The sequence below is a fragment of the Lates calcarifer genome, linkage group LG23 (genome assembly GCF_001640805.2).
Source record: "Lates calcarifer isolate ASB-BC8 linkage group LG23, TLL_Latcal_v3, whole genome shotgun sequence".
Taxonomy (NCBI): domain Eukaryota; kingdom Metazoa; phylum Chordata; class Actinopteri; family Centropomidae; genus Lates; species Lates calcarifer.
The window spans coordinates 3079251-3151339 of NC_066855.1; the positions used below are offsets into that span (position 1 = coordinate 3079251).

The 72089-nt window shown below is 41.7% G+C and overlaps 5 protein-coding genes across 5 annotated transcripts; all 5 read left to right on the forward strand.

The window, feature by feature from the left end:
* The first annotated feature begins 3095 nt into the window (after window positions 1-3095).
* On the forward strand, window positions 3096-8352 carry LOC108872690 (growth/differentiation factor 10-like). Its single transcript, XM_018660508.2, is given in 5 exon segments — window positions 3096-3500; window positions 3502-3661; window positions 5085-5620; window positions 5622-5984; window positions 6647-8352. Coding segments are annotated over 5 exon segments (1353 nt in total). The 5' UTR covers window positions 3096-3398; the 3' UTR covers window positions 6839-8352.
* Window positions 8353-9953: 1601 nt separating this feature from the next.
* On the forward strand, window positions 9954-13451 carry gdf2 (growth differentiation factor 2). The gene is given in 3 exon segments (XM_018660535.2): window positions 9954-10318; window positions 10320-10524; window positions 11315-13451. Coding segments are annotated over 3 exon segments (1482 nt in total). The 5' UTR covers window positions 9954-9961; the 3' UTR covers window positions 12235-13451.
* A 2381-nt stretch (window positions 13452-15832) lies between these two features.
* On the forward strand, window positions 15833-18010 carry LOC108873041 (retinol-binding protein 3-like). Its single transcript, XM_018661061.2, is given in 2 exon segments — window positions 15833-17266; window positions 17268-18010. Coding segments are annotated over 2 exon segments (2151 nt in total). The 3' UTR covers window positions 17985-18010.
* Window positions 18011-20010: 2000 nt separating this feature from the next.
* rbp3 (retinol binding protein 3) lies at window positions 20011-23737 on the forward strand. Its single transcript, XM_018661072.2, is given in 5 exon segments — window positions 20011-21128; window positions 21130-21330; window positions 21485-21675; window positions 22101-22243; window positions 22728-23737. Coding segments are annotated over 5 exon segments (1854 nt in total). The 5' UTR covers window positions 20011-20135; the 3' UTR covers window positions 23054-23737.
* Window positions 23738-26075: 2338 nt separating this feature from the next.
* Window positions 26076-59734, forward strand: antxr1c (ANTXR cell adhesion molecule 1c). The gene is made up of 18 exons (XM_018661087.2): window positions 26076-26825; window positions 36754-36825; window positions 38044-38115; window positions 38755-38836; window positions 38962-38992; window positions 39085-39158; window positions 39266-39334; window positions 39992-40072; window positions 40528-40588; window positions 41449-41547; window positions 41898-41967; window positions 46616-46694; window positions 48716-48811; window positions 48992-49030; window positions 49581-49679; window positions 49796-49963; window positions 51129-51209; window positions 56910-59734. The coding sequence occupies exons 1-18, from the start codon at window positions 26668-26670 to the stop codon at window positions 57174-57176; spliced, it is 1698 nt and encodes a 565-aa protein (XP_018516603.1). The 5' UTR covers window positions 26076-26667; the 3' UTR covers window positions 57177-59734.
* Window positions 59735-72089: the final 12355 nt, after the last annotated feature.

Below are 72089 nucleotides of genomic sequence, written 5' to 3' on the forward strand. Positions count from 1 at the left end.
CTTTATACACATTATTTTGTTGATAACAGCCTTACTATTGACATGAACAAACAACTTGCGTGTTCATTTGTGAGCTTTAAAGGTGCTTTTAATTTCAGTTTAATTTCCTCTGTTTCTAGTATTTATGCTAAGCTAAGCTAACCTGGCTGGCTGGCTTTAGCTTCTTATTTAATGGACAAACCGGGGAGCGGTATCAATCTTCTCATCTGACTCTCGGCAAGAAAGCAAAAAAGTATTTTCCTCAAATGTTGAACCTTTTCTTAGCACAGAGGACATTATGAGCTGGGATATTTTCTGCACATGTACAAGGATAAAAAAAGTTTAAAATGTCCACTGGTTTATTCATAGAACAAATTAATAACTGCTCATGGAAAATAGAGCCTTGAGCTTGTCTTAATATTTGTGCTTGAACACCTAATAATAACTATTTTTGCTACGTTCGGTCTCTTTCTCTACACTTTCCACTTTGTTTAGGAGCTATATTAGTAACCAGGCTGACGTGTGTGGGACGCAGAGCCTTGACACAGTCCTTTGATCTCTGGCAGCAAACCCACGATAATGAGGTGATTTTATGATCATTGAGAATTTATGCTCATTGGATGTAACAGTTTTCAATTCAACAAATTATGAGCCATGTCTTTGTAAAGCTCCAGTTTGACATTTCCTCAACTTCTCATATGGCAGGCAAGCTGTTAAGTGAGGGGTCTTATGAAGTTTGCTGTGGGTGTGACACATATCCCTTTGAAGTGGTGGTTAATCACCATGCTGAAGAGGTTTTGGCTCAGTGGCTACAGCTGGTTAACCAGAGGAGTCGGAGCGGGGGCCTTTTGGTTGACGTATTACCACAAGGCAGGATGGCACAATGGAGTCTGATAGAAGACAATGTTAAAACATAAACAGTGAAGAGAAGAGTTGATCAAGGGGTTCTCTATAGAGCCAGCACTTTGTACCAGCAGTAGAAAGAGGAATACAATCTCAGAATCTTGTTGCACACTCTTGCACCCAACACCAATATTTGTGCATTGGATTTTCTTTTGCCAATTTTCTCTAAATTCAGTTGAAATTTGTGATAATTATTTTAGCTTTGTCTGTTTAGGTTTTTTTCTTGCTGTATTTTCTGGAAGAACCAAGGAGATGACAAATATGTAAATTTCAGTCAGAGAAACTTACATCATTGATCCGAAAAACACTTTGCGGGTGATGATTGGATGTTACTAGTCAGCTGATACCAACGCAGTCAATGATTATGAAGCAGGAAAGAGACAACCGATGACAATCCGCTAAAGCAAGCTAAGCTCTTCAGGTTTCCCTGAATGGATGCTACGCTTAAGAGCACAATTATTCCTGATTAAAGTATAGTAGATATAGTTAAACTGGAAAAAAACAATAAGATCTCACTGCAGAATGGGGGGCTTGAACAACAAAAATGAGTCATATGAATATTGGTCTGCCACCAGTTTCGATTACATTCAGGCAACTGAAACTTAAGTTCAGGGAAAACAAAGAAAGAATTGTGGTCATGGTTAAAAGAAACCAAAATTTAACTGCAGACTGGATGTGAATTGTGGTCTCCACTATCAAAACCATGCCCTTTGCACACCCAACCATGTTCCCTGACCTTGCTCTTAAGAGGTTTTGCGGCACTATAACAACATCGAGCTACTTTCAGGGCCCCAGATCCCAAGGGGCCGGCTGGAAATCAGGCTTTGGCCATCACCTCTGAAAGAGAGGAGTCATTATTCGCATGACCACAACTTGTTTCTTGTCAGGAAAACATAAGCATTAGTCATTTTACATGCTTGATGAAATGACTAATGCTATTGTTTTTGTGGCAAGGACAGTTGCTTTGGTGAAACATATTTTGAAACCGCACAGAAAACCATTTCACCATCAAAAGAAAATGCACAAGAGGAGCATTAGTTTCTCTAACTCCATGAAAACCAATTAGACAACCTCACGCTGAGTGATAACAGCGTTTGATTACTCCCTGGGAGGAGACAGATGCTATCTGGCTCTTTCGCTGAAGCAGCACGACCTTTAAACACACCACTGTTTTACTGAAGGGGATCCCAGTCCCAGCAGTGTCCTTTATCTCTGATGTAGGACATGGTGGTGTCAAAGAGCCCCTTGTGATCCCCCTCAGGACCAGTAGGAGGTATTTTAATAGCTGTCTGACCCATGGTGGCTTTAGCCCGCTGCCATCTCTCACACAGGGAAACTATTATGCTGCATCAGAAACTCAGAAAGTAGAGGAGACCCTGAAGAGATGTCAGGCAGCTCTTTTTCTCTTCGCTGCTTAGTTCTCTCTAAATGAGAGAATACAAAATGGCAGTGTTTCACCTTGAGGCCAAACTCCCATCAGTCAATCATCTTGAAGCTGAGATAACCACCTTCAGTAAAGTCTCCACATGCTGCTAAAATCTACAGTGGTGTTAGTGGATCATTCAAAGCTGATATGAATCTGAGGCAGGTTTTCAAAACTACACACCAGCTAGTATTGACATGTAAACACTGGGACAGTCTCTGTATTAACAAGATCGTTCACTCAAATTACAAACAGAAATGTTGCATGGAACTTTGACACACAACTTTGCACTGTTTACCAGCTTTTCCCATTTTCAGTTCCTCATATTAAATTAAATTATTTACAGTTCTGAGAAATATTTCCAGGTGGCTATAGTTAAGCTTGGATGAATCTACCAGAAACAAATAGAAATGTAACAAGTTGTTAATCTGTTGTTAATCTTTTAACATTTGTTTTTTGCTCTAGCCTTCCCGTGACTATCACTTGCCCCAACCACAGCAAATCTGATTTAAATCAGTCCGTGAAAAGCTCAATTTAATGATGATTTAGATAAAAACATACAGCATCACAGATGAACTGATCATGATGAGACAATCATGTGTGTGTATTGTTATTTTTTATGTTATATACTGCAGCTTTAAAACTTTAGACTGCCGTAACTCGAAGTCTGGCTCCAGAATTAAATATAACTACACCTGATTTGCTCTCACTTGCTCTGATTGAGTTGATTCGTGTTGCAAAGATCAGTTTTAATGTAAATATATAAACTTGTTGCTCTCATGGGAACTCCTCTGTTGTTTCTAATCAATACTCGTGAGCAGTTGCCATGACTCTCGTTGGCTGTGCGCTCCGAGGCGTCACCATCTGTCATCCAGCAGGAGAGTTTCATGCATGCGTCCTTCCCCGATCTCCTCCCATTGTAGAAACAGCTGTAGACGGTGAACCGTGGAGTGCGGGTCTGACACGGATTGCCTGGATACCGGCTTGGAGTGTAGGTGTGCATCAACCAACGAGAAACAGATTCGATTCTTTTCCCCTACAAAATACGCATAACAGTTTATTTTGAATGGGACTATTTCCTTGAACATCAGCCATGGCGAGCCGGCTTTTTCACTTGCTGCATGTATTTCTGATCCTGGAGTCCAGCTGGGGTAAACTCATGTCTGAGGATCTTGGTGAAGCCACGCGTCAAGGTCGCCGATGTCGCGCCGGCTTTGGATCACCGCGTCTTTGCGCACGAAAGCGCAAACCGGGACATGGTCTCCATCAACATGTTCAAAGTGTACGAGAAGTACAGTAAGGAGCCGCTGAGCCAGAGGGACGGAAACACCGTGAGAAGTTTTAAAGCTGTCCCGGGTGAGTGAAAACACGAGTTCAGTTCTATAAACTGCGATATTTGGTTTATCCAGACAAAATGAAATTATATTTACTGCTGATGCTTTGCACGTAGGTAAGGAAGAACGATAAATGTCTTCAGGTATCACCTTTATTTTTTATTAACTAACGAATATTGTTTGGACATTTTCTTTAAAATACTAAGTAAATTAAAAGAGAACAAAATTTCTCAGCTTTTTAAAATAATAAAGTACATTTTAAGCATGCTTTAGTGTTACTCAGGTCATTATAATTTAACTGATATCCAGTTGCTGGTCATTTTAATACATCACAAGCTGTAGGAAATTGATAAACTGCATTTTTTATGTCCAGAAGGAAAATGAAAAACAACACAAAATGACTCAGCATAATTTTTTTTTCTTCTTTGCCACATAAAAAAACATTTTGATATAACTTAAAACCGTTTTATGGCACTTATCCCTGAATGAAACTCTAGATTTGTCATCTAAATCTCATGCTTGTTCTCCCATTGTAAGGTGTGTTTTACTTACTTTTGCTGCACAATTCATTACAGATCAATCTTTTACAAACTGAAAATGCAGAAAAAAGGCAGAAAATACACATTAAACTTAGTAGGTCCAGCTGTGTGATCTTGATTATTTCATCCTAAATCCAGGTGTTTTATTAATCAAACAGCAGCTCTCGATGCCCTTTGGGCTAAGCATCTTCACCTCCATGCTCTGTCAGTGTTGTGATTTACTGAACACAGGGACTTTAAGTCCGGTAGCTGTAACAGCCTAGGTGTTAGACAAGAGCCTATTATCACACCCAGACACCGACTGCACAGCGAAAAGCCTCAGAGGAGCTCCTTCTCCTGTAAGCATTTCCATATGCCTACTGCAGACCTACTGGACCGATCCAATGTTTGTCTTTCAGGCTGTGGTGGAAGTGTGGGAGACAAGGTTCAACTTCAAGAGTATAGCGATCTAGGATGAGGTTTTTGGTCATGCGTGAGGCAGGCACTTAACCGTGCTTCACTTAATATTTTCCATGCTGCGGCTTATGTCAGTCAGATGTGTTGAGAAACATTTTGTGGAAGATATATTGGATGCTGTTATTCACGTCAGTCAAACGTGCCAGAGGGAGATGATAGAGGAGAAAGAAAAGAGGTGAGGGGAAAAGGTTCAAGGCAGCAACTTGATCACTTCAGTCATCTTTATTGTTCATTGCAGAGAGGGATGCTCCTCCAGGGCTTCAGCATCTGTTTGACAAAACATCTGTATGGCACATCACTGTCGATGAATTCCCTTTTAAAGCCATTAGAAAAGGCATAGAAGACTGGATGAAAATAAGATTGTTTTCTTAGATGTTTTACAGCTTGAAGAACCTTTTGTTCTTGTCATCCTTTTTATTCTCCTTTTAATTTCTTTTCAAATTCCTCCAGGAGTCTCACATGGGAAAGAGGTGTTCCAGTTCAACCTGTCCTCCATCCAAGACTCAGAGGTCATCCTCTCTGCGTCCTTTCACTTCCTCTACAAGCGGCCCCGCCACCACCAACGACCTTGGCGTTTCCGAAGACCTCGCCACCCGTCAAGTGGCCTCCAGCATTCCCATCCCTCCTCCCCAAAGCTCCTCTTCCATGGATCATCCCCAAACTCAGCTTTTGCAACACTGCTGGGAAACATAACTCTGGCTCCTTTCAAGAAAGGCTCTTGGCAATCGAGGGATGTAACAGCAGTGGTGAAACACACCAGGGATGTCAAAGAGCTTGTGCTAACAGTGGAGTTTGATATGGAGTCTGGGATGCAGCAGAGGAGCCCTCATGGACAGGAGCGAATCTCCCCGGCCAACCTGCCGTATATTCTGGTATATGCTGACGATCGAGCTATAGATGAGCCAAACAGTGTGGCTATGTCCCTCCAGAGGTACGGGCCCTTCCCTGTAGGGGACGACGCATCCTCCTCGGCCTCGGCCTCAAGGAATCCGGAGGGAGCTTCATCTCCAGATCCAAACAAATGATATCCCAGAGGTACAGTTCAACACCTTGAAGAATCACGAATTATGGCAGAACACGTATTTCCCAGCTAAAGCCAAAGCAGCGGTCAAACCTAGAAGGAGGCAGGGTCAGGAGAGCAGCGAGGGCCTGAGCAAGCCACAGGTGCTGAGCTTCGACGAGAGGACAATGAAGAAGGCCAGGAGGAGACAGTGGAGTGAGCCCAGGGTTTGTGCAAGGAGGTACCTCAGGGTTGACTTCGCCGACATCGGCTGGAGCGAGTGGGTTTTGGCGCCAAAGTCGTTTGATGCCTACTACTGCGCCGGGACCTGTGGGTTCCCAATCCCTAAAGTGAGCCTGATAAACTCTTAACTTTTAACTTCTACCAGTGGATTTATGTTATGTAAACTAGAGAGATCAAAGTTGGGAAAAAAAAGCTAGTTACCCACAACGACCCTCGCGGCATGCATGTGTTCATACACCACATCTCACATCAGGACTCAATTTAACTGTTTTTATCACTTTGATAAAAGAAATCTCTACTGTTCTTCCAGACTGTGAGTCGTAGACTGAGACAAACTAGAGTTTTGTGGAAATGTCCCATATTTTACAGTTTAAAAGGGATGGTAAATGGACTGCAGGCACTTTACAATTCATACATTCACGCAATGATGGCAACGTGCCACAACATAAAGTGCTGGCCAAACCATGTGGGCAGGAGAAGCTGGGAATCAAACTGCCAACTGTGCGATTTAATCGAAATTCATAACTACACATTCAAACTAAAAAGCATAGATGATATCATCTGACAATAAAAAAACTCTTAAACCAAAAGGCAAAAGCAAGGGAATATTAAAAGTACGCAACAGAAAATGCTGCATAATAGATTATGTTTTTACTTTCTCCTGCAGTGGTTTAATTTTTTGAAGATTTCTGCCTGTATTAGGACAGTTATACAGTTTTTGTTCAGTTGCTTCAATAAAAATACCTTTTGCTGTCACTTATCCCTTCAGGTGGTGCGGCCCTCCAATCACGCCACCATCCAGAGCATCGTCCGAGCCGTGGGAATCGTCCCCGGTGTCCCCGAACCGTGCTGCGTCCCGGAGAAGATGAGTCCTCTTGGCGTGCTTTTCCTCGACCCGAGCAGGAACATGGTCCTCAAGGTTTACCCCGGCATGTCTGTGGATACCTGTGCCTGTCGGTAGGGCTGGAGCCACAGGAGCTGCCAGAACTGCAATTGATGAAGAGGAAAAACAGTCAGAAGGACATAACTGTAGATTGAGAACACAGCAGGAAGGCACTTTTCAGATCGAAGGACAGTTGTGGTGAGACACACTGAGGATAACTGAGAGAGACTGGAACTAAAGTGATGAGACTGTCAAGGCTGTAGATAACCTTTTCTCTTGAGTTCTTGGACTTGTTTGGTGTCTGCCATGGTTTGACATTGCCTTAACTTTTTCCTGCTTATCTAATAATTTTCATAGTCTTTCTTCATTTGGTCCACGTTCATTTATTTCCCCTTCCTTCAAAAGTAGCTTAAGGAAGAGCTCCTGCAGGTAAATTTCTGTTGATTCTTAATAAGCTTTTTCAGTCCTGTTATGTTTGGAAAGATTTATAAAGAGATTTTTGCCTGTTTTGCTTTTAGAGAGGACTTGATTTGCTCTGGCCTCAGCCTGGACCCAACTAGACCTGGATGGAAACTACTCAGTCGCCTTGTAAGGCTCATTCTTAATGAGCTCAAAAAACTCCTACTTGCCTCTGTCTTTCAGATTCAGGACAGAGGTTTGGACAAACTGATGAACTGCATGTTTGCCTCACAGACTCCAGAAGGTTTTGGACACAGAGGTTGAATGGCAGCACATTTATATTCCATCAAAATAACCAACCGTTGCTGTGTAAATACTGTAGTTACTAACACAAACTAAATGGTGCTTGTTCCTAAATGATGTGTCACTCAAAGTGTTACACTGATGTCTTTGAACGCCTCCCATATATTAGCAAGAAATGGTATTCATGCATGAGAGGTAATACCTTGTTAGAAATGTATTTCAGTAGTCATTTGTTTATATCTTGTATATAATGAGTGTATTTTGTCACTGAGAGTTTAAGTAACAGAGGCGTTGTGTTGCATGTTTCTGCTTCGGTAAAGAGAAAAAAATGGTGCATTGCTGCCACCTGCTGTGCATTTTGGGAAAGTTGAAGGGACTTAAATCAAAAAAATTGAAGTTCTTCCATTTGCTATTAAACATTTCCCCTTAATACACAAATATTGTTCATCCAACAAGACATGTACAGTTTGTAATATGTACAGTAATGATAAAAGTAACTACAAAGGGATAAAAGTATCCAACCCTCTAACTGTATGAGTAAAAATGTATTTGAATAGTTTGATGTAAGTTTTAGTGAACCACAGACGTAACCTGCTTGTTATAGAAATAAACAGCATTGTACATACAGCCAAAAACAGTTATTGGCTTTTATTAGGTTTTATGAAAACAGTACATACAGCTTAGATGTAGATGTGAACATTTGATATACCTTGTAATAACTGCTTATCAATATAATATATAATAATATTATAATATCAATTATCCATATACTTTAGATGACAACACATTAGATTACATACTGTATATTTTATTTAAAGGCTGATACCTTGGTTTATTGATGTATTGTGCTAATCTTGAAATTTTTTAAATTAAATAACAGGTTTTGGACAGTTAAGTGTGTAAAGTCCCATGATTATGTTTCTTTTCTGTGCAGAACTACAATTCGAGTTCTCAAATTCACATGCAAGTCTGTTGTCTGCAGAAAAATTTGATCATATTTAATGTTATCAATGTTCAGTTTTACTCAGTTCTTCATGTGAAGGCAGTCATGTATGTCAGTGTTGTGTTTGTAATTTGTGCGTCTAGTCCCAAGTAGCCAAAAATTCACACGTGTTTTATGTTTTAAAGAGCTGTTAAAATTGTAAGGATTAATTAGATTAATTAGATTAACCCTTGGTTAGTTATGAAATTGTTGACCTTAAAACAGAAAAAACTAGCACTATGCAACTACTGCCTTCAACAAATGTCAGTATCAGTCATCAAACACCACAAACTAGTGGCCAAACCTTATATATATATATATATATATATATATATATATATATATAACCCTAACCCAGTAATGAGATGACCACAGTTTCACAGCAGAACTTTCTCAGTCCAGTTTTGACTTGCTGTGTTTGTTTTCATTCTGCATGCCTACACTATTTGCTGTATCCATGCCAGTAGATTTTGTCGTCGGCTTTCATCGCTGATTGACTCTATGGCGGTACAGCCACAGTGAAAGCATTTTTATGAAAAGCGGCACGACCCAAGTACTGACTGACTTCATGGGTGAAAAACAGAAATTCCAAGATAGACCGGACTCAGGCCAACGTCCCCAGACACATTGGCTTGTGGTTCAGGCTCAAAACCCCCACAGGGACCTGGGGTAGAGTCCCACTTTTCCTTCATCCATATAGGACTTACAGGATGTGGTGTTAAAGGCAACCAACCTCATGTCTTTGTATAGAGATACAGTGATAGACATTCCTATCAGATTTTATAGATTAGCACCATGAATCTGTATCAGGTCTGTTGCATCTAGTTGTTCTTTGTACTGAAGAATCCTGAAGTGAAGCGATCCTCAATGCTTGACCGACAGAGCAGGAAGTGATTTTGAATAAGATTTTTATGCCCCACCAGGATGTATTGTAAGAACAATGGTAATCCCATTACTTTTTATCTAATGCCATCATCCAGTCAAATACTTTGGTTTATGACCAAGTATCAGAGAGCTGATCATTGATAATTGCCCAGTGACAAGTGTTGACATTGGGAGAACGTCTAAGAATTTAAATCCTTAGATTTAAATGTCTATCACTTGTGGAATTAGATTTATAATTCACAGTACTACTTGCTGCACTTGTTGCACAACTCTATATAACTTTTTTTTTTTTTTTTACAGATTTCTATGACTATCTGAGCCTGTGAAGACATTATCTTCCTTATCAGTGCTATTAAAAGTGTGTGGTCTACAATGTGCAGTGCTTGGCAGGACGTCTGGCTGTAAGAAAACATGTAGCAATAATGCTGGTAGAGAATGCAATGTTCTGTTTTGTTTCCACTGGCCTCAACAAGTTTCACCCTCAAGCTGGGAAAAAGGCATTTTATGGAAATATCTGCTTGTCAGTAACCTCACAGTTTCCATTGCCTCCCTCATTATCGCCGTCGAGTGTTTACAGTGTCTTCATTAGCAGCCGGCCCTCTAATGATAACAAAGCTTAAAAGAAGGCATCAATGACAGTGATAAGCATGGCCGAACTACTATTTTGGTTGACACAAGTCCCCCCTGTTTACTCTGGGAGCATGGGAGCGGACATCAGGACAGTGGTACTTGCATGGGGGATCTCCATTTTCAAACCTTGCCACCGCAAAGTCTGCTTTCAAGCCGGGAAGAAGGTAAAGTTTGTGCCGGCTCAGTGGCTTAGGAAAGGATATAATTTCAAAATGCTGGGCTCCAGAGCATTTCTGTTGCAGGTGTGTTTGAGTTTAGTGGTTTCTACTGGCTCTTGTACCTGTAAACCACTCAATAATGACATCCAAAGCGAGGACCCTGAGGGATTCTACTCTCAGCTGTCAGAGGAAGACCTTCTAGGAGGAGGAAGACACAGACTCGAGGATGGAGAACCTCCTGGGAACCATGAAGGAGGGCTTTTTGAGGAAACTCAACCTGTCAGATGTTCCTCAAGAGCACAGCAAGATCTACCCTCCTCAGTTCATGATGGAGCTCTACAACAAGTACGCCTCAGACAGCTCGGCAATCCCTCAGTCTGATGTCATACGAAGTTTCGTTGTCCAAGGTACGTGAGCAGTGTTTGGCTTGTTGAGAGAGAAGTAAGGAGTGAATGTAGCATGCTAACATTTAAGGGAGTGTAGCAGAAATATGATACCCTCTCCTGTTAATCCACCTTGTAGACCTTCAGATTTATCTTGTGACCCTTGTTGGGGTCCCAACCTCTAGGCTGATAACCACTGCTTTAAAGCATCCCACAGCATTTCTTTCATTATGTAGTTGCATTATTGCACAAAAACCTAATTACTGCCACTTCCCACTACATTAAAGCTGAGCTGAGATTTGAATCCTCTCTTTTCTGTTAGAAAATATGAAGTAAAATTAAATTTTTCTGGACATTGTGAACACAGCGTCTAAGCTTCAGGCTAGGGGTTTGCTATGTAGCATGTCATAGCTCTGTATAGCCCACAAACATTGATATAAGACGGTTTTCAAATATTCAACAAGCCCACATAGTGTTGGGTATGTACTGTTAGCAATTTAAGGATTCTGTCACACATAAAAGTTCAACATTTGGGAGGACGCATCATGCTGTTAAGTTCATGTTCCACTCTAGGAAGCTAGCAAGCTAAGGCTAACTAGCTTCCACATTGAAATTAATAACTAGCTAGCTTAGTTTGCTATAATATAAGCACATGCAGAGTGTTGAAATAACAAAGAGCAAGGTTGTGTGGAAAAAAAAGAACTTATATTTCTCCTTTTTGCTAATTACACTTTATATTTTATGTATTTAACACTGTGTGCAAATCTCAGCTGCTGTTTCAGACACGCTAATCTCTTTCGTATCTGTCCAACAGATATCACGCTCTCTGTGACCAACGGCACAAAGTCAAAGCACAGGCTGCAGTTCAACATCAGTGTCCCCAGCCATGAAAAGATCACCGTGGCTGAACTGCAGCTCTTCTTCATCCCAGATGCCAGGTCAAGGGTCCCCTCCCACAGTTTCAAGTCCACTATCAAAGTTTATGAAGTGAATCACAACAATTTGACACCCACAACCCAACTGCTGGTAGGCAAAGAGGTGACGGGCTCAGAGAGCATGTGGACGACATTTGATGTGACCACAGCTATTCAGAGCTGGATCAAGTCAGGAAATGGAGCGACTGTTTTTGATGTGGTGGTGGACAGGAAAGACTGTTGGGCGTCAGATAGTGGAGCAGAGGTAGCAGGCTGTTTAAATATGAGCATGTCTATTGGTGATAACACCTCAGCGGCTTTAATAGTCTTCTCAGATGACCTGGGTAGCAGAAGAAGGGAGGCAAAGAAGGAACTAAGAGAGATGATCCTCCATGAAGAAGAAACCATCTTACACTCGGGCGCCGACTGGAACAGAGGAGGGCAACTTCCAAATGAGATCCCGGAAGCTCAGCATTCACGGAGAAACAAAAGAAAGGCAGAGAGGGAATACTGCCGGCGGACCTCGCTTAAGGTCAACTTCAAAGACATTGGCTGGGACAGCTGGATTGTGGCGCCTCCGGAATATGACGCCTTCGAATGTCGAGGCCTTTGTTACCACCCGCTGACAGACGAAATGACCCCATCCAAACACGCCCTCATCCAGACACTGATCAACATCAGGGACCCCAAGAAGGCCAACATGGCGTGCTGTGTCCCCATCAAACTGGACCCCATCACAGTCATGTATCAGGAGAATGGACGTCTCACTATAAGATACCTGTATGAGGAGATGAAAGTGGCAGAATGTGGCTGCAGGTAGTTGGAGAGGTTTGGTTTCCTTTGGTAGTAGCGCAGGTAATTGTAATGGTTCAGAATGCATTTGATTCAAGTAAATCAAAGCATTGGATGAGATATTTTTTAAAAATGTCAACTTCATAGTGGCACAAAAGGAAAAGTCATACTGTATATATACTTTATGTATATATTTACACAGCAGCCATGAAATTAGCATTAGAAATTGGCACTCAGCATTTAGAGTTTATGCACTTCCTTTAAATTCCCAAAACTCAAAAATAGAAATGAAATGGTATTTAGAACCTTTGATCTTTGCTAAAATGTCTTTTTATTTCATTTCACATGGTAACACCACTGAGCAGAAAACCAAAGGAAACAGAAAAGTTTTTACACTCTATATTTAATACTTACTGCCTGTACATAAAAAGCTTATCCTTGTAATGCCTTGGCTTAATATGTTTCAACTTTAAAACTAGTAAAATGTTTGTTTTTTGTTGATTTTTGTTATCGTTTGTTGTTTTTTCCTCTAGTAAATAATGTAAAACAACAAACAACAAAATGTTTAAAAAATATATTTTTTGTTAATCTTAAACAGATCCACTGATATTATATATAATATTTGTTAAACAAAAAAAATGACTAGTTGGCATTAATAGGATGACATTTAATCACATCTGTTCATCTGCTAATCCTGTGCTAGACATGATGTAAATCTGTATATTACTATTTTAAGTGTGATTTGTTTATATTAATATATATTTTGTAGCAGTCTGCAAATTACTGCCACGTAGACTTGTACAGGAGGTTCAGCTTAGCACAATGGTCAGTTTATGTATGCTGCATTGCTGCTGTTATTTCTACCATAGAAGAAACTGTCTAGAAAGTTCTGTAATGTTATGCCGGACAGCTGTAGCAAACTTCTACAGCGGACATGACTGCAAGGTCTGTATTTATCACTGTGAGACTGACATTTTCTAATGTTAAAATGATCCCAAATTTCACGTAATTGCAGTTAAACATAAGATAATCCTTTATTAGTCCCACAATGGGGAAATTTACAACGTTTCAGTCTACCAAATCTATAATAAGATCTGCCTCCCCCTTTGTCAGAGCTGCTGACCCTAAAATAACCCAGTCCTTCCAGCTTTAAGTGAAGAGTTTCTACTGTACTGTGTGTCTCATGACGTCTGGTTTTGAGGTTTTCCATCTCTGAAATGAATAAATAAAAATCTTGGGAAAATTCTATGTCTATATTATATTTAATTTTAGCTACTTATATCATCTATACAGCTCATCTGCATTTACTGCATTTCAAACTCCAACCAACAAAACCATTGCAGGCTGGCTCACCAAGTACAACAGCTTCTCTAGACACAAAAAACATGCATGTGCATCTTCATTACATCTTTACATGTTCTTTAACTGTTCTTTGAATTGAATGATTATTTGCAATGAGTCCTCCAAGTTCCCCTCAAATACTCTCACAGAAGCATACCTCCTCATATTGCTCTTCATACTATGTCACCTGACTTCCTGCTTTGCCCACTAGAGGTCACCAAACAATAAAGTACAACTATGGGTCTTAATAAGCTTGCTTTGCACAGACAATGCATGGACTCATTTTTTGCAGTACAGGCTCTTATTTGTGTCCAAATTAGTTGAAACTTGGTTTGTAAATTCATTATGTAATGAATAAAATAAAATAAGAAATTTTAAAAAAGCAAAACATACAACTCCTGTTCTAACCTGTCTGTAACTGTGAACCCAAGTCATTTCATTATTTTGCACAGCATTGGCTGAGTAAATATTTGAAGTCAGTGACATCCTTATCAGAACTGGGGATAAGTTCATGTGCAGAAGACACTCCATCCTCCATGGGTAACCCAAAATTGCTCCAGCCTCAAAATAACACAAAAACACAAGGAAAGCAATCCCATTTTAAGGTCTTTGACGTGCTAAGAAAATAATTGGCTCAGTTGGCCTTTGCCTCATAAGATGTTTCTCCAGTAGTCATGGACACCATGTGACAAGACAGCCATTTTAAATATCTGTTGTTGTTTCATTTTTACAGGCAGTCACAAATAATCTGAAAAATGTGTTAAACCTTCAAATTTGCAGTAATTAAATACTTCATTTGGCCACTTGGGGGCAGCAAGTTGTAAACACAGCATGGACATACTGTATGTCAATGAATGCACGTCCAATATACTTTGTATTCCTTGTTGTTTTTCTTTCCATCAACTCCTGAGAGAAAATATGTCTCTTTAGCTGCAAGAAAAAGTGAGTGAACCCTTTACAATTATCTGGTTTTCTGCATTGATTTGTTACAAATTAGCGATTTGCTAGTATGACAGAATTCAGTGTTTCAGAGGTCTTAATTAACAATCCTGGGAACTGGCAAGAAGGGATTGTGTTATGTAATGCACAAGGTGGTATTAAAATGTTAAGACGTTAAGATTAGCTGAGTGGAGTCTAGCATTTGGAAGGAGATGACGTTTGGGTAATTCTGAGCTGCAAAAATGCCTGGATCAGGGTCTTAGAGGGTCGTGCAGGGACTTGAAGTCATTATTCATGTCAGGTTCAAGCTCAACATACAGACTGTAATCCTTCAGAAATAGAGTTAAAATTAAATGAACTTGGTTGGCATTTGAAATGGTAGAGGGACACTTTACTTTCCCTTTTTACACTATCCATCAAATGACAACAATATTAATATATATATATATATATATATATATATATATATATAATATAATATTAAGATAAATAATACTGTAAAACAAGGCAGTAGAAGTAGTGACGAGTAAACAAGTAACACAGTATTCAGTCCAGATAAAAACTTTCCAATCCACCTTTTGTTCCTATATCCAGAGTGTGGGTGTGTTTTCCCCCCCATTCTGATCCGGCATGTGTTTTAAGAAGGCTTTGCCACGTGTCCACAAACTGTGTAATCATGTCACCAGTGGAGCGACCCAGACATGACCTGTAAAGCTACCAATGGCACCAAAATACACCACCATAAGCTTTCAGAACAGACAAGGGAGAGAGACTGAGAGGGTGAGAGTTTTTGATCAGGCTTTCACACCCATCTGCCCACCTTCAACATATTTCTTACCCGTCCTTTGTCCTTTGTCTCTAAAAAGAAGCTTGAGGTGTTGTAATATAACACAAGTGAATTCGGCAAATGATCCAAGTCCAAATAAGTATTGTAAATTGTGTCAGTTACACTAAGTACTTTGGACAAAGACAAGGCATCTGCATGAAGTTAAATTTAAGCAAAATAATAACCCAAAAATAAGAAACTTCATCTTCCATTTACCAGTTTTCATTCTGCGATTACTATTGTCTGTTGGCTGATGCACCATAGATAATGCGATTAAAGGTTTATTGGGAACAAAAGCCTCTTATGTTGATGTGGTTGTCGTCCAAAAAAAAGGACAATGCTCCCTCCTACAAAAACCAGCATCTCTCGACACAGACAAATGAACTAACACATCCCAGAGAAACAGAAGACGGAGCAATTCACAATGGTGATGGCGCAACACACACCGCCACTGCTGCTGATGCTTCTCTTATGTACCCTCTCTGCCAGCTCATCATTCCAGCCTGCTCTGGTGTTAGAAATGGCCAAGATCCTACTGGAAAACTACTGCTTCCCTGAGAACCTGGTTGGGATGCAGGAGGCCATCCAACAAGCAATTAACAGCGGAGAAATCCTACAGATTTCAGATAAGAAGACCCTGGCAGCTGTGCTCACAGTCGGAGTGCAAGGGGCACTAAACGATCCACGTTTGACCGTGTCATACGAGCCCAATTTCATCCCAGTGATTCCACCAGTGCTGCCGTCTCTCCCCATAGAACAGCTGGTCCGGCTGGTGAGGAACTCTGTCAAGCTGGATATCCTGGAAAATAACATTGGTTATTTGCGGATAGATCGGATCATCGGGGAGGAGACAGCAGTAAAGCTCGGTTCCCTGCTGAGGGACAACATCTGGGACAAAGTTGCTCACACGTCCTCACTGATTTTTGACCTGAGGTTCAGCACAGCTGGACAACTCTCTGGAGTTCCCTTTATAATCTCCTATTTCTCAGATCCTGAGCACCTCATTCATATTGACACTGTGTATGACAGGCCTTCAAATACAACCAGGGATCTGTGGACCATGCCATCAATAAAAGGAGAAAGATATGGAAAGAAGAAAGATGTGATTATTTTGACCAGTAAGCGGACCATGGGGGCTGCTGAGGCAGTGGCATATACACTGAAAAACTTAAAGAGAGCCATCATAGTTGGAGAAAGGTCTGCTGGTGGGTCAGTAAAAATACGAAAGATTAGGATTGGAGGATCGGATTTCTATATAACAGTTCCTGTGGCAAGATCCATCAGTCCAATCACAGGACAGAGTTGGGAAGTAAGTGGCGTTTCCCCGACAGTCAACGTCATTGCAAAGGAAGCTGTTGCAAAGGCAAAGTCCCTTCTGGCTGTAAGGCGTGCCATTCCAAAAGTTGTGCAGAGGATATCTGACATAATCAGGAGGTTTTATGCTTTCACTGACAGAGTTCCAGCTATTCTTCAGCATCTGCAATCTACAGACTTTTTCTCTGTTGTATCTGAGGAGGATCTGGCACTCAAACTCAACCAGGACCTCCAGACTGTGTCTGAGGATCCACGACTGATCGTCAGATACATGAAAGATAATGCTGCCATTGTAGAGGAGGACCCTGAGCTTTACAGAGTTCCTGATGATCCACAATTATTAAGTGCCCTGGTTGACACAACATTTAAAGTGGAAATTCTCCCAGGAAACACTGGCTATCTCCGCTTTGACAAGTTCGTTGAGTCGTCTACGCTGACTAAACTAGAAGAAGTCATGGCTGAAAAGGTGTGGAAGCCCCTAAAGGACACTAATATCCTGATAATTGATCTACGCTACAACACTGGTGGATGTTCTACCTCTCTAGCTCTTATACTGTCTTATCTGCAGGACACTTCCCAAAAGCATCAATTTTTTGCAATAAATGACAGAATTCAGGACACAACAACAGCACATGACTCTCTTGCCTCAAATTACAGGCCCAACCTATGGCTCCAAACGTGGGGTTTACGTGTTGACAAGCTACTACACAGCAAGTGTTGGTGAAGAGTTTGCTTACCTGATACAGTCTCTACACCGTGGCACAGTCATTGGGGAAATTACATCTGGTAACCTAATGCACTCAAAGGTGTTTCAAATAGAGGGGACAGACCTCACCATCACTGTCCCTTTCATAAACTTCATAGACAACAATGGGGAATTCTGGCTGGGAGGTGGCGTGGTCCCTGATGCCATTGTGCTAGCTGAGGAGGCTGTGGACCACGTTCATGAGATTGCAGATTTTCATCAAGGGCTCAGGTCGCTCTTGGAGGGAACTGAAGAACTGCTTGAAAAACACTACGCAATCCATGAGGTCGCCCTAAAGGTCGGTAAGGTGCTGTTGGGTAAATGGGCCGAGGGACTGTACTGGTCAGTGGTTGACTTTGAGTCTTTGGCATCTCAGTTGACAGCAGACCTGCAAGAGGCTTCAGGCGATCACCGCCTCCATGTCTTCCATTGCGATGTTGAACCTGAGTCGCTTCATGACGTCGCAAAGATCCCCACAGCTGAGGAGGTGGGATATATAATCAATGCTTTGTTTAAAATTGAGCTGCTGCCAGGTAATGTTGGCTATCTAAGATTTGACATGATGGCAGACATAGAGGTGTTAAAAGCCATTGGCCTGCAGCTGATAAAATAGTGTGGAGCAAGATAGTAAACACAGATGCCCTCATAATTGACATGAGGTACAACACTGGTGGTTATTCAACAGCGATTCCCCTTCTGTGCACCTATTTCTTTGATGCTGAACCTTTGCAGCATCTTTACACTGTCTTTGACCGCACCACAACCACCATGACAGAGGTCATGACATTGCCCCAGGTCAGGGGGCAAAGGTATGGGTCCTCCAAGGACGTCTACATCCTTACAAGTCATATGACCGGATCAGCAGCTGAAGTGTTCACCCGCACTATGAAGGACCTAAACAGGGCTATAATCATTGGAGAGCCAACAATTGGAGGATCTCTGTCAAGTGGAACCTATCAGATCAGAGACAGTGTCCTGTACGCTTCCATCCCTAACCAGGTTGTTTTGAGTGCCATCACTGGGAAAATGTGGAGTGTTTCAGGGGTTGAGCCTCATGTTATCGCCCAGGCAAGTGACGCCCTTCATGTAGCACAGAGACTTATAGCAGCAAAGCTGTTGAAGGGAGAGCAAAGGAAGTAGTTCCTCATGTTGTAGCCTAATTTCCTTTAAAAACAATTACTTAATTTGTCTTGTATTCAGCCAACATGTTGACCCAAAAAAGTAACCTTTTATGAGCTGCATGTGTAAGGGGCCTTGTTGTCAATTTCACACAGAAGCAGTTGTGTGATCCACTGTCCACTGCCACAGTATATTAAACAGTCTTGTCCTGTAATGATATTTAATAAAAATGTATCCCTGAGCTGCTTTTCCTGATTTAACCAGAGAGCTGTCATTTACATTTTTCTGGTTTTGGTTTAGAGGTTTACTGTCACATGTTATGTACTGTTTCAGATGCCTTTTCACAAGAATATAGTGATAGGCAGAAAAGCATCATTGCAAGGTTTGTGTACCCAGCTGTATCCGCATTGTATTATCTCACAGAACCCCCAGACCAGCCAGCTCTCCCCAGTATGAAACCTGCTTTTTTATTTAAAGTGTTTAGCTGATGCCTTCATCTAGAGACACTTGCAGTGGATGGATTCAGCACACAGGAGGGAACTTATTAGCTGTGGATAGGATCAAACCTTAAATCTACTTATCTACCATGGCATTAAAAACAGCAAAGAGGATGTAATGTCTGATAACAGCTCAACATTACAAAAGCCTAATTTCAGTGTCAACTGTGGGAAAATATTGTAACTTCCAAATTAATAAGAGTTTCTTAAAATAAACTATTTTGCACTTTTTTAGTTATATGATAACCTTATAAACCCCAATTTATATATTCACATGATGGAAAGTATTTAATGTATTAGGAGGTAAATGTTCTGTACTGTATGCATTATTTATTGATTGTCACATGGAATCCATATTATTTTACCTCTTTCGCTTTGCACTGTGTTTTTCAGTCTGCTGTATTTAAAACAGCAGCTTTTCTGTTCCGCAGCTACAAAACTTAACCAGCAGAGGGAGTAAGCACCAAACAAACTAAAACTGAATCTTGCTGTTCCAGCTTCAGACTTCAGACAGGAGAAAACCACCACCAACTGAGCTGCTGCAATTAAATGTATACTGTTCATGAAACAATAAAGAATTGAATGGTTCTGAATTTGTTTTAATTCGTTTGTCAGATGTTAAAAGGAATATTCTTTTTCTCAAAGAAATCTTTGAGCAGACTTCATAGTTTGTGTTGAATCAAATGGCAATCACATGATTTATTTCAATATTTTCTTGTGTTTTCATTTTCAAAATGACTTCTACTTACAGAATATTTACTGATATTAAGGGGCTTAATACACTAATAACACTTTTCACCACCCTTGATCCCATTCTAGATAGTTGTTATTACAGATATCACCTTATTTAACACAGGTAGCTTTAAATAGGTGTTCAAAAATACCTTGTGTAAATTTAAGACTCATGTCTTTGGCAACACTTTCTTGTTACTACACCTACTTGGCTAAGTTGTTATTGCCTTACAGAAGCACTCAGGATAATACGATTAGAGGTTTATTGTTGGGTAAATCCTCTTATGAGTGTGTTAACAGAAACCTTGCAGCCAAAACAGTGCCATTTGACAAAGAACCTTCTTCGAGAGTAGGAGGTGCGGCTCTTCAGCAGCCACTTGCCATTCAGTCAATTTTTTCCGACCAAACTGTCGAAAATGGCAAAGGCTCTCTTTCTGGTGGCATCTCTGCTAGCTTTGGGAAATGTTTTCTTTATCCATGCTGCGTTTCCCCCCAGCCTCATTGTTGATATGGCAAAAACTGTCATGGACAATTACTGCTCGCCGGAGAAGCTGGTAGGGATGAAGGAGGCAATCGAAGCTGCCGGCAGCAACACAGAGGTTCTCAACATCCCAGACGCTGAATCCTTGGCCAAAGTCCTCAGCTCTGGAGTCCAGACCACGGTCAGTGACCCACGTCTGCAGATCTCATATGAGCCGCACTACGTGTCCGTGGTTCCCCCGAAGATGCCTCCCTTGCCCCCTGAGCAGCTCATTGCTGTCCTCCAGACCTCCATCAAGCTCGACATCCTGGAGGGGAACATTGGCTACATGAGGATTGACCACATCCTTGGGGAGGAGGTCGCTGACAAGGTTGGCCCATTGCTCCTAGATCTGGTCTGGAATAAAATCCTACCAACATCAGCTCTGATCTTTGACTTGCGGTACACTGGCAGTGGGGACGTCTCAGGTATCCCCTACATAGTGTCTTACTTCATCGAAGCCGAGCCTGTGATCCACATTGACAGCATATATGACCGTCCCTCAAACACCACCACCAAGCTGTTTTCTATGTCCACCCTGCTGGGGGAGAGATACGGCATCGCCAAACCCCTCATTATTCTCACCAGCAAAAACACCAAGGGCATCGCCGAGGATGTTGCCTACTGCCTCAAGAACCTGAAGAGGGCCACCATTGTGGGCGAGAAGACTGCTGGGGGCTCAGTGAAAGTCGATAAAATCAAAGTGGGCGACACCGACTTCTACGTTACACTGCCAACTGCAAAGTCCGTCAATCCCATCACTGGCTCCAGCTGGGAGGTTACAGGTGTGACACCTGATGTGGAGGTCATCGCCGAGGATGCCCTTGCTACTGCCATCAAGATTGTCAACCTCCGTGCCCAAGTTCCAGCCATCATTGAGGGATCAGCGAACCCTGATTGCTGACAACTACGCCTTTGAGGATATCGGAGCTAATGTTGCAGAGAAGTTGAAAGAGCTCCAGGCAAAGGGCGAGTACAGCATGGTTGTCTCCAAGAGCAATCTGGAGGCAAAGCTGTCTGCTGACCTGAAGACCCTTTCTGGGGACAAGAGCCTGAAGACCGCCAGCAATACCCCAGCCCTGCCACCCATGGTGAGACCTTTGTACATAAGATTATTGGTTGGTGAAAGTAGTCATCATTGTCATTTTTTTAAATATTGTTTTAGTATTTAGTAGTGGATAAAGACATGTCAGATATACACTGAATGCAAATTTTAGCTCAGTTTCTGTTTGTCTTTCTTGCCAGGATTATTCTCCTGAGATGTTCATTGAGCTGATCAAAGTCTCCTTCCACACTGACGTGTTTGAGAACAATATCGGCTACCTGCGTTTTGACATGTTTGGAGACTTTGAGGAGGTCAAGGCCATTGCTCAGATTATTGTTGAGCACGTCTGGAATAAAGTTGTTGGCACTGATGCCATGATCATCGACCTCAGGTTTGTAATCCTGCCTCACGGTGCAAGTCAGAGCTTCTATTGAAAACTCTGTGTGTCCATTTTGGAATATAAATCATCCACTAAAGCTGCTAAAGCTCAATCAGTCCGGGTCTAAATTTAGAGGACTTAGTCTGAAAAAGTTTAGTATTGTTTTTATGAAGATTTCTCTATTTATAATCTATTCATCATTTTAAACGATGGGCCACCAACAGATCTAGGGGATTAACCGAATCTGGCAGGAAAACTGATCATTTTGCTGATTAGTTACTCAACAAACTCATTCAAACACAACTTCTTGCTCTGAGCAACTGGCACCCCAGCCAGTATTAGATAACTTTATCAATGTCTGCATAAATGAGTTCACAAAGGGTCATCTAATTTCATCATGAATCTAGCCTGTGATTGTTCTGTAACTGTATTTGCAGGAACAACCTTGGTGGCCCAACAACAGCCATCGCAGGCTTCTGCTCTTATTTCTTTGATGCCGACAAGCAGATTGTGCTGGACAAGCTGTACGACAGACCATCAGGCACCACCACAGAGCTCCTAACCTTACCTGAACTTACTGGTAAGTTTTTAAAATGAATTCTTGGTATTATACTCGTTGTATATACTGACTCTTGTTGCAACTAAATCAGAGACTAGCTGGAGAGCAAAGTGAGGAATTTGGCAGCTTAAGGAGCTACACAATTTGAGTTGGTGTAGACCAAAAACAGAGCTATGGAGGGAAGTTATTTTGGACTTAAATTCACCAGGTGGCCAGAAACGCAACTCTAAATGAATGCTAAGTTTAGTTTGTAGATGCTAGATGTGTAAATTAGCAAGTGTTTGCTAAGATGTTTGGCATATCAGCTTAGAGACTTTGCGGACAGCGATATGTCTGAAATACAACAATACTGTCACACTCTCACTGTGCACCCTTTTCTTTACATAAGTCACTTCTAGAGTCATACCTGTACCTTCATCCATGACCTCTTGCCACATACTCAACTCTTTTCACTGTCCATAAGTCACCTCTCTACCCTCTACCTCCATCTCATCCCCTTTCTTAGGTACAAGGTACGGCTCCAAGAAGAGCCTGATCATCCTGACCAGTGGAGCGACTGCCGGTGCTGCAGAGGAGTTCGTTTACATCATGAAGAAGCTCGGCCGCGCTATGATCGTTGGAGAGACTACCGCCGGCAGTTCCCACCCACCCAAGACCTTCCAAGTTGGCGAGACCGAGGTCTTCCTCAGCATCCCCACCATCCACTCTGACACTGCTGCCGGGCCAGCATGGGAGGGAGCTGGCATCGCACCTCACATACCCGTCCCAGCTGACGCTGCCCTGGAGACCGCCAAGGGCATCTTCAACAAGCACTTCGCAGGCCAGAAGTAAACCACGTCCTGAACTGGGGTTTCAACTGTTACTTTTGCTTTGGCAGCCAGATGCTTCAAGATTTAGGATCTAGACTCATTTAAGAAGTGAAGAATGTAGGTTAGCACAAAGTGTAATCTGTTGTTCATTTTCTCAATAAATAAGCCTTTTTAGTCTGTTTGTAATGTGGAGCAAAGGTTGACCAGGATTTACTTCTTCTTCTGTTGAATGTTACTCTGGCTATCAAAGGTTTTCAGAATGAATGGCAGTGCTGAGTGAGTGAGTCCTTTGTGAAGCGGGTATGTATAAGTCAGAGGTTGAGAACGTTGAGAAGTCATGCAAAAGAGAAGAAACAAGTTAAGTAAACACACAAAAATGTTTTCAAACTAAGTTTGCTGTTCATTTGTTATGTTGGATATTTGGAATTCGGACCTCTGTAAAGTAGGCCACTTGATACTCTGGTAAGAAAATCATCATGTGATGTCCTTATTGCGTATGGGAAATGCTGTATATCCATTATGCAGAGAGCGTCATGCCATGTAGACCTACTTGGGTTGTATCAATTCCAGTGGTGAGACACAATAAAAAAGAAAATTGGAATACAAAACAAAAGTGCGTGTTGATCATATTTTACAAAGGAGGTATCACACAAAAAATACAAAAGACATATTATGAGTTTATAATGAATCACCTCTACAGAGAAGTGCTGGCGGTTCCTTTTTAAATTTGATACAGAACCAAATGTGTTGCAATTCACAGTTACAACAACATTAACCAACAGCTGGAAAGAGATAACAAAATATTTCTCTTCATGACGCTGCTAAATGATAGCACTAGTTCGCCTACAATGGAATAAAAATGTGGACTTCTACATCTGTAACACAATAGACTAAGTTGTGGTTCCCATGGACTCGTCCAACAGAGAAGCCACAGGAGATTTTATCAAGATTGAAAGAGATTGAAAGTGAAGTGGAAAAGCCCTTAAAGCACAATCTGCTGCAGCTTTTCAAACCTTGGCTTTTGTCAGTGACAGTACAATTTGAAGATTACACTGTGTTTAAGAGCAGTTATGTCAAGGACAGTAGGATCATGTGCGTCTTTGATGGGTGACAGCTTACATGGTTTCAGTGGTTTAGTTCCTGAATCGTGACACCATGTAATTTCATTGATCTATCAAGGACCTGCCATGTGGTCTTAGTATAAAATAAATAAACACATTCAAAACACACGTGTCCATGTGAATCCCTCCCTTTAGTCTGACATGCTGGTGAACAAAGAAAGAAAAAGTAAGAAAGAAAGCTAGAGTAAATCCCTCATTTCATTTTATTATAAAACTATGATGTGAAGTGTAGTTAAGTAACTGACTTTACCTCAATTATGCACACAATGTATTTGGTCACTGGATATTTTTATGTGAATACAGTAAACTATCTTCAGTGGGAGAGTCAATGCCAAAATAATTTCCCCTTCCTCTCTGAAGGAAGACTAGACTCTGCCTCATTAAACAAACATTAAAAAAGTATTGCCGTAAATCTAAATGTTATAAACTTAATTTTTGTTTAATTTTTAAGCATTTGCATTTGAGTGATTGTAAAGAAAGGCTAGTACTGTTTTATTGATCAGTGTACATGAGTGGAGGTGAGATAGAGAGAGCAGAGAGCTCTGGGAAACACCGGACTTTCATTTGTCAACGGCAAGGATTATAAGGGATTAGTTTAGTGGGGGTTAAGTCAGCACATATCAGCCAGTGTTGTGACTTTAAACAGGGGCCAATGGGTTAAAGGGCATTGTAAGTGTGTGTGGAAGGAGGGGGCTCTAAAGTTTAAAACTCCAAAACACTGTGTGAAAAAGTCTGGCTGCTGCTCTTTTCTGAGGAATCTGTTTGTCTGCCTGGTTTGTGTTGGACTGACAGGACGGCAAACTGGTCAAATATTTCCCAAAAAGAGTGGAAGAGGAAATATCAGTAGGTGGAGCTAAAAAAAAAAAAAAAAAAAAAAAAAAATCTGATTCTGTTTTTTCTTCTCACCAGTCAAACTAGGCATGCTCTAATGTGATCCCAGTCAGAAAACAATAGCTGCTCGCCTCATTTAAAATACGCCACATTTACTTTACTGTTTCACAATAAAAGCTGCGTCACATTTCACTTAAAAGTTGAACACTTCTCATTTAACCCTCTCGTTGTCCTTCGTATTCCATATACTTTTTTCTTCTTACTATTATTCAAAAACAAAAGATAACCGCTTCAGAATCACAAATCTCATGCACAACAACAAATCCTACTACACACACACACACACACACACACACACACACACACAAAGGCACATTGTCGGCCACCGGGTCACTTTGACCCAGAGGACAACACACAGAGGACGACAAATGAGATGAAATTACAAAGAGTAATTCTGGATTACATGCTGCATCATTGTGAATCTGTGAGAATATGTGAGGGCAACTTGACTCCTGTGAGTGGGAATGGCGGACCCCGCCACTAACAGCAAAAACTACTATATGGAGAGGTAACTGCAGAATGTAAATACACTAAATGGTTATTGCTACAAAATGCCAACCACAAATAATATTTAAAAATTGGGTTTGATTTAATGAAAATCTTAAGGATTGTGAAGGTTGTGTTGGCAGTTTTCTTACTTTTAAAAGGTATTACACCTTTAATTGTAAGAACAGTTACCAGTCAGTTATGTATCTGATGATTGTGTGTAAGTGTGAGTTTGTTGCATCCTGTAAACATATTGTATCTGCCACTCTCTCATTACAGTCCCTGCTTTAAGAAAGTGTAATTACAGAGGATGTAGCTGTTAGTGGCCTGTGCTGCTGTAATTAACCGGTAGCAGCATCACGGTGAACGTAAATAAACTAATTAGGACAAAATGCTAAAACACTAAATAAACACGCACTTTCTGTCGCAGTCGAAGACGCAGCGTAAAGCTCATATGGTTTCATACAGCGCCTCATCATCACCTCTTCTGCCCTGCGCAGATTCCCCCGCAAAATGCGCCAGTGTGCCACGCGAGGGAGGCGCAAAATGGGATCTTGACCCATTTTTTCCTCCTTCTCTCTCCTCCTCAGGATGAAATATGAAACCTGGACCATTTCAGTCAAGTCTGTCCCCTGGGCTCCCAGTTCCTCCAGCGCCAACTACTGCTCTGCATAACCCACTTTCATTTGGCTTTTTCAGACTTAAACCAGTTTTGACACTTTGAAAGGAAACTTTTAGCCATTTTTTTAACGAACCACCCATTCCATCATTCTATCCTTTTTTCCTCCCTCTGACCCGGCTTTGGATTTGTTTTTCAGCACTCTTTTTGCCTGCCAATTGTATGTGGATTCTGAACCATCCGAAACTTTTTTTTTTAATCATTCCCTTTGAGAGAAAGCATCCCTTGCACTGGCACTCAGACCGGGATGCGGGTGGTCGTGATTGTAAACTGAACGGAAAAACAAAAGAGACGTGGGAGCATCGCCTTGCATCCTCTCTTTTGTCTTTGTTGCATCTCTGCCTCTCTTTATTTTCACAACTGTCTCTGGGATGTAAGAACTTACTTAAGTCGCTGTTTTTTTTTTACTCTTTTTATTCACAAAGGAATTAACATTTATTTTTTTCAAGAGGAGACATTATGGCGAGATTTTTCTTAAACATGCGTCTTGTTCTGGTTTTGTTTGGATTATTTTTGCTCTCTTCTCCATCCGCAAGAGCCGAGCCGGAGCTGCCGGACGAAGAGGAGGAGGAGAGTTCCTGTCAGGGCGCTTTTGACCTGTATTTTGTGCTTGATAAGTAAGTGGAACCAGCCTTTGGCACGAGCAAAAACACCGAAAAAGTAATCTAACATCTGCACTTATTTAGCGTGTTACTGTTGTATCTTTGCTAGTATGTGTCGTGGTGTAACTAAGGACAAAACAGGGAGTTTATTTCTGAGTGGTGCAACAATTTCAGCTTCTAACATGAGAATATGTTTAAGTAAAAGTCGCCAGAAAAAAAAAAATAGGCTGCACCGCTGCAGCTGTGCGTGCGCGTGTGCGTGCGCGCGTGATGACGCTAGAGAGGAGGCTGACTCGCGGAGTACAGTTTGCTGAATAGGCAAAAAGAGAAGTGACGATTTGGATGCTATCAGTTCAAAAATAATCCTCTCTCTCTACACCACTACCTCTTTTTTCATTCTGTAGAAAAAGGGAAAAAACAAAAATGTAAGATTATTAAAAGAAATGGGAGTTTTCTTCTTCTGGGGGGGAAACACAGGAGGGACTTTTTCTGCTCCATACTAAGTGACCGCTCACTGTTCACTCTTTCATTTCCACTCTGTACGCCCACATTGGAAAAATGTTGTGGTTATGTGACATCTTAGCGCTGGACTTCAGCAGCTGGGCTCAGACTGCCGGGGAAGAAAATAAAATCAGAGAAACTTCTGGTGCGCCTGTTATTTTCTCTGTGCATTTACTGCACGGTTTAAGTGCAGTAACATATGTTTTCTAGCATTCTCCAACACAGGAATCATCATCCACCTCAATGCTGCATTCATTTTAGTGGTATATGATTGTAGAGAACCTCCTCACAGCACAATAATACTCAGATTTATTGGTCTTGTAATGTTGTCACAAGTTATTGTTGTTGTAATTGCAACTGCCTGGTTTTTATCTTGGGATTATCTCCCTTGGATTTACAACATATTGTTGTATCAGCTCTTCTTCCTCTTGCACTAATGGAGCAATGCCAAGAATGGGGAGGGGAAACAAGAAAGGACAGGAAGCAGCAGCAACAACAACAAAAAAAAAACAAAACAAAAAAAACAACATTAATGGAAAATATGGTCTCAATTTGGAGAAAAAATGTTGCACGCAGCACCTTTAAAGGCCTGTTGTGGGGTTTCTTCTGAATTTGTGAGAGGAAGATGAAGTCTAGTGTAGTGACAGTTGCACTCACTGAACTTCACAGAACCATTGACATGGCATTTTATTCCCGAGTAGAAAAGGACACAAACATAGTAGGACTGCACTCCAGATGTGAAAGGCTGTTTTTGGCTTGGGCTGTGTGGTAAACACTGACACATGCTGCAAATAAGGAAAATGCTTCTTTTTTCCTTTTTTTTGCCCAGTGTCAGATGCTTTTGTTAGCTCTCCTGCGTGCCTTGGTGCCCACTCTGAGGGGTGACTAACAAGGTTTAGATATCAGTTGTGTACTTCAAACAGGAGGGAGCTCATTAGTGACCAGCCTCAGCCTTCCTGCAGCCGTCCCTCAACAACATCCCTCAGGCCTGAGTCGGTTTTATGAGACACAGACTGAACGCGGTGCCCTGGTTTATGCATATGGAAGGTGTAAAAATCAGTATTAGGAGGTTAGCAGGCAGAGAAGCCGAGGATGCAGGCAACTAAAATGTTGGCCGGGCCTTCCTTTGTCCAAATCTTAGACGATTTGGGTCCAAAAGTGACCGCAGAGTCAGCTAGCATAGACCCACAAAGCTACTTCTTATTTCTCACTGAGCCACTGGACCGCAGATGATTTTGAAGTCAGTCTCTTATCAAATTTTAAAGACCAGTCATAAGGCTGTGGCCGTGCTAGCAGCTCTTTTGGGTTGCACTCAGGCACAGTGTTGCTAGAGCTAAATGCTAACATTAGCATGCTAACATTCTGGTGTTTAGGAGGTATAATGTCTGGCATGTTCACCCTCTTTTCTTAATTTTCTAATTAGCACTAAATAAAAAGTACAGCCGAGGATTATAGGAATATTTAGGTACAGTATGTTAGTCAGGATCAAAAACATCTTCACTGATGATAATCTAGGACTTTGCAGAATATGAGTAACATGCTTTGGGCGCTGCGTTGAAGGTGGAGGAGAGGGTCACGGGTTTTACAGTAATGAGGAAAGATAACTGCTGCGTTGGCTCATAAAGTTGACTCCCAGAGACATTTATTGCAGACTCGGGCAGATGATGTCACGTCACTGCTTGAACATGTAGGACAGCGCTCTCTTGAGACATACAGGCGGCTGCTGTCTGAAGCATGCAGAAGACGGCTAATGACATGAGTTTGAATCTGGGACATCTGGGACTTGGGTTGGAAAATTTGGGCTTTAACAATGAATGAATGTTCGTTATCCCTTCAGTTTTTAACAGAGGGTGTCAAACTCTGACTATAATTTAAGACACAGCTGCTGAAGCAAACAGGAGATTGCAAAAACTGCTAAAGTAAAACAGGGTCAAATGTAAAGACACAAAATGTCTATTAAAAGGGCATAGACTGGAAAAATGCAGGAAAAATTCCTGTGCTTTGGCCAAGAAGTGAAAAATGATGTTTTAATTGAATAAAATATGGGAACATATGGGTCATAGCCACACCCTGCCACCCACAGTTAACAATATGACATCCTATCCCCATGTTGTGGTTTATGATATATGGTTTTCAGTTAGATGTATAAAGTGATTAACTGATTTCTCCACCACTGTAACCTAAATAAAGACACACATAAACTACACTAGCTTCTCTGAGGTTGCTCATAGGCACATTGGTGCTTTGGGCTAAATGCTAATGTGAGAATGCTGCAATGCTAACATTTGCTAATTAGCGCTAAACAGAAAGGAGGCTGTCATGGGAAAGTGATCAGATACATAATCTGGGAAGCATGAATGTCATGCTAACCTATCAAATAGTTTTAAGTATTTCAGTCTGGACCTGAAGAGGTGGACTGACCAACCAACAGACTAACTGGTAGACCAACACTTCCATCTCTAGCGCTACACTGCTAGCAAGGATAGGATAGTTTCCCAACCAGAACTCCAGAGACATCATGGTTGCATAACTCAGGACTATAAATTCTGAAGAAATTGCTTGTTGCTGTCGAATAATGAAACCACAAGCCGTAAACATATAGGTGTATACAGCTTTAAGCCCTATATTGCTGCATGTGTGCATATCTAAGATGTATAAATGCTGATTCAGAACAGGCGGGCCGCAGCTTCTCTCCTGTTTTATGTGGAACATGGAGCCAAAGGAATGGGGTTTTTGGGTGTGTTCATATGGTAGATAAGGAATTCACCTAAAGTCCAAATGCTAATGTTCACCTCTTTAGCCATGTTGTTTCTACTGACTGGGCACATGGTAATCCCTCAGTGTTGTAAAATTAAAGACTTAGCAGTGTTTTATTAATACAGATAGACAGTCTTCACATAGACCTGCAGTCCCCTTCCCTTGCTGCCAGAGTACCTCATATTCAGCAGACCCACTACCTCTTCACTCCACACATCTCTTTGCCAACACCTACGCTAATTCCTGTTTTGTCTTTATTTCTGATCGTGGCTTCAAAATGTTTTTATTGTTGATGTAGTCACAAGTTAGCGGCCTGTTCAGGCCATTGGCCATGCTGCCTGAATCCAGGCAAGTCAGCGGAAAACTCAAACTGCAGCTGCAGTCCATAAATATTTTCGATATGTGGAATACGTTCTAGCTGTGGAATGACACCCGCTCTGTGTTTTGTCATTTGGCTTCTTGCGGCGTGTTGCTCTGGTGTTTCCAGCAGGAAGAAATGTCATGTTAAATGATATCAGACCTTTAGGCACAAAAGCAGATGAAGGCCAGTCTAACTCTAATCCAAAACTTCTGGTAGTATTTGATGTACGACTCTTAGTAAAAAGAAAAAAGTGTGTTACAAAGGACATTTTTAGATGGTCAGATAAAGACTGAAGAAGACAAAATCAGTATCTTTTGACACACATCTCAAATGCCTCTCCACCAGCTCGTCATCCAGTAGTTTTTTCCAAACAATTCCTCTCGGTTTTGGAATAGACGTGCAGCATTAGCTCAGAAATCACGCAGTAAAGACTTTGACTTCTGCAATAGCTGTAAAAGTAGGTTAGTGGTTTTAAACAAACAAATCCTTGTGCCAGTCAGTTAAATTGGAGCACCATCATTGGATACAGGCTGGGGTGGTGTGGGTAGACCCAGCTGGAATGGCAGACAGCCTCCTTAGCAGAGTTGGGATTTTCTTTTTATTTTTTTATTTTCTTTCTTCGACACTTTGAACCGTGAGAACGAAGCTGAGAGCTGTTAAGCCTTCAGACCGATGGAGCTTTTTCCCACATGCCGTCATTCAGTTGCCCTCTGGGATAGACGTGCCTGTTGGGATGCTGAGAGTGGACTTGGTTGAATTAAAGAGGAAAAACAGTTGCTCCCTGACAATAATTTGAAGAGGCTTAGTATCAAACAAACTCGCTTCAGCTGGAATATCCTTTGCCAGAGTTAAAGAATTGCAGGCATAGTCAAGAAATCCCTGACATTCAACATGGCCTCTTTGGGGCTTTCTGTTTGAGACATAAAATGAAGGAGCCTTAAAGCAGTATTAATTAACATGTTAGGTCCAGTTTGAGGGCAGCAAACAAGCTGTAAACAACAATGACCTTATCATTATCACACCATGCTTAAAACAGCTGCCAACAGCTGGAAACGGTGACATTGAGCTAAGACGCTAAAACACTCTGTAGAGCTCTCAGAGTTGGGTAATAATACACTTCACCTCCTTCTCATTACACAGTGATTTCATCCAAATATTGACAGGAGCAACTTTAATGTGGCACGCGTGGGTTTGTATGTGTTAGCCCAGTTACTGGAAATCACTTGCTTACATTACAATTAGCGACTTTGCTAACCTTGCTGCTGTAAGTTTAACATACACAAGTTTATTTTCTACTAATCTAAGCAGTAGGAGAGGAGATTGTTTTTTGTTTTCAGCGAATGTTGGCCATGTAACATGCTAAACTAAGATGATGAACCAGGTACAATTTACCTGCTAAATCTCAGAATCCTGTTGTCATTGTGAACGTATAGGCATGTTGACCATAGCATTTTACTCGAAACACCACTGTGCCCAAATACAGCGGGACGTAAACTCTGGTTCTATGGGATCATGAGATAACACAATGAAATTTCACCTCTGCAGCGATAATGTAACACTTGGTGTTCACTATGATGGAGCATCAATATGTGGTGCATGGGTCTGCTAACTGATTTATATATATTTTCTTGTGGAAATACATAGAAACCAGTGGACAACTGGGAAGACAAATAACATCCACACTCACTGGCTGACTCATTTTCTCACCCAGTCAGCAGAAAAAGGTATTATTACAAATGACTGAAGATGTTTTTGTTCTTTAGGTCTTGTCAGACCCGTGGGGCACATCTAGAAAATTCCTGTCTCCTCTTTCACGGTCTGTTTAGCGTCGCTGAACGGCAATGATGCGAATTACCTCCCTTGATGCCCGCAGCTATTTGGCAACAGTAAATCACTGCACTAAATGATGCAGCAGCAGAGGAAATGACTGTATATCACAACTATGTGTGATTTAGGACAACTTAACTCTGAAGTAATTTAGAGGTGTTGGAGACACAGTTCATAGTTTTGCAGACCATTTCTGAAAGGTCTCTTTTGATCTACATGGAAAGCTTTTTTGAATTCTTCTATTGGAGAGCTGACAGTAGAGAGATAACAGGAAATGAGGGAGAGAGATCGAGAATGACCTGCAGGAAGGTCCTCAGCTGGACTTCAACTTGGGCATTATAGCTCGTTAGAAGTGAAATGCGGTGTTCATTTTTGGCTGTAGAGGAAATCCTGCAGACTCTACAGTGATTACAACTCCTCCTCATTCCTGGTTAATTTCCTTTCCTTTGTAGATGGTTTTAAATTTGCTTTCAGAGCTGATTTTATACCTAATCTCTGCACGCTTTGTCTGTCATCCTAATGATTCTTCTGTGTAACAATCTTTGTCCTTTTAACATCACATTTTACATTGTTATGCAGTAATTACCTACTTCAATTACCTCCATCATTATTTTCATGTTATGCTCTGCACTACTTAACGTCTATTCTTGCTCTCTACACTGTTTCCTTTCTTGGGTTTGATCCTTTGCTTGATCGGGCTCATGTTTTGTCTGCCTGATTTTTGCTTTGATTTTAAATGGCTTGTAATGTTGTTTTAAATGGCTAATTCACAGTCTGGCAAACAACTGGAAACCAGCAAAACTTTTGGCAACAGTAATGCTGATCAATGGTGTAGACTCAGTGAAAATAAGTTTTAAAAAGTCGAATAAAAATATGTAACCGCATGGTGATTTAATCAGTATTTTACTCCTTGTTTTGGTTGTCTGGTGGTGTTGGTCCGCGAGGCTGTTTTGGCGTGTTTGCCAGCTGCATTGGCTGAAGCAGACTGAAGCAGGTCAGGGAGAAACTTGGCCTTTAAGTTGAAGTTTTCATCGAATCATCGGCGTGTTTCCTCTGGCAGACAAGTCTGCAACAGAGCCAACAGATTTTTCGCATTATCTCACTCCTACTCAGCTAAATTTACTGTAATCTCACCGATGAGGCCCTTTGTCTTTCCCCCTCGCTCTTTCCTTCCTTTTCCTCTCTTTTGTTTCTTTTTCTCTCAGGACTCAAATGGCAGAAAGCCAGACACATGCTTTTTATCTTGCTCCGAGCGTCTGTCCGACCGAAAAAACACACTGTCGCCACAGCTTTGACGATTTGCTATGACATAACTTCGAACTGCTGTTGGGCACGTTCACTCTGTCGGCAAATTATAACGACCCTCACCTCCCACCCTTCTGTGTCCAAACCCCAAACCGCCCAAATTCAGGGCTCAGCTCAGACCATTAAAATTAGATCAAAGGAGTGAGGGGGGGAGGGGCACCGCATAAAACAGTTTCATCGAGAATCATAGAATAAAATGGCCCACTTCCTCTCCCAACCATGTTTGAACAGGTGAGTGAAACTGCAAGCTAGGCCTCGATCCCACGACTGCAGCCACCTCAGACAACTGAGCTGTTCCAAGGCAAACAAGAGCCATTGTGGTTCAGAAATAAAGATAAGCAGTTGAAAACCAAAAGGTGGGAGTCCTCAGATTCACCCTGATGTTAAATAAATACCCCAAGATTATCCCCACACCTCTACATGGCTATTAGCTGCAGGAAAGTTTGACCAGACTTTATATTCTTTTTTCCCCCCTCTGCTGTTGCTGTAATGGAACAATTTGCACAAGAAACTGGCTCCTGCCATGACTTCAGGTTAGAGGCCGTCTCTCTCTCTCTCTCTCTCTCTCTCTCTCTCTCTGTGTGTGTGTGTGTGTGTGTGTGAGAGAAATCCTTGTGTGACTATTTCTGTTTACGCTGCACATTTTGTTGGACATCCAAGCTAAACACCTCCCTCCTCCACCTCAAGTTTTTATTTTGGGAGGATTTTTTGTTTAGCTTGTAAGGTCTTGTCCTCTTTCTTTGCTCCGTCAGCCTCACAGGAATGTAAAGCCTTGATGTGGAGCAGGGGGTGGGGGTTTAGTTGACTGGTATTTGTATCGGAAACTTACATAATGTGTATATGTTATTGTAGATGCTTTATCGTATTTGCAGTAGATATTCCAGCATGGGTGGCCCATGGGAACCTGAACCTGATCCTCAAGCCTCTGCAGTGTTAGTGCAGTCATTTCTGCTTCCTTTGCAGCACCATCCTCTGAGCAATCAATCTGTTTGTTTTCTTTGGATTTTCTGTTGCTGAAGTTTGAGTACGAGCTGGCTCTATCTCCAACTACGACAGCTACTGTTGCCCATGCCGCCTGTCCTTGAAAATGTTCACAGCTGCCCAGTATTTGTTTGTTATATTTTGTTATGGATTTTGAAAGTCAGTCTCAGCATCTGGAAAAGCAGTCGCTGAACTGAATCGACAAATAACTACAAACATCTTAAAGATAGTGTATGAGCTATGGGGCAGGCTTAATGCCTTTTTAAAGCAGAAGAGAGTCCACTTAGTGTACATTCAATCTGCCAAACAGGGCATTTAATACAGATACAGAGTCTGGTTTGGCAGACTGAGGCATGATGGGAAAGTCCCTTGTATTCCCTGGCTGCGTCTCCTGTGGCCAAACAATTACCCCTCCACTGTCGAGCAATAACACAAAAACACCACGGGGTATAACCTCAGTGACACTCAATTGCAGACAAATAACATTAGTCACAATTCATTTCCATTTCAAGTTCTACTCATGTAGCTGCTGCTGTTTTCCAAAGCAACGTGCAGGAGCAAAGTTTCACTTTGTTCCTGTATCTTCGAATATCAAAAATAATCAAAATAAATTGCACAGAAAACAAAGACTGATAATCTAATTTACTGAACAAATGTTTTCTTGTCCGCTCAGGGCACAGAAAGCTCTCATGCAAGAAATGGTTCATCCTGATTATTGTGTCTAGAAGTGATTCTCAAACAGATTTCTGGGTCTTTAGTTTGCTGGGAACAAAAAGGTAAACTAGGATAACAGAGTCACTGTTTAGTCTTGGTCCCGTTTTGTTCCCCGAGCCACAAATCGTGACAAAATTTGCTTGTTATTAAACATAATTGCTCCCTGCTGCATGAGTGGAGGTTGTTTTAAAATTATTTACAGCTTAATGTCACTAAATAAAGTGTTTTTTCCAGTCAACAATAAAGGTATAGACTCATAAGTTTGTTTTTTTGCAGAAACAAAGACTTCTTAATGGACTGCATTATGCAAAATGGGAGCTGTTCAATAAATCCACCTAATCCGTGTGGATAAAAACTGGCTTTGACCTTCTGCCCACGCAGATAGAAACAGCAACACATCAGTGCTGGCTCGCTCCAGTGTGTCTAATGCTGTTACATCAGTTAGTCAGCACCTAGAATAACATTTAGACAGCCTTGCTCTTTATTCTAAGTAAGCTTCATCCACTAAACAGGCCTCTGGTTTTACCACAGTCAATTAGGTCATTTCCCATGTGTCATCTCTCTGGCTCACCCGTTCGCTAACAGATGACCTGCTGACTGGTCACATCATGCCAGAAACCCTCTCCCTTAATGCTCACACTTAATAAAATTGGTACAAATACACACACACACACACACACACACACACAGTCTGCCCAGAGGAAATGAAGGTAGCTCCACTGGGAGTTTTTTTATGGAGGTTCCCCCTGGGGAGACCAGGACCTGTTTCCTCAGCCTTCAGGGGCTCTTTCAGGATCCAGAGGGGTGCTATATTATACACCACATCACACCACCAGCCTCTTTCATCTCAGTATATTACTGGCCCCTAATGTATAGTGCAGGCTAATTATTTTAAGCTATCCCTCCAGTGGTGTTTGTGACACATAAACAGGAAGGTCCATGTTCTTTATGAAGTTTAGACAAGGTTTTGTAACAGATAAGGCTGTAGTAGGTGTCTCTGTCTTGCTCGTTAGAGACATGCTATCTTGATAGTAACTTTGGAGTAAAAGTAATATTCCTTCTATTAAATAAACAAAAATGATTCTTTTTGCTGTAGCCGTGTTACACAGAGAGCCTGTTCTTCATGTTGTGGAGCTAATGATTTTACCCCCTGTCGTTTTTGGCTGTGTTTCTCTTGTGAGACTGCTCTACCATATGGAGATGAGTGAGAGTCTGAAAAACAGTTTAAGCCTCAGTATTTTGTTGAGTTCTTGCTGAACAAATCGTTTGTAACTCACAGATGTGTACAGAAATTAGATTATACAACTGCTTTCTGTTATCCTCCAGCCATGCTGGCTATTAACGAACATGAGTTACAGTTACCTGTCCTGCTTTTATGCTTCATATTCTCATGAAAAGCAGAGTTATTGTCATGTGTGTTTATTCATGATCATGAGTTAATCTCTCAGACATAACTGCTGTTTTACTTTAATGGATTCTCCTTTTTCCTTGCCTCAGGTCTGGCAGTGTGAAGAATCACTGGGAGGAAATCTACTACTTTGTGGAGAATTTAGCTGAGAAATTCAAAAGGTAAGAGCATAAACAACACAATTAACCCATTTCATTTGCAGGAAAAATGGCCACTACATAGGTGGACTGTAATACTGTAACTCTGGAAAGGTTTCACAACTGGACTGCAAGTCTCCAGACACTAAACAGCCTTGTTGCCTCTGTACTCGACTTCCTGGAGCCCCCGGGATGTAGATCACTGAAGAGAAACCCACACTTTACGCACCAGTCACCCCGGTGAAGTAAAATAAAATCTGTCCCTACAGCTACGACCGGCCATATGCTAAGTCATTCAGTATCTCTGCAGCAGCCGGGCTGATGTCTGGTGTCAGTGAGGTTACCAGCAGTTACCAGTCTGTATACTCTTGGTTTAAGACTTTTCTCCAAGTGACCAGATATTATTTCTACAAGTTTAAGCCACAAATAGTTGAACTGAATCTACATTTTAATGCAGAGCAGCAGCAGAAGATTAAGTGTGGCATGAAACAAATGGCCACATCTGTCCTGCAGCTCACGGGTGGCTTTGTTTTGCGTCTGTATTGCCACAGCAACACCTGGAGCAGCCAACAAACAACCAGCCCTCCTCAAAGTTTCAGTCTGAAACAAACAGGAGGAAGTTTTAAACAGCTCAAATCTGCATTAACTTACTTTCTCACACTTTTCACTCCAGATAGTGAAGCGTGCGTGTGTTTACGTGCATGTGATTCCTTTTTAAGAAAAGTTTTTTTCACCACTTAATCAAGAATAACAAACATGTTCACATCTGAGGACTCTGTGACGTAGATTGATAATCTGGCAACTAAGTCACTGTCACGCACAGCGGCGGCGAAATCACTGCACTCTGGCACAACTCTACGAATGGTGTCACACATTCAAAACAACAAAATAACTCTTACACAGACTGCTGGAGTGACCTCAAAGGAAGTGAGGTAATTTGTCCTCAATAAGGATATTCATTGTTTAAATTTAAAAAAACTCTTGCTTTGTTCATTTTAATTCTGGCATGAAAGCAAAGCACACGATAAGTTACTGCCAGTTATTTTATGATTCTGACAAAAACAATATGTTGCTTTCGAAGTATTCCTGCGACTAAGTATCGATGAAGTGATAAATCTCAGATGATGTTGAAATGTTGGATTATTTATAACATGTGTAAGGTGGGTAATCACTAACCAGCAGTTACCATCAGTCTTTGGTGTGTGTGATCAATAACTGGTTAATGTGCGTTTTCTGTTCCAGTCCAATGCTGAGGATGTCCTTCATAACGTTCTCCTCCAGAGCGTCCACCATCATGAAACTGACGGAAAACAGGTGAATCAAGTTACAGCTGATACAGACTTTCAATTAATTAATTAACACGGCCATTTCATGCAATTAATTAACTGTAAATGACAAACCTAAGCTGAATCTGTGTTCTGAATAAGTGTTATTTTAGCATGGAGAAACAATCAGTCTTAAAGTAAACTCAGACAGAGTGAAAGCAGATGCTCTCTAAACTGTCAAGAAACTGAAAGTGGGTTGTTGTTGCGTAAATCTCAGAGTTGTTTTTGTGCTAGAGTTTTTTGTGTGAGAGGTGAAACTCAGGATTAACAACTACTGCACAAACTGACGTTCTCCAGCTCAAAGAATCAGTGGTGGAAGAAGTATTCAGATCTTTTTCTTGACTAAAAGCATGAATACAACAATGTAAACTTAGATTTAGATTCACATTATTAACGCTAATGCATCAGTGTGTACGTTGTATAATTTCAAGCTGTGTAGAAACTACTTTCTTTTTCTTTTTATAAGTTTTAACTCAAAATCTTAAATCAGTAAAGTAACTACTGTGTATCTGTTGGATAAAAGTATCATTTGAAATGTAATGAAATAGAGGTATAAAATACTGGGAATACTCAGGTAAGGTACAAGTACAAGCATCTGAATCCATTCTTCTGTGTTTCCTCTCTGCAGAGTGGACATCAGAAAGGGGCTGAATGCTCTGAAAAGGGAGATTCCAGGTGGAGACACATTCATGCACCTTGGATTACAGAAGGTAAACCCTCATTTTTTTATTTTATTATCATGTGGAATCAAGTTCCTTTCAGCTAAAAGCTAAAAAATTCATGTAAATGTAAATCTCCTCACAACCTGACCATGAAACTGTCTTGTTGTTCAAAGGCGAACGAGCAGATATACCGCGAGAACTTTGGTAAGCGTCAAACGACTGGTTCTTGCGAATGCTCACTTCAGGCTAAACTGCATTATGCTGACATTATAACACGGCTGTATGCGTTTTTCCAGGCACGGCCAGCGTGATAATTGCACTGACAGATGGAGAGCTGCAGGAGCATCAGCTCATCACTGCACAGCAAGAGGTAGGGACTTCGTACTGAGGCCGATTTCCAAACCTGCTGCAGTTAAAGCTCAAGTGAAGGTTGTTTGAGTGCCAAATAATCAGCATATTCCCTCTTTCTAACAACAGGCAGAGAGAGCCAGGTCTCTTGGAGCTATTGTGTACTGTGTTGGTGTCAAAGACTTCAACGAAACACAGGTAACACCCATTCCAATGCAATAAATTCACGCTGTATTTGGCCAGTTTTAACATATATCCCATACATCTGGTTTGAAATAGAAACAATCCCCTACTAAACTACAAGCCAGTTACAGTCTGCCATGCATGTACTGTACAGCGTGTGCTCAGGAATCCAGAGCTGCGGAAACATCCAAAATGCCGTGACCTCCATATGTTGCATGCTGTAAGTGTGTGTGTCGAGTGGCCCCTGTAGCAATTTGGCTAACCCATAATTTAAAATTTCCTGAAAACCGATCCGAGTGATTTTTAACTCTCGGGCCACTGCAGATGCCAACAGGCTAGGCTGGACTGGAGATCTGTCTGTAACTTGAATAACAAGGAGGAGGATGATTCAGGTTCCTGTATTTACTGTGACACATATTTGATCTTCAGCCAGCTCCCTTAAGTTTACCTCAAGCCCCATTTGACTGCATGGTAAATTGGCCCATTACCAGTATGTGATTATTAATGTGCACAGGATGTGAGCAGCTCTTAGCTCAGTTCTTGTCGTGTACAGTGTCTAAAATTGTGTCACAGGTCGTGGTTTTGCGAAATGATTCTTCTTCGGTTTGATCTTTAAATTCTTCTCCCCTTCTTTCCTCAATCCACACCTCTGTCTCTCCTCTCTTCCTGTAGCTGGCCACCATTGCAGACACCATCGAGCACGTGTTTCCTGTCCTGGGTGGCTTCCATGCCCTCCGGGGAGTCATTGATTCGGTAAATAAACACCTCTTTGTGCTAGGGAAGCGAACCTGCAGCTAAAGCTGACACTCAGAGCAGCCATGCAGACGTCTGCATCCATGTGTTCTGTGTCAGTAGAAAAACCTTTTACTTCTTATTTGGATATTGAAGACCTGACTTTAGAAAACAGTCAAAGTACAAATACAGTATGTTTTCAATTTTAACATTACAAGAGAAAAAACCTTTAATGGTTTGGAGTAACCAGTGTGTTTGGTGAGCACATGCTAGCTTTGGTTTCTGGAGCGTAAACATCGTCAAACCCAATAAAGAGCAGGACAGAGCTGCTGCGCTAACGTTAGCTTTAACTCTGATAGCATCCAAGACCAGTTTCTACACTAACCTGTAGCCTTACAAGCTAAGGTAGTTTAGCTACTGTGTTTTTGGTTTGAAAAGGCTTCAGTCTTAGTCTTTTCTCCTGGTTTCTCCTCCAGATCATCAAGAAATCCTGCATTGAGATTTTAGCTGCTGAGCCCTCCAGTGTGTGTGCAGGAGGTGAGAAGCTAGAGACACACACACACACACACACACACACTCACACAGTCACACAAACTGAACCGGGTCCTGCCTGAGTCGTCGACACCGATGCCAGCCTGCCATCATTCCTCAAAGTGTGTTAATTTCATTACTGGGTTCTCTCATTTCAGTAACGACAATCCCAGACTGAAATAGGCCGTATATGGGAGCCCAGGTCACTTACAGGAAATCTACTGGGACAGGGTACAGCAGTGGGAATAATATCACGAGGTCTCATTAAAAGGATTAACCATGAGAGTGGTGAGACTGGCTGCAGCTGAAAGATAGAATGGACAACATCCTTTAGTGTCCTGCCAAGACAAAGATTGTGACAGTTAAACCAACATTAAAAGGCCCAAACGAACAGATAAAAGCAGGGGTTGATTAAACATTTTTGGCAAAAGCAAAAGGTCTTTTACTGTTTTTCACATCTGCTTTTGCCTTTTATTAAGCAGTGAATAACTTTCGCCCTTTAAAAGGACAAATACTCCAGTTGAAACTGAGTAAGATTCTCTGGCCTGCTGTTCAGTCCAGTCTTTATACATTTACAGCTGACAGCAGAGTGTTTACCCTGTGGTACAGGCAACACTTCAGCTATTCAAGTTAATGTCCAGCAGAAACAAGTTGTCGGATCGGAAAGCTGACTTTGCTCGATTTTTGTTTATTCAGATTGTTTCTGCCCAATTACAAGAAAATTAGGGTTCATTAATAAAAGTCACATGACTCCGGTCGGTCATGTTTGTCTGTTCGTTTCCTTTTCCACGTAAAAGCTGATCAAATGTCCGTGTGTGCAAAGTGTTTGAGGTGTATAATAATGTCAATGTGTGTTGTGTAACTAGAGTCTTTCCAAGTGGTGGTGAGAGGAAACGGTTTTCTCCACGCTAGAAACATCGACCAGGTGCTCTGCAGCTTCAAGATCAACGATACCGTCACAGTCAGTGAGTAGACGCAGATTCAGTGTAAATCAAGCTGTTCAATAACAGGATTTGTAGTGGTTTTGTCTTTTTCCTCTGGAGAAAGTGTATGAAATAAACCTCTGGGGATACAATAGTCTCCTCAAAACACTATATATTTGTAGTGTGAGTATGTGTGATTGTATGGCAGGGGAACTTTGGCACCAAATATGAGCTTCTCACAGCCTTTAATGATCAAACTCTGGCTGCCTGTCTTCTCCCTGCCTATGTAGGTGTGTAGTTACAGTAATAGACAGCTATATAATTCAGACTGAGGAGTCTTATTTTGGAGGAATATACAGTCCATTTATCAAAATGCTGTCTTTGCCTCCCAGATGAAAAGCCGGCTGGAGTAGAAAACACATTCTTACTGTGTCCAGCTCCTGTCATCGACCAAGTTGGGAAGTAAGTGCCTCTTCTTTATGACTTAATGATTTCATTTGTTCTCAGAGATCATCTTTCAGCTGCCTCCCAGAGGCCAGGGGCTTAAATTTCACACTAAGCAGCATCCACGTGCATCTTAGATCACGTTCTTTGCCTCAAATACAAAAAAACACGTGTATGCACACACATGTCTACGTGCAGAGACCATAAGAAGCCTGCCATACATTAGCTCTTTTTATGATCCCCATCCATGGCTGCATTCCTCTTTTCTACTGCTGATCCCAGTGCAGCTTAGCAAAATATAAGAGGCTCTACAGCCACCCCAGCACACGCAGTGGTAAACCCTTCATGCATTTGTCCTGCTTCTGTCCTGAATTAGAACCGAGCAGTGAAAACAACTGCAGAAGCTTCCCTGCAGAAAATCGAGACTAGAAACCTACAAATCTAACGTGACTCAGCTGACAACTTGCCAAGTCATTGGTTCTAAATTCTGACGACAAAAAAAAAAGAAAACAAAGCGTCTGTCTTTGTCTTAGAGTAGAAAAGTGGGCCAGCTGTTGAGAATGTATCTGTAATGGATTTGTTTTTAAAGCTAGACCCACAATTTTTATATTAACAGCGGATGCGTAATGTGAAAGGGGCGGCTAGTGACAAACCCACAGAGGATTATCACACAACAATGCAGCTCTCCTCTGCTCTAAGGAGCATTTTGGCATCTTTGAGTTCACCGTTTTGGTTTTACGGCTCACAACTTCGTGCTGTTTTGGTTCAGAGTCACTGCTCACATCAGTGTCATTTCCAGCTGCAGCAAAAAAGCCCTAAAAACACATCGTGTGCCACCTGCTCAGCACCAAACAGCAGACACAGTTAGAGAAAACAGTGGAGAATTTAGCTGCTAAAGAGCCAGGTATTTCCCTCAGGAGTTGGTGGAAACCAAAACAAAGCGAGTCAATATTGGACTTACATAACGGTAACACGCCTCCAAATGAATGTACATGTTGTCCCCTGTATAAATAAGCGACTGTATTGAACTTTGATAAGGTGATAATATGTCAGTGTTGTGTTTAAAGCTTGTTAAAATGAACCTAAGTGGCTAAAAAAAACAGATACTGCAGCTTTAAAAGCTTCTACACAATGTAAAGAGTATAGATAGAAAAACACAGTTAAACACTTCCTCTTCCTTTGCTTTGTATCTGTACATTTCTGTTCTAATCAAAACACATGGTGATGCTGGTTTGTCTTACAACACAGTCTGTTGTAATCACCTCAGTGTTTTGGTGGAAGGTGACGGGTTGTTGAAAACTAAAACTGCTGAGGTCAGTTTACTCGAACATCCCGCCACAGGACGGTCACACAGTTCTCTGGTGAAGCCGGAGCAGCGGCCGGAGTTGCTCTTCATCAGCTGACAGTGTTTCTCCTTTTAGAGCCCCGACCACGCTCCAACATCAACAACCCACAAACCTCTCCAACCTTAGTCTTTATGGGAAGAAAAGTACACCAGGCCACAGAATATACGGTTCAGTGGACGGCGGTTAAAGACTTTAAACACGTTGAGAGACAAAGAGCAGGAGAGGAGGGATCCAGTTATTTGACCTTTTAAGGGTACTTTTAATTACGACACAAATTCCCTCATTTTACTCTCCCACTGAAGTTATAAATCACATTCGCAATTAATATTTGCTCTAGCAGTGGCATGCGAAGAGAGGAATGGGTTTTAACTGCAGTGGTGAAAGATTTAAACGACCTGGACTGACGACTCGGACTCTGAAGCTTTAATCGATACCTTGGTGGAGAGGAGGTAAAACTGAGGGAACATCGAGTGCCTTCAACGTCCCATTAAGTCAGTTCAGTTTCTGCCTTTGTGTATTTTCTCTGCTCTAGCTTTAGTACTCTTAAACTTTCCGTCGCTTTACGCCTGAACACTTAACCTCCTGACTCTGCAATCCCTCACTTATCTTCCCCCCCCCTCACTCCACCTCTGTCTTTACCCTCAGTGCCATGGTGGCTCTTGCTGGTTGTTTTCCAGCCGCCGCCGCCTCCGGCGCCGCCACCGCTCCCCACCTTCCCTGTCTGCCAGCCTGTTCATTTTCCTCCCTGTATCTGTCATTTATTTATCTTTGTCATGCTGAAACTCCTTCCTTCATCCCCTGTCAGTCTCCCTCCCCCTTTCAACTGTCTCCCTCGTCCAGTTTTTTTGGCTGATCAAAGCCTTGTAGCAGCCAGCCTGGTCTTTCAAGTGTGTGGCCGTGTGTGTTTGCATGCAGCCTGATTCTCGGCAGGGTGGAAAAACCTTTGAGAGAGTGTTTAAACTGCTCCACTGAAACCAAGATAAATGAAGTTGTTTTACGACTGATCAGCTGTCGTTCATTTCATTAAACAGTGATTTCACTGCTACATTTTGTTCAAATGTAGAAACTGGTCTTCCTTCCTTTTCTGTCAGTGATTTCTTTCTTATAATTGGATGTTAGTGCAGAATATGAGCTCTAAAAAGACTTTGCTCTTTTATTCTGAGGGAGTGATGCCAAAACTTGCCATCTGCTATTGATGTTTTCAACTGCCTAAATATATCCAGCTGGAAATATCTGGACATGACTTAATCTGGTCTGTTTGGCCGGTCGTGCACAAGAAAGTAAACAGGAATGCAGGCTATGTCAGGGCACTCGTTTAAGTGCTTAAATGTAGGTTTTTCTTTTAAGGCACAGTGACCCACACCACCTAATGAGTGGCAGATGAATGTCTGTGTCTGCCCTGGCTCTTTCAAGTGTGTGTATATGTGTGTCCATGCTTGAACTGTCTGACCCGTCGGTTTCATTTCCTTGCTTGAGAGCTGTCTGACACGCTGCTCTACAATAAACATTTCCTCTGCAGCGACTTTGTTTCTCCTCCACATCCTCACATGCACACCGGTCAGTTTTTACGCCAGACTGCTTATTGCTTCCACAACAGCCTGAATTTGTGAATCAATTCAATCCTGTTGTTTTTTAGTAACAATGCAATATACCAAATATAAGCGTTACCTGTGCAGCTAAAGCCTGACTCAGCTTATTGTCATAGACCTCCACTGTCTCACTCTCTACAGAATCAACTCTGTATCAGTCCGCCACAGAAAATAGTCCCCAACAAATACTACATTTGCTCCTGTTTGTGCCCAAAACTATTCAAAACCAAAACTATTCATCTGTGACCTGAGTCAGTAGAAGCCAATGGTCTGTATTCCATGATTTTTTCATCAAACTGCAGCCATGAACAGATCAACCTGTTCTACAACACAATCTAGATCCACTGTGGTGCTCAAATAAAGCTTTATTGGTATTAAAGAATCTAACATTGCACCTGAGGAGCCCTATCGGTTAAGGCATACCTCTATCTCGCTCTGCCCTTTTTTCCCTGTTTCTACTACAGATGTGAAATAATAGTCAAAAATGAAAGAAATATATCCATATATTAAAATAAAAGGAACCATTCTTGAGCTCTAAGATGGTCCTGGAGTTTCAGTCCTTCAGTACCCAGCTGTTTGTTGTCAGTGAGATACGTATGCTATTGATCATGAGCTTCACCCACTAACCCGCTCAGCCCTGCAAGGCAGAGTAAAGACAGGTTTATCGGTCACATGGCCTGCTTTCCATCTGCCAGACCTCATTCACATCCACCTGGTCCTCTCCCAAATAAGACCAGGGGGTGGACAGGGGCAGGGGCAGGGGGGGTGTTTGGAAAGCATGCCTTTCATCCACATCCACATGTTTTGAAGAAGAGAACAAGGGCAGGACGTCACATGAAATTCTCAGAATTGTTTTTCACCACTTGGAGGAGGAGGGGATTGAGACCGTCAAGAAAGACTCAGAAGACGAGGAGGCAAAGAGCCTGGGAGTGTTTTCCTGTAGACAACACAAATGATGGTGTCAATGAAGGAGGTTATTTTGCAGCTCCATCTCCATGTAGAGAGCAAAGCCAGTGTTAAAAAAAGGTTAGGAGAGATAGTTTGAATTCCTCAGAGTGCATTTAGTATGGTGTCATGTCTTGGAAAAATACACAACCTGACCACAACCATAAAAAAAAACACAATATAAACAGACAGATTGTGTTTTTTTTTCCATTTCCATTTTGTTCAGATTCACCTATCATTGGTTGGCCTTCGTGCCTGCTGTGTGAGTCACTGGGTCACAAGATCACACCTGCAATTTGTTTTCTTCTTCTTCTTTGTTTTTAACCGCACTGAAAAAACTTTTGTATTTGGTTCATTTGGGTTCAAATTGCTCAATTACGAGTGAAACAGAGCTCGTAAACACAAGTCACAAGACTTACCGAGCAGCTCGTTTTATTGGACAGAGTTTTGGCAACATGTCCTTCTGCCAGGTCAGGGGATTTTTGTCTGTTTCCAGTTTCTGTAACTTAGACGTCACTTTGTTCTTAAGTTGAAAATCTGTGTTCTTTGACTCTAATCCTGTGGGTTTTGTAGTTGTTTCCTCTTTAAATGATGAACCAGCTCAGCAGTTCGGTGACGTTATTTGGAGTGAACTCAAGTTTAAATGATGTCATTCTGATAAAACAAACTGAGCTTAAGGAGGAAGTGCTTGAGACTAAATAATCAGATCCAAACACTTAGTGTGATAGTTACATCCCAACATGGAGACACTCACTTGTCTTGTATGTGTTTGTTGCTTTGTTTCAGGGTGATTTATCTCCAAGTGAGCATGAATGACGGCCTGTCCTTCATCAGCAGCAACGTGCACATCACCACCACAGAGTGTGTAAGTGGCAGCTTCTTTTACCGTCCCCCAGTGATGCTGTTAAACGTCACTGCTAAGTTTTGATCAGAAGTTTTCAGAAGTTAAAGATGAAATCAGGAATTTACTCGAGTTTCGTAATGTATTAAAATCACTTCTATTGCATGTGGTTTCCATCTCTTACCAAGTGTTCCTAGAAGCCTGTTGTTTTGCTCTCTGCAGTGAGTTCCCTGCTTCCTTTATCTCTTTCATCTTCCCTTTCTCAAATTTTGTTATTTCCCCCCTTTTTTTTACGGGAGCCAAACCACAGGGGTTTGTAGTAGTGATCCACCCAAAAAAAGACCATCAGAACACCCCTGGGGTGGCAGGAGACAAGAGGTTAGAGAGGCAAGTTCATGACCGCGAAGCTGTCGAGCTCAAATCTCAACATTTCGGTTGTGAAAGTGAAAGATAAGCGCAGATGAAGTGCCCTTGTGCAAAGCATTTGGAGATTCCTATAGGGGACCAGGTGTGGGACTGTATATTACTCTGTCAGCGTGAATCAGGGTGGAGCTTCACTGCCTTAAAGATGCAATTTAAGACAATTTAAAGCAATTTAACAAAATAAAACGCGTATGCTGGAGCACACGGGGCCGGGGCCACAGCACAATCCCACACAGCCAAAGAGAAATAGGCTCTTTGAAGCTGTTTTCCCTCAGTCCATGTGACATCATATCCATGAAAAGACTGCGAAATTCAAACTGCCGTGTTGTGGTCAGTGATATACAGAGCTCAATTAGACATACCATTGCAATTAGCTGCTTCTCGCCAGCTAAACTAAACCATATAGGCTGAAGGCACACCAGGCTTAAGGAGGCACAACAAGTTGCTAAGTGGAGATGGGTATGGCCTGGTGCAGTAAACAACACGCAAGCTGAAGTCTATGGATAAATAAAGGATGAAAACCAACTTCATAAACCCCAATAAATGCCTGCACCCCCTTCCCCAAACTGCCACATCAAGGGGGGTTCAGCCTTTGTAGTTTACCCACAAGATATGTCCATATAGCTTGAGAAACGCACACTCCATATGTACAAACGCAGTAAAATACAGATGTGGCCACTGTTAAAATTTTCTGCATTGTTTGCTAAACCATTACTTCACAAACTTCGCACTAACTTGCTGAGGTGGGGATTTCTGGGAAATAGTAATTTGGCTCCAGTGATGTGCCCCCTGCGACGGACCCCACGGCCGAGCTCAGATAAATCCCCCCACGTCTCTGCCACAAGACAGATAGGGGAAAGTCTAACCACATGTGATCCTCATCTGCGGTCTGTAATGGGAACCATGTTTGGCTCACGGGCGCCCGCCCTGCCTTAAAGTGAGCAACATTGACTGATGGATTCATTTAGGGAATCACACAACTTACACGAACCACTGTCACTGAGAAAAACAAAAACATGAATATGAACGCTGACAGAAAGAGAATCAGTCTTCTCCTGTCACACTACTACGATTATACTATCGTCACTACTGTTACTGCTGCAAGTACTGCAACTACCTCTGTTTTTATTGCCACCACTGTTACTATTACAGTTACTGTTACTATTACAGTACAGTTACTTCTGCTGGTGTTGGAAGAGGTACTCAGATCTTTTACTTAAGTTAAAAAGTAATAAAACCACACTGTAGAAACAAGTGAAAGTCAAAATTTAACTTATGTCCAACAGTATTAGCATCAAAATATACTTGAAGTACCAAAAGTACAAGTACTCAGCCCATTTCAGAATCATGTACCATTATATTATCATGATGTTTTATAGTGATGCATTAATTATACATCACTTTATGGCTGCAGCTGGTAAAGATAGGAGCTGGGTAGCTTGTGAATTTCCCTCAGGGATCAATAAAGTCTTAAGATTTATAGGTTGAGATAATCTATTTCTTGATTACATTTTAAATCTTCAACTTGAATCTGCAGAGTAACTACAGTTATCAAATAAATGTAGTGGAGTAAAAGTGTAACATCAGCTTTGGTGTTGTGTTGTGTTGTGTCCTCTCACCAGTTCGACGGCACCATTCTCCTCATCACCCTGCTGGTGTTGTTCCTTCTGCTGGCTCTGCTCTTCATGTGGTGGTTCTGGCCTCTCTGCTGCACTGTGGTAAGACACAATAAGTACGATCAGGAAGTCGTCAATCCTGAATTATTAAGAGCTTCAAAAATTTATTAGAAGTGTTGGGAGTTCCTCTGAGAGCTGCCTGTGTAGCTGTGATTAATGTGTTTGTGACAAGCTAAACCATACCTGTTGTTTCCAGCTCTCATGTGTCTTATTCCTCCACAGGTGATCAAAGAACCACCTCCTCCACCTCCCCCTGAGCCCGTGAGTCAAAACACACACTCACACACATCCTTAACCCTCAAACAGACATTTAAACTCGTAGGGTCCAGCATTTTGGTCCCCTCGAAGCCGCCGGACCCAGTAAGTGACAGTTGTCACAGTTGGGTCAAAGAGGGCAGGAGTAAGGACCCAAATGCAAACACAAACCAGAACAAACACTTACAGTGAAGGTGGAAGATGGTGAACAAACAATCCCAGAAGACAAGGGGAGGGTCCAAACAGAAGGGAATTAAAGTCCAAAAACACCAGAGGGGGACACAGGAAGCACGAAACACAGCCCATGAACACAACACAAAACTCTGACAACACAGGACAACATACACTGGGGATGATTACAGATGAGACACAGGTAAGGGCTGAAAAAAGGAGGGAAACAGACAAAGACCGGAAGTAAAAGCACCAGAGACAAACCAGGAAAAGTTACTACAAAATAAAACAGGAAGTAACAAAAAGGGGACACAAAAATACCAAAATAAAATCTGTATGTCACACAAAAAATAATTCAGTTTTTGCATCCTTATTTGTGTTGTAGGAGTCTGATGATGAAGATGGCCTGCCTAAGAAGAAGTGGCCCACTGTGGATGCTTCATACTATGGGGGGAGAGGAATTGGAGGGATCAAGAGGATGGAGGTGACATTCATAACGCTAAAACACAACCATTAAATCTACAACAAAAAGGCTAGTTTAGATAACATTCACCGCCTGTATTACTGCGTGTATATTCATATATCGTCTGCCGTCTGTAGGTGCGCTGGGGAGGGAAGGGCTCGACTGAGGAGGGGGCCAAGCTGGAGAAGCCGAAGAACGCTGTGGTGAAAATGCCGGAGCAGGAGTACGAACCCTTCGAGCCCAAACCTAAGAAACCTCAGAACAAGAAGCCGCCTCAGAGCCGGAAGTGGTACACACCCATCCGGGTAAACACAGCCTCAGTTTCATTCTGTACCCGCACACAATGGGGCACTGTAGTGTTAAAAATAACAACAAACGTCTTTTATTTTCCAATAGATTGATATTATGATAGCATTAATTGGCAGAGGAACAGCATGCAAATGTTTACCCTGGTGCATAAGTGCCTCCGTAGCTTTTCAGGAACTCAGAAATGTGCCTTGTTTACAGTTTGACCACTGTGGGTTTTTGACTTCTTGCCCACCGAGTTTCAAATAACTGAGGGTGGCAAAACTTTCTCAACCCACAGAGGAGCCCGAAATCCCTCAGCTGAAGTTAAAACATGAAACGTACCATGAGTTTTCACAAGACGGCAGGGAGGAATAAAGCCTGCTCAGCCCGCGTTTATGTGTAATTTGTTGCATAAGCACAAAACCCAACAACTATCAGAATACACACATAATCGGTGATATAACATATACTGCAGACAAGTCAGACGGTATTAGACCTGGCGTCAGTGCTGTTTGTGCTCCAGTCGGACGCTACAATACAGCTCTGTGCAGCAACACTGGCCTTTCGTACAGTAGCAGCACTGTTATCTGTGCACACTGCTGCCTCACAGCTTTAAAGGCTGTGTTTTAATACACCAGACAGCGCTGCAGTGATTCATAGCGAAATTCTACACTCTTCATACATCCTAGTCATCGCAGGGAAAAGGTGAATTTACAGTAAATACTGACTCGACTTGTGTGTGTGCTCTCTGTATCTCTACATATGAAGATCTCCGCTCCTCCCCCTTCAAGTAAAGATGGAGAATTCACCCTTAAATCATTCAATAGCCTAGAATTTAGCTCAAAACTTTTGTCCTCCTTTGAGCTTGAGGAAAACTCCTTCATTGTCAGAAACAAGAACGAAAGGTTGATGCGTTCAGAAGTCTTGATGTAACTGTGGTGACTAATCAATGACTAACAACCAGAGAGGAAGGAACCAATCAGTAGAATCAGCTGCTGTTGTGTTTGTTTGGCTTTAAAAATCTGCAGACTCTCGGCCTCGACTGAGAACCGCACGCCAACTGTTCGCTGATACAGTAGAATCAGTATTAATAGCGCTTGATTGAGTTACAGATTGCGGTGTGGAAGAGTTTGCTGTCCAGATGTGTGAAACCTCTCCCTCTCTTCCTCCCCCTCTGTTCAGGGTAAACTGGATGCTATCTGGGCTCTGTTCCGCCGCGGGTACGACCAGGTCTCTCTGATGAGACCCCAGCCCGGGGATCATGTGAGTGGATGTATTTCATTTCATCAAAAATGCTTTCACACGCACCCCCACCCACATTCACCCACCTTCATCCTGCCTCCTGTAGTGTTTTATACCTGCAGTGACCCACAGCTGCACCACCCTCTTCTTCCTGTCTTTTACTCTTTCTTTCCGTCTTCATTTGACGCTGAAATGTGATTTTAAAAAAGCCTCAGAAACCTATTGTTATGCTCAGTTTTAAAACTATCCAGTGTCATCTGCAGTCTGAAAACACGCCAGTCATCTGCACGGATTACTCATCCCATCCTCCCTCCCGTCCAGCCGTCTCCCCGGGTTTATTCACTCCTGGTGTTCCTGAGCTGGCTCACACCTCAGCTGGCCTGCCTCCATCCCTCATTCTCACACCTGCTTCACATTAAACGCTATAAATTGGACAGAAAGCAGAGCCGCAGCTCCCACTCAGACACATCCTCATGTTTTCTGATGTGTTCGTGTGCTGTGTGTAAGCTGGTAAAAATTCTCAGCCACATGGTTTAGTTTTAATACCCGGAGCCTTTGTATCAAAAAGCCCCAGATAAGAGTTTGGCTTGAACGTGGAGAGAAGATGGGAGTTCACTGAGTTTAGAGGCTCTCTGGGGATGTTTTAAATCTCCCTGACACGTTTAGAAAATCCACTTTTAATGTTAAATGTTTTCACATAAACTCTTCGTTTTCTTTCTTTAAAAGAAAATGCAATTCACATGCAACAATATGTTAATCAAACATACATAACTGAGCCCGTCCCCCCCCACACACACACACCTTTTCTATTCTCCCTCCTTTCCACAGCAGGGAACAACAGGGCCTGTACTAAGCGCTAGTTAAATCCCTGCCTTATTAACAGAGTATTTTCCAATGATCTTTTTTAACGGGAATTCCACATTTAAGAGTGTTTTCTTGGCACCACAGGCAGGTATAGAGAGAGGATTTGCCGCCAGATAAGCTTTCAGTCCCAAAAAAAAAGTCATCATTAGCTTATGATTACATCTATACCAAAGCAAACTGGCATTCAGATAAAAAAGATGTTGGATTTGATTTCCTTTGTCCACAAAATTCTCTTACCCGAAGAAGCTTTTAGCAGCGGCTGGATTTGTAAGATCTACATGACGCAATGCTTATTCTCTAGAAGAAATCATGTGTCTCTTTCCGCTGAAATGACACCGCCTCCTCGAGTCATTTGTGGTTTTTTATGAAGCAGCAGAAACATCTTCCAGGCCACAGGTTTCTAAGTAGTGTAATGTCATATTTCACAGAGGAAAGAGTGGAAACAAGTGGCAGTGGCGGCTCTGTCCTGTCTCTACCTGAAAAGCTGTTTGGTGTTACATTTCCTGCAGCTGTCAGAGCAAAGCTGGCAGACTTTCAGGTTAATAGGAACGCTCACTCCCCTACTTAGTCTGGATTCTTGATTGGTCACTCTGTTGCTGTGGCACATTTTTCACCGTTGTGCCAATTTGCCACAGCAACAGCTGAATGTCACCTTTGAAACCGGCCTGAACAGTGCAGACGTCTCTAGCCTCAGTGTCTGCTTCAGAAACTGCACAGTGGGTTCTTACAGTAACAGTACGTCTACCCTGCACTCATGATAAGACTCACTTCTCAACGTTTTTAACAAATGACTATTACAACAGCAGTTCAGCCCATGTTCAGGTCATTAAACCTTTCCCATTTCTTGTTTGTAGCACTCCCTGCGGGTTAGCTCTGCAAGGGGAATAATCCACCACACAGGAAATAATGTGTTTTATACTGGTGGTTTGTTTGTCATGGGACACAGCTGCCTCTAGTTTGGACTCTCCACTACCATCAAACCTCAACCGTAGTCACCAGAATAACTTACCAAAGCACATCTGACCATTTATCTGTCGAACCGACACCTGTAACTATAGTTTATAAATTTAAAATGACACACAATAACACCTGGGATAGTTACAGTCATGTCGTTCTCTTCTCTCTCTACACACATTTTCTCTTTCCCTGCAATGAACCCAGTAACCCCTCTGCTTGTTTGGTTATCATGGGCTCTGTACAGTGTGTGTGTGCATACTGTATATATGTATACATACGTAACCACAGAATTCGCCAGTGATCGACTTAGAGTTGAGGCCACTGGGATGAAGTTATCTAAATTTGAGACAGGAGTCGGCCATTATGAGTGTGTATGTCACCAAACCACATCCATTACACTGACGTCAGAGTGTATATGGTAGAGCTAGTCCACATGAAGTCTCTCTCTCTCATTCATATAAACACATGCCTCCCCAGGGCAGCATTTAGCTGGCTAAAGGACATGAGGTAATACCTAAGGCAGACGACTGCCAAGGCTGTCTCCATCAACCAACTGACCATGTCTCACACACACACACACATTTTGCCCAGGCCTAGACAATTTTATGACCTTGGTAAGACTGCAGACAGTGGAGGAGATCAGCAAGAAAGAAGTGTGGCTTATTTTAATTCAGGAAAATGTTCAGAGATTCAAACCGCAGCTGGGCGCGAACAGAACAATGTACATGAAGCGAAGCTGGGTTAAACACACACACACACACACACACTGTGCACCACGCATGCACATGCAATTCAACAATGTCAGGTTGGAATTAAATCTGCAGTGAGGTCTACACACACTGAAGGTTTCATAAACAGCAACACGTGGTTAACTTGCTACTTGCTAACATAGTGACACATTGACGTAGATGGTTAGATTGTTAGCGCGGTCATGTCTGTAGGCTAGCCACCTCCAGCTAGCTAGCTTAGCTTAACACAAAGACTGGACTCAGTAATTATTGTTATGTCTCAGTTAAATGCAGGTAGTGGTTTATCTAGTTTTGCACAAGTCAAACAAACAAGGTAAATTAGCTAGCTCGCTAGCTATACGTGTTGGTAGGCAGATTTTGTTAGCGCCACGCTAGCTGTTTGGGCTAAGCCAGATACTGGCAGTACATCAGCTCCATATTTATCTTACAGAATAGAATAAGATCAATCTTCTCCTCTAATTCTTGGCAAACAAGCAAAGAAGCATATTTCCCAATGTTGTTACTTAAGAATTTCTGCTTTATCATTATTATTGTTAACAGGAAACTACACAGACCACAAAATTTATTTCAAGATTGTTTTCATGTTGCTCAATGCACATTTTTTTCATGCTATTCTGTTGTTTGCATCCTTTGTGTATTACCGTACTATAACATTCAAACATTCCCAGCGGAGCTTTGTAATATTCAGACGAAGCCATTCCCCTGTGACCTCTCATTCCTGGCACTGGAAGCTGTTCTGTGGAACTAAATGAAAGTTTTTACAGTTAATTACCCAGAGCAGATTTAATCTACAGCAGCTGAAAAAGAAACAAAGAAAAGATTGATTCATTTATCTAAATAAATTCTGTCTGGGATGGAGCCAAAGTGCAGGGCTACTTCAGAGAATACATGAATACTAAAAGAAGGCAGTCTCCACACATCTCCTCTCCACGGGTATTTCTCTGAGGCAAGAAAAAGTTTTAAAGAATCTGAGAAGATCCTCACGCAGGCTTCTTTTTTCATCAGTGTCTAGGAATGCCAGACTGGATAAGTGGCGACAGACCAGAAACTGGAGGTCGCTGCTAAATTCTTGTCCTTTTTCCCCCCTTTCTGTTTATTCAACTTTTTGTGTCTGCTCTCCGCAACTAATTTACCAGTAGAGATGAATGGAATGTGTCCCCTGGGACTGTTTTTATTGATTTCCTGCCAAATGTTGCCTCAGTGTGACTGTATGTTGTATGTGTGTCAGAGACAAAGACGTTGCTAACTCTACATGTAGTGGTTGTGGCGAGAAGAAAGGAGGTAGATGTAAAGATGTTCGGCTAAATGGAAGAGGACAGGGATGGCCGGCTGGAGAAGAGGGCAAAAGTTTAGAGTGGGATATTGGAGAATTGCCTCGGTTCAGTTTGGTTTCTTATTATTTTCTTCCGTCTGGTTTTGTTTTCTTCTCATCTCCTGCTGTTTTTTCTCTGCCTCTGATATTTTACACTGTGTCAACATTATAGATCCAAAACACAACCCTCTTTTCTGTTTCATTCATGCCTTTCTTCCAGAGACATTTCAACATATTAAAACTTTATTGAATCACAGGTTTAACACATTGTGAGTAATGTGTTTTTTAAAGATGGAGTGAGCTGTGCTGATCCCACACAGCTGTATGAGTGACATCAATTCCTGTTCCTTTAGTTTTCCACTCTGTAAAACCATGGTCCTGTGGCTCCGATCACTGATACTGGTTATTAGCAGATTAACATTACTTCACTCCGCTCTGGCTGCCAACCATATGCAACTACGGAGTGGGCTGGGTTTCTACGGTAACAACGACCTCTGTGAACCCGAGGGGAAGTTTGTGGTTATTGTAATATTTTACGAGTAGCGAAGGAGTGAAATGAGATTTCTGCCGGAACAAATTCACTTGTTTTACAGTCTGATAAGTCGACCGTAAACTGGTGTAAAGTTTCAGCTAAACTGCTACCTTTTACCCCCACCACCACCCACACACCCCTCCCATCAGCCGCCCACAAACACACACACCAGTCCCAGCCTCTAACCCCCAATCCTCCCCTATGGTTCTCCTCCATATGGTCTCTTCAAGAGAAGGGGAACTTTAGTAAACGAGTCAGAACATCGGGGACAGAACATCGGACTAACCAGGATAATTTGATAGTGGGGGCATCAAAGTGGGGATTTAGGTGTAATCTGGAACACCAGCTGGCCACACACACACACACACACACACAGACAATCAAAGAAAGACACAGGCACACAAACATACAAAGAGCAGTGACTGTACCATGACCCTGCAGTCGACTGCCCTCTTAACCCAAATGTACTGCAGATTAGACACCTGTGTGTGTCTGTACCTGAGTGTGTGCATGTGTGTGTACTACTTTTTACTACACGTGTGTTCTGTTTCATACTCTAACCTGATTCTACACTAATATAACCCAGCTGTTATATTGTGCAGAACATATACAGCGCATACTACTTTGTTTTCATCACTTTTTAAATCCCACACTAGTCAGGTTTCCATTCACATGTAGCTGAATTTCCAGAAAATGCAACTGAAAATCAACGTGCATTCCCACCCACTGCTGTTATGCAGATACTAGGAGTTGTTTAATTGAGATTAAGAGCTGGAGGAGCCACTTAAATCGTTGCAGAAGAAGAGGGTGCACCAAGCTGACGCAATTAAAAAAAGCACCAGTCGAACCTCTAATGGTGGAAAACTATGTAAAAATCACAATGAAAACGTTGCTCTCCTCAAAGCTCTGATGTTTTTGTGTTTTGTGACGAATAAGTTACATGTTTCATAAACAGTATCTCATGATTAGTTTCTGCTTTTGGATGGAAACACAATGATAACATACTGATGGTTAGCGGGTGTAATGTTAAACACATTCGCTATCTTCATTTAACATTTCTAATCAGCACTAAACTCATTTGGCAAGTCAGTTTTTTCAGGGATTTGGTCATAAATTAAAGTAAAAAATCTGACCTAATGTAGAGTAGATGAAAAGATCAACAAAGTCTTTAGGATTCATCCTCTGGCAACCATGAATCTGAACAAAGTTTCAGGGTTGTTAAGACATTTCAGTCTGGACAAAAGTTGGGTAAAAAAAAAAAAAAAACATTTAATTTAATCTTACATGTCTCTGTCCTTTTTCTTTAGGGTCGTTGTATCAACTTCACAAGGGTGAAGGATGAGTCAGCAGCAGCAGCCAAGGCCCCGCCTCGCACCCCGATCCACACGCCCTCGCCTCCACCGCCGGACAACCGCCCCGTGACCAGGACCACCTCCTCGTCTCCCACCTCCACCAGCCCTCCTGCCAGATCACCCCCGTCAGGCCCCGTACTCCCAGGTCCGCCGCCATCCCGCACACCCCCAGGGCTTCCCTGTCCACCGCCGTCGCGTCCCCCGCCCAGCCTCCGACCCTAAATCACACAGACAAACCCCTCTCTCCCGCCCCCAAACACCCACCCACCCGCAAAAAAACGCACCCGCTTTGATACACAGACTTACCGCTCAGTTCGAAGGCTGTGGTCCTCGCTGCCAAAGATACTCCTGCTATAAGCCAAAGATTTTGAATCCCAGTCATTCTGTGTTCCTCCTCTTGTAGGGCAAAGTGTAAAGTTAAACTGTAAACTGACAATTAAGTCATACATGTAAGTTTTTGTACATGCTATTACTTAGCGTGGAGATGTTTGAATGGCAGAGCAACCTGTTATGAAAGCTGAAATTTTTCTAACTTCAATGCCCATTGTGTCATTTTTTAAAAATGTGCCAAAGTGAAGCGTGAACTTCAAATCATCGGAAAAGGTCATTTTCTACAGGGTATTAGAATTTGCTAAAGTGCAATGAAAACAAAACAATGATTTTGAAAAGCAGTTTGACTTAACGTTTTGTCCCATACAGAGTGAGTGGGGTGATTCGGGGAAATATTTTTTGTTGCGTTGGCGTTTGTGAGATCAGGGAGGATTGTTGCTGGACAGCAAAGCATGTTGGGACAGGAAGTCCACAGAAGAATACTGCAATGGATGAAATTTCTTTGTTGTTTTTATCAACTACTGAGTTATGCCATTGTTATTGAGAATTAAGGTGAAAAGTAGGTCGCACGTGGAAACCTGAGTAACCAGGTTAAACTTAGAGCAGAATGGATTGGCTTATTTCTCCATTGCTGTGAGGTTTTGGGAATTGGATTTCAGAGCAATTTTAATCAGTCATGTTGTTGTAACTGAGAAAAAAAAAACACGATTTGCTAAAAATAAAATTTTTCGACGATTGTGAATTTTTTTCTTCACCTTTTTGTGACTTTTCCTTTATCCAACAACATGCTAATCCAACAAATTCCAACCCTTTAATACAGAAATGATACAGTTACATGATTTTGTGGTCCAGTCTTTGTACCATTCAGTGACAGGGAAGTGTACAGATGTTAAAAGGAAGGTATGTTTTTACAATATATGTTTGAGATATGTTTTTTGAATGCCATGTTGGTTGGTGTCTTTGAGGCTTTGGATTTTGTCCTTAACCACCTTTTCATGTAGTTGAATTTAGATTACAGCAATATATATTTTTTGTTTTTTGTTTTTTTTTTTGGTATCTGCGCACATAGACTGCTGGGCAACTACAGTATGTATTTGTTTTTGTTAGCATTGGGACATTGAAACTTATGAAATCAAGTAAACAGAAATCAGGTTAACGTCTCTCCTCACATTTTGTATACACATTCCTGATACTGTACTTTGATAACCATTATGTGTGTTTTATGTCGTCAGTTTTATCATCACCGGTCACATTGCAGGTCACATTGCAACTGCAGGGCAGTTCAAAGAGCATCTAATTTATTTTACTCCCCGAGAGAAATAAGAGGAGAGTACTTGAATATCGACAAGGTGTCCAACCACCAAGACGGACACTGTGCGCAGAATTTAGAAACACAACAGATAGCCAGTTAAAAGTCATATAAGGTTTACCAGCATTTCTCAACCCCTCAGCTACACTGAAAAAACAACTGAGAGTGATCCCATTGTATTTAATGTTGTTAAAACTGGGGGAAAAAAACATTGCGTGTCTCTCTTCTAGCTGGAGAAAAGACAGCCGCTAACAAGTACATGCTAAAATGGGGAAAAATGGGGAACATCACTGCCTCAAAACCATGAGATTTTGACTTCAGGGTGTAGAAACGCAGCTGAAAAATGTTGGTACTCCTTCTATATCCAGTGCCTTCTGGAATTTCCTTCTTTGATTTTTTTTTTTTAAAATATATTTTCATTTTAATGTACGTCATTCAGTTATGTCCTGTACCGTTGTGTTACTACATGCATTCTTAATCGGTTGCAGCGTCTTAAAAGCAGCTCCACTGCTGAGCTAAATGAAAGATTTGTATGTAAATCGCTTCACAAGATGTGTATAATCCACGTCCACGTTTTCTCTGAAAATGCCCTTTAATCTCACTCTTGGACATTTCAGTTAGCCTCTGCTGGAGTTGAACCTCTTTGAAATATTTCAGAAGAATGTACAACATGCAACAATTGTCAAAATGTGATTGTGCTATTATAACTGTAAACCATTTTCCACATCCTAAACCCAAAGAGAGGAAACACAGTTATATTGTTGTGATTTATTAATGACTAAATGAGAAAGTCAAAGTGGATGTATTTCATTTGTGAAATAAACATTCATCTTGAAAGTTTGGCTAGAGATGCAGTAAAGTGTTACCTTGGTCTCAGCAGTGCATCTTTCCTAATTTGCTCTAATAATAATAACTTTATTAACACCCATGAAAGACTTACAGTATAGATGTGAGATCAGTGCTTGAAAGGGAACCTCTGCAGACGTTATCCCGAGATGAGATGAAATGCGTTATGTTAACCAGTGTTTTTTACATGTATAAACAGCAGTACTGAAGCAAATATGAAAGACGTATATGATTTTCTTTGTTGGTTGACATGACTTTTTTAAACAGTATCAATAAAGGTTGACTTCCAAGCTTCTACCAGAGGGTTACTGCGTGTGATTTCCGATATCTGGTATATTTAAAATCAGAACTGCGTGCTACCCACACACACACACATACACACACACACAAAAGACACTGAGCTTATAGGACATGAAAACCTAATGTGACAACAGTGAGATATTTGCTCTTTAATTAAAGGTAAACATAATGTCAGAGATTTGTTTTTAAAAGTTAGCAATTAGCTGGCATGGAGCATGTAGCAGCTAAAGAGCCAGATGTTTCCTTTAGGAGGTGGTGGAGACTAAAACAGAGCTAAATAAGAGAGATAATACTGAACTTATATTCACCAGATTCACTGAAACAAGATGTAAAATAAATTCAAATTTGATCTTGTGTATATAAGCTGCTGTTTGCTAACATATTAGCCATCAACTTGATATAATGTCTGTTTTTGCTGCCCAAAAAACTGTTATTACAGCTTTATCTGAGTTATTGCAGCACATTGAGGTAATCCCAAAACAGAGGTAAGCTGTGTATCCAAGTGAAAAAAGGATTTTTTTTAGCATGTTAAGTTATCCATTATCCCACTTACTCCCAGCTAGCCTGTTACAGAAGAGCAAACCAGCAAAATCCTCTCGCTGTGGACGATTTTCCTCATTCTTCAAAACTCCTGAGGCGTCCTTTTTGCTGATGGAGTGGGGAGTGCTCTCCACTGAACTTCCCCAACTACTTTTTTCCACGGCCATGCTGGGTTCACCACTGGCTGCCTTCCGGTCACAAGATTAATGCTAACCTTTCGACCTCTATACCTCCCAAATCGCCAAGAGACAGAGAGGATGTAGGAGACAATGTCACTGTTGGACCTGAAGTCAAGTGTATCAGAGCATCTCCTCCAGCTCCAGGGATGTCACTCTGCAGCTGACAATCAATAAATAACCATGAACGTGAACAAAAACACATTCTGTGCTGAGGGAGTATTCAAATTCTGTTTCTCTGGTTGGTAATGAATTTAATACAGCCAGGATGGCCCCCATGAGCAGTTCCAGCTGGATAATTACGGCAAAGTCTGCGTTTTTTCCCCTCCGCGTGTGGAGGAGAGAAGGATGTGGTGTGTTGAAAAGGGTGGGCTGAATCAGAAAAATGGAGAAAAGAATGGAGAAAATGAGGCAGACGGGCAGTCAGTTCTTCAAACAGACACGCCGAAACGAAGGGAGGGAGCTGAACAAAGCAAAAGCAAAAATAACAGCAGCTGGGACTCTCCTTCACAGTCCCATCACCTTCACCAACCCCAGCTCCTTCTCCATATCCACCCTGCTTCACATTTACATATATGTTAGTATTATTTAAGCTTGATAGTTACATTCTTACATAACATTTGTGTGTAATTGTACACACGCTGTGATGTTAACTCACCCTGTATTTAGTGTACAGTAAAAAACACACACATCCTGTTTGTTGGAACTGCAGCTCTCTGAAGTGGCATTCTGCGACCGTGACACCATAATGACCTGAAATGATGTTGATGAAGAGATGGATATCTAGCCAGTGTGTTTGCATGGTTACCAAAATACATCCAGTAGCAACAAATTAAAATTACAAAAGCACACATCTCTGCAAAGTCACAAACTGTGGGATCTCTTAAATCTCTTAAAAACACACCGTGTGAAGCCCGTTGTTACTGGCTGCTTAATATATCCAGCCCACAGGTTGAACCACTTCCTGTCTGACACTGCACATCACACACTTGCTGGGCTCTTTTGAAAATGTGATGATTTGACAGTGTGTTGATTTTCAGTGGCATGGTCACACTAACACTGGTCAGTCTGAGGAGCCAGTCTGCGCTCAGCAACGCCCTTTGGTTGCGTCCGAAATCATTCCTTCGTTCACCGCTCCCTACATAAGTCAGTCAGTGTTGGACAAGTAACTTGAGAAACTGTAATCAATACCTCATTACTTGTGCACACAAGTAACTACATTACTTTACATAACGTTACTCATTACTTTCATCTCTCAGCTGCCAGCTAAGTCAAAGGTACCTTGATTTGTACCACCCACCTAAACATTGTTGTAGACCAAGCACACTTCCCCCATGGCAACAGCACTCCCCAATGGCAGGGGCCTCCCCCAGCAGCACAATGCTCCCACCACACCACAAAACTCCCCAGATCCATGGACCCACAGCACCCAAAGGATCCACTGCCAGTGTCCCACAATGTCACCACAAGACATCCCCAGAGGTCCTGTGTCCATGCCCCAACGGGTCAAAGATGTTTTGGCAGCACGAGGGGGACTGACACAATATTAGGCAGGTCCCACAGGTGCTGGATCAGACTGGGATCTGGGGAGTTTGGAGGCCAGGTCAACACCTTGGGTTCTTTGCCGTGTTCTTAAAGACATTTCTGGGCAGTTTCTGGGGTGTGGAGCTTTGTCCTGCTGGGGGAGGCCCCTGCCATTGGGGAGTGTGCTTGGTCCACAACAGTGTTTAGGTGGGTGGTAACATCCAGATGAATGAAGGACCCAAGGTTTTCCTGCAGAACATTTTATGGTGACAAGATGATCAATGCTCGAACGTTAAATACTGTGTCTGTGACTGTTCACTCTGACTGTAACCTTACATAGCCCTAAAAAAAAAGTAAAGCAAGGTTGGCTGAAAGTTGGAGATAAAAAGCTTGAGACATCGCAGGCTGTCATTATCCTTTTAAATGAGGAGACCTGAGGGCTGCTTTTACCTTTTTTTACTGTCCTAAAGAGGCATTTTACAAGCTAAACTTTGTGACCTGGATGAAAAAAAAAACCCCTGAAAGTATTACATGAGTTGTTTCCAGAGTTTCAACCTGACAGCCAGCTCAAGTGGCAGCCTGTAAACTTTTAAAGTTGTCGAAATCCTCATTTATTTTCACAAACAAAAGTCTGGGTTCAAAGGATTAAGAGTGGTTCTGAAGGGCTCTGCAGCCACATCACAACAAGCGTTTCGAGCTAGCTCTGTGCTTCTAGTCTGGTTCACAGATATTCAGACAATATTTGTGGGAAGTAAATTCCTCCGTCAACCACCGTCATGAAGCAGGCGAGGCTGCAGGCAGATTTGTGCAAAGCCTCCATAGAACATATCATTATATAAAGACTCAACAATATACAGACCTGTACATACTGTTCTGATGAGAGGTGCTGTATGATTATGATTGTTAGTAAACGTCCCAGGAGGCAAATGCATCCTTTATTGTGGAAGGCATGTTTACTGCTGCTTGGTTTTCTCTCTCTGTGTAATATTCCTTTCTTTCTTTCTTTCTTTCTTTCTCCCCCAGCTGAAGAAAACCGAGGCCCATAGGAATGTGCTGATGACTGAGTGTTTCATCTTGGTCTCACATTACCGCCCAGACTGAACCTCACTGACCCAACACACACACACACACACACACACACACACACACAGATGCTGGTATTTGTCATTGTGCCTGTATTTTGATGCCCCCGGTCTCCTGGGTAACTGGTGTGAGTGCAAACAGCCGGCTGGAAAGATGGAAAGCTGTCCTGTAAGCACAGTGGTGGGGGTTTTTTTCTCGCAGTTAAAGCTGAGTTTATATAACCATATTCACTGTTTCTGATCCTCTTTACAAGGCTACATGGGGAAAACTTGTAATGTTTCTTGACTGTGCACTTCCAACTGACCGAGGGGTTTTTCTTAATCCAATAAAGACAGGTGAACAGTTAATTTAACAATGCATGGGCATTAAAGATGAATCTCTCTTCCTGCCAGATCTACAGGATTGACAAACTACTACATGGTGCCACAGTTAATATGGTATCAGCTAATTTTATCTTTTCACTCATGTCAAGGATGTGTTTTCATTCTGCAGAGATATTGTGTTGATTTGATGCACGACTGTGACCATGATGTGGATTCTGCTCCCTCCTAGTTTAATTCTGAAAATGTGTTTCTGTTCTTCATCATTATTGTAATGAGGTATCATTGTCATCTGCCTTGCAGGCTGTTTGTCTGACAGCCAGCGAGACAAACCACCAGTCACATGGGTTAAAACATCGCCTGTTAAGTTAATCAGCAGCGTGGGAGCTACTTCTTCATTATAGTTCAGCTTTTCATAAAACTCACAGCTGAATTTGTAATCGGCACAGCACAATACAATTGACTATAAAAGCATATTTTCCTTTTTATATTAACAATCAATTAGCTCACAGGCTTGTGGAGTGAGTTAAAGCAATAAAATGTAATTTTACTGAGCAACAGCGCCCTCTGAGTTTTGATATTCTTAAAGTTTCCTGGCTGGATATCGGAGATGAACGCTGGTTTTTAATGACTTCTTCTTCCTCTTTTTAACTGACCTACAGTTCTGTATTACTCTTTAACTTGCTGGGCCTGATTCCAGTAGTTTGATCTGCCAACTATCACTCTCACAAACCAACCATCCAAAGTAACACAGAGTAAGAACAGGTGTTTGTTGACAGAGACAGAGGCACCATTCTCCCTATTACAAGTCAGTGTCCCATCAAAGTGATTCTGACACTGTTATTTTAGGTTAAAATAATCACATAAAGTTGATTTAGTGTCAGATATAGGGAATTTTCAAAAAGAATGCAATCATGTCGACCTTCAAGAAACACAATATTTGTATTATTGGTGGAGAGCAGGTTGCAACATCTCCTGTTGGAAACTCTCTGCAGATAGGCTGAACTCATTCCACCTGGCCGTCAGCTCTGAACCAAAACAGTTGTTGCTCTCCAGTAAGTTTCCAACACTGACAATGTTGTGGACTTTGGAAAACCCCGAGCGCCACAGAGGCCAAGCAGATCTTCCACTGAAGACTCTTGCTCACTCACATTGCTGTCATCGGTGTGTGTGTGTGTGTGTGTGTGTGTGTGTGTGTGTGTGTGTGTGTGAATGGTTGGTTTATACAGAGGTTATTAAGATTTAACAGATCTCATCAGTTTTTCATTTGTTTCATTTTGAAATTCAATTTTAGTTTTGGTTTTGTTTTAGTTTTAGTTTTAATGAATGCTGAGTTTGGTTCAAATTTCTGAATGGATCTCTGTGGAGACTCTGGCTGACTTATGTGAGTAACAACAAACTTTGTCATTGGATACGTCACTGTATTGATAATTTATTGTCATTTGAACAGGCCCTGCTCAGGCCACACAGCAGAAACAGGCTACAGGCAAAAACAAGTCATATTTATTTCATTTGATTAAAATGCAGTCCATGTTTTAATCTAGTTTTCTTTTTCTTTCCAGTTGCATCACACTCTTTTTGCATGCAAAGATGCTGCAGCTGCGACCAGATCACCCTCCGAATGGCACGATGTACAAGTGATAGAGTGAAAAAAAAAAGATTCAAACAAAAAGAAAGAAATATTTCTAGCAGCAACAACAGAGACGTGACAATTACAGACATGACTGACTTGATGTCATGCAATTTCCTCATCTCATGAATCTAAGGATGCACAAACATTGTTGTTACCAGGCAGAGATGTGCACAACAGCTGGGTGGCTGGTTTGTTTTGAATGTGTATATATGTATGTGTGTGTGTGCCAGTTGTTGTCAGTGTACATGTTTATGTGTCTGTTTGTGCCTACTTCTGTGGTTTTTCTGTGCTTTATTGACAGGAAAATTAGTAACGTGGCAACATCAAGGTCTTTTTTTGGCACATGCACAAATACAGAAAACACATTCAACACATTTTTTGTACCGCAACTTTATTAACTTTATTTGTCTGTGCGTCGCTGTTGTGATCGTGTTTCTGATGGAGCAGCAACTGTGTGAAAAGGGCGTTAAAAGAACGTGAAGCAGCCCCACAGTGCCAGCTCTGCTTTGCTCAGCGCTGAAAGGATTACAGTTCTGTGATGCAAACGTGGCACCAGGAGCTGCCCACCCCACCCCCCAAACCTTCACACACACACACACACATAAACACAGACATCCCCCTCCTCCATGCTTCCTCCCTCTTCCTGCCAACACGACCACTCAGGCCCCAGGGGCAACTTGTGTGGCACAGAATCCCCTCCCCGCCTCCACTTCTTCTTCATCTTATCCTCCCCTCACAACTACTCAGTGAAGCCATTCTTATGTATTCAGCTCTTTACTGACTGTACTGTATAATCACAGGTACTTGATGCCAGTCCATCTCATGTCGTGACCTTTGACCACTTTTTATACCATGGAGAACTAAACTGGTTCTCCACAGCATCAAACTGGGGAAAGCAGCATTGTTTTCTTGTGTCGTCTGTGTTTGTGATAAGTTGCCAAATGATTAGTAACCAGACTCTTTTGTGAAGAATCACTGAAGATCATCCAAGTTGAGCTACGTTTGACCCAGACTGTCTCCAGTGAGGATGACTCTACCTTAAAACTTTTATTACCTTGCTATCCCCTGACCAGGAAGTGGGAAGACCAAGAAAGATAAACAGAGAGAGAACACAGCTTGTTCCAAAACTCCCACACACACACACACACACACACACACACACACACACATATGGACCTTGTTCGCAGGGATCAAGAAAAATAAGGGTGGCCTGTTTTAAAGAGAGATTTAAAGGGATATATATGGAGATACAGCTGAGGTACATGCAAACCAATAAAAACATTTTCAAATTGTTTTGTCAAAAGTTGTTTCTGGAAGGTGTTTCATTGTGTGTGAACACCTGGATTTGGATTTTAGCTTCTCAGTTTGTGTCTTAAACATACATTTAAACTATAAACCTACACATGGTGACTGTCATCTTGCTTCATTACAGCTAATATATGCAATATAGCTAATATAACTGTAATAGTTAAGGGACTGTATGAAAATTATTGGGCTAAAATATCCCAGATAAGGGGCTGCCATTTTGCTCTCATATGAAGCCAGAGTCTCCACAGTAATGATGATGGAGCCGTGGTATTGACATGTGCTCAACCCAATCGTGAGCTATCAATCATGGAGCCACATCCGCTTGTTATAACATCAAATAACCAATTAAAATGAAACTCATCAGAGTGTCGGCGTGTATGGTCCATGACCAACTGTCTCCAGCTTTTAGAGTTTTGGAAGGAAGTGTAGACGCCTCAAAGTATAAAGACACGGGAGACACGACCGGAGACAGGGAGGGCATGACGTGACCAAAACTCAAGGACCGGATACAAGTCTCACAGTTACATGGTGGTCATATAAGCCAACTGAGCGGCCAGGACACCCACAGTCTGCTGTAAATTTGGCTTGAATGGGATTGGTTCTCATCCCACAAATGTGCTCATGTGCAAACTCACTTTCCAAATAGGTACTGTGCATTGCAGGCCTCGTTTCCATTAATTCCCATATCCCATTATCATGCCTTTTTACTTCTCGTAGAAAATAAATGATGGAGAACTCTTTGCCTCATGAAATTTAATCTGGCATTTAACTGCTGTATTCCAGTGGGGATGTAATGAGGAGTTTTGGGGTTATATGACTGTTTCAACCATGTTTAAATAACTGTATTTTGGTTACAACCATCTATTGTGTAGTAGAGAAGAAATGTAATTATCTAGGGGGCTGCCCCAACAAGAGCTATACACACTCTGACTTTGACATTAGTATCCATCAAGTCATACGCCTAGTGGGAAACACACAACTTCTCAACTGGTTTCAATGATGCCAATTTGGGCACAACGATACAGAGACAGAGACAGAGAGCGTTCAAATGACACAATTGATATTTATGGTCTGAGAAAAACAACCACAGACTGAAGAACAAGTGTAGGTGTGGTATGACTGCATGGAAAATACACTGATGTCCATGCAGGGCAAATGATCCAAAAATCAAACGAAAGCCTGCACACTGTGAAAATCATGCTAACCCACACCAGACAAATCACAGCAGACAGTAAGTGCACCGGTAGATTCATATACATGAGAGTGGCCTCAAGAGAGCAAGTAAATGTAATTCCCAAAATGTCAAGTGTTTCCTTTAAAGGTGTGATGGAGAAATGCAAGGCTGAATCTGCACAGAAAGCAGGGCCCACACAAAATTCCCAGAACAATGTAATCTTACTATATTTCTTACATCTCAAGCAAGCGAGCCAATTACAACCAAGTCACCCAGAGAAAAAGTCAACTTTTCTGTTATGACAAAGCCCATGAGGACACTGAATGACTGAGAAACACAAGCAGAAGTGCCAGTGATAGTCAGATGCCATCATCAACCACAGAAAGAAAAAAAACCCACACCAGTGCAACCTGATAGGATAAAATCCAGTGACACAAATTGTCTTTTTTCCACTATCCTGCCATGTCATGCGGTTTGGATGGAGCATTATGTAGGCCAGCAGTAATTATGCTATATTAAGGGTTTGTGTGTGTGTGTGTGCGGGTGTGGGTGTGTGAGTGGGTGTATTTCAATCACGAACGTTAACTGCCCCGCTTCTGTCACAACCAACTGATTTATATGGTGTGTCGTGAAGAAAATAACCGCAGTCATCACTGTCTGGGTTCACTGACAGGGAGGCCAGGATGACTTGGGTAACACTCTATCCATGTCATTACAGCCACAGTAATAAACTTTACGGAACAGTTTATAAAGCAGAATTACTACGTGCCTCAAATGGATAATGAGAGAGCGCATCACATCACATAATATACAAATATAAGGAAAAAGTACACAGATAAATCAAAGCTTTTTGTTGACGCGCTGGGCGTCTGAACTGGAACCTTATGAGATTTTTCATACAGCTGCCACACAGCTTTGCATTCACAAAACTACAGAACAACTAAAACCCAGAGGACAAAAACAAAAAGTAATAATTTGATTTTGGCAAATTCTTACATTTAAAAAAAGGTTTTTCTGTTTGGCAGCTGACTCCAGTACTCAAACACACTATGCTGGGATTCTTTCCACGCTTGCATCTGTATTACTGTTTAATAATAATGTAACATTTTCAAACAGAAAACCAGACGTGATGTTTAATGTGATGGATTGCTTCTCTTGAGCATGTTTCTGTTCTCTGCATGATGTCTTTTCGACCACACTGAGATGAGTGGCTTCCTGGAAATAATGAAAAAAAAGAGGGGGGATTCAGACATCTGAAACTACTGGTATACTTGGAAAAATGCTAAGTAGTGATGTTAAATTCAGTACAATCCTTGGGTTTTGCTGCTACAGCTTTGCTTGTTCTACCATGACTAGTTGCTTACGGTGGCTAATGTAAGCTAACGTTAGCATTAACGTTAGATGGTTATTGTCATTATTAATTGAATGTAAGTTCACCTTAATTACTTCTCTGCTTGTCCTACTTACACACCATGGTGTTAGGATGCTAAAGAGAAAAATAAGGGAAGTAACAATGGCATATCACGCCAGAGAGCATGAATTTCACTCCATTTCCCAGCATCCTCTTGTGTGGCTTAAAGATATTATTATTACTGAGGGTAGTTGGAATGGCACCATGAGCTTAAGAAACAACAAACATCAGAAAACTGGCTAAGTCATGTCAGTTTGTTATGGTTAGCTAACGTTAGCCACCACAAGCTACTTTAAAGCTGTAGCAGCAGAACTCTGTGTGTATTGAATGGTGTGTGTGTTGTGTTTCTAATACACTAAATCATTTGTGTGATATTAGGTTGAAGTGTTTCTGTTTGTAGAAACTGACTGGAATGGTTCAAACCTGAACCATTCCAGTCAGAGATCCGTTTCTCTGACCTTTAGGCAGCTGCTGCCTCATGTTTTCCCTCCGCCATGGGAAAATCTGCCTTTGATAGAGCTCATATCAGCGTCTAATACCCTGGGAGATTCCCCTAAGCTACAGTCTGGTACAGTAAAAGCCTTGAGGTAGTCTGCTGATTAGAAAGGAGCTGCTGGGGAGCTTCCTGATTGGCTGCAGGGAAATGAGGAGATGGTTACTGTGGATATGGGGGATTGAATCAGCGTACCTTGTACCATGACCTGCGTTGTGTGTGTTTGGCTGGCACACTTGGCCATCTTTGTTGGAGGAGGGTTAAAGGGCCAACGTAAGAGTCAGAACAGAGAGCTGGAAGAGGCTGTCGTTGATCCTGGACACAGAGCGCAGTTGATTGGGTTTCTGTCTCAGTGTTAACATACGTACCCACATGCAGCTGTTCCCATGTTCATGTATTTGAAAGGTGTACATCCAGCACTAGCTCCATCTGCCCTGCTCTCAGCCATAGGGCACTTGATGAGTGTCACTACAGAGCTTTCTCTGGAGAGCGCATCTTCTTGATTAATGGTTTGGAAATCATGATTTACTGGATGTTTGCACCATTTAAACTCAAGAAAGAGACTTAACTGTAGCATCTCAAGCCTGTATAACAAAGTGAAGGGATTACCTTTTGATTTCCATGTCTCACTTCAAATTCATCAAATGTTTTACAAAGTCTGGGACTATGATTGAAAATGATAGTGCCAGCTTGTTCCTCACTCTACATTGTGTCAACGCCATGTTTAGCTTTGGAAACCTGCCATCGTCTTGTAACACCGTCCACTGGCCCTGCTCCCACTGGGTGTTGTGACGTGGTCTGTCAGGCCATGGGGTGACCAGGTTCACAGTTATAGTTTACCGTAGGAGGTATTAGGTGACTCACATACACACCACAGTATTAGATGAGGTTAAGGTGTGCGCCAGGTAAGCGTTAGGTAAGTGGATGAGAGTCCGATGAGAGCAGGAGTCCGGGGATTAGCTTTAAAGCCACCATAACTAGCCCTATGAGCACACGTACAAACACACACACACACACACACACCGGCCACATGGGCTCTGTGCTGAGAGGATTTTACCTCTTCATCTATTCTGGTTTGAGTCCTCTGTTATTCTGGACAAAAGTCTGCTTTGCATAACAATCCCCTGTATTTATCCCACAGAGAGAACACACACTCCTCTCATAAACATCCTCATGACTCACAAATGACCTCCGGGTTCCTGTAAGTTAGCGCAGCCAATTACTGTAGGTTCACTAACATCATGTACACATTACATAGAAAAAGATCGGCATCAGAAACTCTGTTAAGAAGCACGCCGACGTGACACTATCGCAGGAGCTGCAGAGGGGAGGATAAATGGGAAAGCAGATTTGTGCTCCCAGTGGAAACACAATAAAGATATACTAGAATTTTTTCCAATTCAGAGCTGTTTACTGCTGCTATGAAACAAAGAATATTTGTTAATAAAACTTCCACCAAACAGTCATCAACAGCTAATGTATTCTTCATCACTCACAGTAACGGATTAGGAAAAACAAAACATAAATCTAGGTTTTACTCCATTCACATAGTTTGTGTCAAAATATTTACTTTGAAGAAAAACTGTGATGAGGGGAAAAAACAAAACAAATATCTCCTTGAGTGATAAAAGCTGGAAAATCATCACTGATGGAAAAGAGTCAGTAGAGGAAGGAAATAAGTAGAAATACGAGCCATGTTTTGAACTCTTAACAGTGGATGGCTGCGCAATTAGCACTGAGAGCGTTTCATCACTCAGAAATCAAGCATTACCTTCAGTAAAGTAACTTTATTTTCACTTGATGCTTTTCTGGGACGCTGGATAATAGGAAATTCCACTACTACTACTAGGAAAAATTTAAGTTAGTGCGCCAAGTTGGAGACTGTCAAGATTTCTCAGGGCTGTGTTTTTTCCGAGGCACAGCTATCTTTTGCTGGCGCAATAAATGTTGAAGTACATAGCACTACCACCTTTTTACAGTCTTTTAAAACATACTTGTGTGGCAAACTGTCTTTGAAGGTCCAACTGCAGACGTGATATTTGGGGAGCAGAGTGTAGGGTCCCCTAAATGAAGACACTTGATTTCCGTTAGCATACTTTTCCTCTTGAAGTGTTCCTAATTTCTCTGCTCAGGAGTGTTAATGTTTGTTAAGTAATAATAATTAGCTAAACATCCTTTCTTAAAGTGTGTTTGTGATAGAAATGCTCTGCCCAATTAGTTAAATAAATACATGATAAGTTGTTAAAATGCAGGTGAGGTTAGCCTGTTGAAACAGGGAACATATATTCTCTGGAAGGAACTGTTGAATTCCTGTTAGTGTGTAATACGTGCACCTATAAACTCATACTGGCTTCAAAAGTCATGTAACAATACTAAAACTTTGGTGACAACATAATATTGTACATGTACAATAAGCTAATCATTAGCACATTAGGTAACTGAGTGTTTAAAATTAGAATTCACTGTATTTTTTTAGCACTTTGTTAACGTTTAAATGTTAGCGCTAGTTACAGACATCTTCGTAAAAGCCTGAAGATAAAGTTATACACTGTGTGGCTTTTTTTACACAAAGGTTAGAATACTTTAATCTCCTTAAATCATGAAAGTAAACCTCTTTGCTGACTCACAGACCTGGTTCCCCAGACATTAAATCTGCAGTTGAACTGTTTGTGCTAACTAGCAAACACT

Coding starts and splice junctions, on each gene's coding strand:
- antxr1c (XM_018661087.2), top strand. CDS start 26,668: ATGGCGAGATTTTTCTTAAACATGCGTCTTGTTCTGGTTTTGTTTGGA. Junction 40,073..40,527: donor TCCGGGGAGTCATTGATTCG/GTAAATAAACAC, acceptor TTTCTCCTCCAG/ATCATCAAGAAATCCTGCAT. Junction 49,964..51,128: donor AGTGGTACACACCCATCCGG/GTAAACACAGCC, acceptor CCCTCTGTTCAG/GGTAAACTGGATGCTATCTG.